The following is a 72,089-nucleotide window of genomic DNA, read 5'->3' as shown; positions in this document are numbered from 1 at the left end:
ATGAAGAACTAGATTAGAATAACTCATGAAACGGAATAGGAATTGTAGTGGAACAAAATCAGAATGGTGATGATGCTATTGGTGTGTTGTGGCAAAAAAATCTGACAGCTTTGGTGGTGGTGATTACAACTCGAAATTTGAGGTCAACAAAGTTTAATACACAAAATCAAACACCCAAATCAATAGATAGTCACCTAGATAGTCAGTGCACTAAAAATAAATCGAAAAAAATGGGGAATCACCTGTAAAATCTGGAGGCAGCGATGGATTTTTTTTTGGAAAAATCTAGCAGCTGTCGTCGGTGATGTTGCTTCTGTTATCGATGATGGCGCTCATGTCGTCGTCGGTGATAGAGGCAGCGAGTGCTTGGTACAATTTCTATATCGGTCGCTGGTGATGAGAATGAAAGAACAGATTACAACAAGAAGTGGAGGAAAAGGGGTATATATGCGATAACCTTTAGCGGCGACAAAGAATTTTTAGTGGTGACACTAAGGTTTTACCAGCGACACCTTCGTGAGGGAAAGAATAGTGCATTTTTTGGAGCATTAGCGGTGACGATGTCGCTGTCATTGAGATCGCCACTAATACCTTAAGCGAACATCATTTACGTCTGTTCGATTTGATCCATATCAACGGATAGGGTTAGCCAGATTGTTTTGACACAGTTTGTGGTTTTCCACCTTTAGCGGCGATGCCATTAGCGGTGACGTAGACTCGGCGTCACGTAACCTACGAATTACGCGTCGCCGCTAAAAGTGTGTGTCGCTATAACACTCCAAAATCACAGTAAATTTAAAATTTTCAAAATCAACCATTAATCAACATTGTTTACAAAAATAGTCATTGTTTCAAAAGCATAATTTCAAATCAATGTTTTCCTAAGACCCGAAGACATAAAAACATGAAGGTGTGTACGATCACGCCTTTGCCTTCCCACGATCCTCGGAAGTACCTGAAACAATAAACTAAATTGTAATCCAAAGTTTAGTAAGTTCCCTTAAAGTACCAGCACACCACCACAAACAAGCATAAAATATGAACAACCAGCCTGACTGGACCACCTCGCAGGGCCTCCAACCTATCTTGAATGCTCTACAAGCCTTTGGCATAACTAGACCGCCTCATAGGGAGTAAAGCCTATCTAGACTACCTCGCAGGGCCTATAGCCTATCCGGACGTCCCTGGGTGACTTGGCCTACATCGCAAAGCAGGACCGCCTCAACCCAACACAACATGTCAACATATGCAACAAATAAACATAAACACACAGCCAAAAAATACATATAACCATACGGATCTACTGAACAGCTACAACTATCATATCACTATCCTAAACAGGATAAATAATCTAGTAGGCTTGCATTGGTGCCTTTAACCTACAGGTATAGGGAGGAAACTCACCTCACAGTCTGACAATAGCTGAAAAATACACTACCCCGAGTACCGGCTCTACATATCATATATTCAGCAGATAGAGACCAAGACTCATTTATAGCTCAAAATACCCAAAGCACCCTAAAGTCAAACATGGTGAGCCCTAGTCAAAGTAAAAGTCAACGATAAAGGTCAACGGGTTAACCCGGTCCACTTTACTAAGTACGTGGGGTGTACTCAGCTCCTACATTGGGCGTACTCATGCTTTGACCACAGTTTTGGCAGTTGACCCCATACACGCTACATACTCTATGTTACACATGGCATACGCTTAGACTTCATTTGTCTTCAGCAAGAGCTTAATGCATGAAGCTCTCACGTTCGAATTTCAGATCCAAGGAGAAACTACCACTAATACTCATAAATATTCCAACTTTATGACTTTGCATGCCCATTAAGTACTTAATACACAAAATCCCAACTTCTTAACACTTTAAGACCTTCTAGAGCATTCATGGGGAAAAACTAAGAATCAAGACCTCATTTTTATGACTCAAGACCCCTCATTAGGTCTGAAAGGATGTCTTATTTGAATAAGAGCATGCCATGCTCAGGAATCATCATAGTTGGGAAAAAAAATTCCCTAAATGAAGAAATGGCTAGATCTACAAGATAGGATGATCAAGAAAGTAGCTTTTTTACTTCCTGGAGGTTGCTAGCAATGAGAGAATCCCAAATCTAAGTTGCTTCCAAGCTTTAAGGTCTTCCCACCAGCTTCTTCTTCTTCTTCAAGAATGTCACCAAAACACAAAAGATAAGCTCAAAATGCAGTCTTCTCACTTACGGTTATCAAGAAGGATGTTTTCTCAGATGGAGGATGATGAGGGAATGAGAAATGAGGTGATAACGATGCTTATATATGGAACAAACTCTAAAAGTTAGGGTTTGAGGTTTTATCGCATACGCTCTGCGTACGAGGTGTACGTCCAGTGTACTAGGGTCCGCCCTAGTACTCTCAACGTACACAACGTACGCCCAGTGTACTAACCCTTTGGCCAAAATCACCAAAATGGCACTATGGACCATTTAAGCAATCTTTCTCATGTACAAGGGTCAAAATGCAATATTCCTTCATATATTGGGTTAAAATCGGAATTACCTCATCACTGGGACGTTACAATTATCCTCCACTTGAACTAGACTTCATCCTCGAAGTCTCCTTCTTTGTATAACTCGGGATAATGCTACCGTATCTCTACCTCCGACTCCGAGGTCCACTCGGAGCCCTTCCGATGTTGCCACTGAACCTTTACCAAAGGTATCTCCTTGCCGTGCAGGACCTTCACCTTTCTCTCCATTATTGCTAATGGTCTCTTAATATAACTCAGGCACTCATCGACCAGAATATCATCCAAAGGAACCACTGCCACATTGTCTAACATGCACTTCTGTAACTACGAAACATGGAAAGTGTTGTGGATATGGCAGAGCTCACTCGACAAATCCAACTGGTAGGTCGCCCTGCCCACCCTGGCGATCACACGAAATAATCCAATATATCGAGGACCCAATTTTACCTTCTTCCTGAAGCATATAACACCCTTTAGGCTGAGCCTTTCACTAGTACTGTATCGCTGACCTAGAACTCCAACTTTTATCGACGCTAGTCGGCATAGCTCTTCTGCTGACTCTAAGCTATCTGTTATCTCTGTTTGATCTACTAGATAAGCTCTATTATCTGGAGGACTACCTCTGTCCTTCCCATGACTCTGTGACTACCCTTCCCCCAACAAATTGGGCTACAACATCTCTGATCATACAGAAGCTCAAAGTGCGCTGCACCAATGCTGGAGTGATAGTTGTTGTAGGAAAACTCCACAAAAGTTAAGTAGGAATCCAAACTCCCACCAAAATCTATGACACAAGCCCACAACATATCCTCAAGCGTCTGAATGGTCCGCTCACTCTGTTCATCAATTTATAGATGATAAGTAGTGCTCAAATGTAGCCTTGTACCCAGTTTCTTGAGGAACTTCTGTCACACCCCAAAACCGACAACGGCGGAAACGTTATGCGGCGGAGGACGTCATGTATGTATCACAACAATGTAAAGTAGTAAACAAGCAACAACATCGTCCATTGCATTAATAGTAATAGTTTAATACATGTGTGTTCTTTCATATAAATAAGACATTACAACAAGTAATCAAAATAAAAGACGAGTCTTGACTGCTTCGTCTTCGCAAAACCTGGTCATCGTACCTGTCTACTGGTGACCTGAGAATACAAGTTATTTTGAAAGAGTAGATCAGCATTTAAGCTGGTGAGTTCATAAGTATTTAATGTCATTTTTCGTATAAGTTTGATGATAACATTTGAAATCATTCAATGTAATTGTTTGTATATGTTTTGAAAACTCCTAGAAAATCTCATATTTTCTACTAGTATATCAAGTAGTCTTCTACCAAGACCTGAATGTTTTGAAAGTAGTCTTTAACCAAGACCTGAATATTTTGAAAGTAGTCTTTAACGAAGACATGACTGTTTTGAAAGTAGTCTTTAACCAAGACCTGACTGTTTTGAAAGTAGTCTTTAACCAAGACTTGTATGTTTTGAAAGTAGTCTTTAACCAAAACTTGTATGTTTTGTTATAACAAAGACGGTTTTCCCCTTTATTACTACTATTAACAATATATATAGTCTACTTCATCGTTTACGTGAATGTATCACAAAATAAAAGTAATAGGGAAAATATAGCCATATAAGTATTATCCTTTGGTATTAGGATGAACACGACATCGCGACTGCCAAAACGTTCTCACCGCGAATATCCGTAGATGTTCATTTTCCTCTGTAGCTAACAGCAGGTGGAAGGAATGGTTAGTTTCTTTAAATGTCTTCCTAGTATAAGTATTAACCGTAGACATCCGTAGATGTCCATTTACCTTTGTTGCTAACAGCCGGGTTTAGGAATGGTTAATCCCTTATTGTTTCTTACCACATAGTATCTATGTAAAAGTATCCCTATAAGTGTATCCATGTAAGAGGAATCTCTGTAAAAGTATCTATATAAGTGTATCCATGTAAGAGGAATCTCTGTAAGAGTATCTATATAAGCGTATCCATGTAAGAGGAATCTCTGTAAGAGTATCTATATAAGTGTATCCGTGTAAGAGGAATCTCTGTAAGAGTATCCCTTCATATAGCATGTAGTTTAGACTCATGAATGAACTGACTCTGGTGTAATTTCCTGTAATAAGGATCATGTTTTGTATCCCATAAACTATTCCTATAATAGTTTACTAGAATGTAAATGATGAGTGTCCAAGTAAGTTTGTACACCCTTGCTACCCAAGAGTGTCGGAACTGAAATAACTGATGGAACATTTATGACTATATATGTACGCATGATATATAACTAATCTTTAAACGACCTTCAGACGAGTACCCGATATCCCACCAAACCACATCCAAATCGAGGAAAAGGAAACAGGGTGGATAGCCTTCCTAAGTCTTTTAAACATTTCTTATATAACTATACACATAGAGGCATGCAATTTATAATATAAAAGCATAAAAGAAGTTTTGTAAAACTGTTGAAAAGTTTAATAAATAAGAATTTATGACTTGACGTCAGTTTATAAATCGATTCAAAAACCGTTTGGCTAGACAGTTTAAGTGTGAGAAAACCTTTGTTTGAAGCACAACTATAACAGATTCAAAAAGGAAACCTACAGTCAGTTTCTAAAAGTGTTTCAACATGTAAAAACGTTTGTGAAAACTATTTGAAGTACCTATGAAAATGTCCGTTTGTTCTTGTATATGAATGTATCTCCTTGAAATAGTATTTCTAGTATGTAAAATTTCGAGATGTTCTCGTAAAACTATACCTATTATAGTTTTCTAAAAGTGTGTCTCGTTTGTATAGTAATCCCTAGTGAAATGCTCACTTGTTATGAAAAGTATGATTTTTGTAGTGCCTAAGATGAACACATATACATACAGTATAAACAGAGTGTTTGACTTATACATATATAACAACATTTTTCATTTCAAAAGATATGATGTTATCGTGATATGTTTTGCATACGAAAGTTTCCCCATACTAGTTATAAATCACATATGATTCCGTTGATAAAAAGTGTATAATGAAACTCTATATAACACTCGATAATAATCGTGTGTTTTACTTGTATTCCCCCCACCTTAAAAGCATATAAAAGCATTTATAAAACATTTAAAAGTGCGGATTGTAGGAGTATGAACTCACCTGATTGATTGAAGAAAGCGAGACGAAAACCGAGCAGAACTTCTACTCGAAAAAGCGGATCTCTCGAGATTCTCGGGAATCTCGGGAGCGTAAAACTTCCCTACAAACTTGGATATGAAAACCGGGACTTTGGGATGGCTCCGAGGGTTGAAACGCAGAGCTTCGGCGCGAGAACGGAAGGAAATTAGCAAATATGGCCGGCACCCTCGCACCCTTTATATAGGGGCTGAAAGCCTCGCATACGCTGGGCGTACGCGACGTCATGGATGACCGCATCCTCGGTCGAAGCATCGGAGCGACGTGGATGAACCGGAGCCTAGCATCCGAGTACGCTGGGCGTAACTTGGATTGGTCCGATGACTCCTTCGGATAATACCGGATTTTAATTAAATTTATATTTTAATTAATTAGTAAACTTCAAATATTCATATCTTTCTCATACGAACTCCGTTTTCGACGTTCTTTATATCCACGCGTAGGTGAGACTACGATCTACAACTTTCGTTTAGACTCCATCGGCAAATTTTGATTTATTTTTAATATTATATTTTTAATGTGTCGGAACAAGAAAAGTCCGTTAAAGTTCCATAACTTCTTCATCCGACGTCCGCTTTTGCCAGACTTTTTACCGTTGTAATACCATTGATGAGATCTTCGATTCTCGTTTAGGTCATGTTGGCAAAAATCTGCTCAATCTCGATTTCGAGTTTTTAGCTGTCTACTGTTATATCTGTAACTTAGAAAAATCACAACTTCCTCATACGAAGTCAAATTTGGACGTTTCTTTTTAAGTAGGTTTACGGTTTAATGATATCTAAAACTTTTATTTAGATACCTAAGGCTAAAAACTATTGTATTGAAACTTCGCATTTTACGTCTATCAGTATTGCCGGTTTTGTCGAGAATCTTCGATTGGTCATAACTTCTTCGTTATAACTCGGATTTTAGGGTTCTTTATATGTATGAAAACCTTGAAACGATTCCTACTACTTTATTTAACCCAAATAAGATTTTAGGAAAGTTAAATTTTGACCTAAATTTGACTTGCGTTCCATCATATTGCCTCGAAATATCGGGTTGTCACATCATTCCCCCGGTAGAGGGAATTTCGTCCCGAAATTAGAGTTTAAACAGAATTGATAAACATGCTACGGATAGAAGTTTTATTTGCTTCTCGTGTTCTTAAGTGAACTCGGTTTCTCGCTAGGCATTTCAGCGAACCTTTCACTATCTGGACACGACTTTGCTTCTTTTTTTTGACTTCACTGGCATGACAACTCTTCTTGGTCGAACGTATGTGGAATGTTTTTGTGGACTGTGAGAATAGTACATCTTGTACCCTACAAGTAGTGTCTCCAGATCTTCTAAGCAATTTCCGCTGCCCCTGACTCAAGATCATGTGTTGTATAGTTAACTTCCTACGTCTTAAGCTGTCTTGAGGTATAGGTAGTGACCTTTCCTCTTGTATAAGAACAAAACCAATTCATACTGATTATGAAGTCAGCATCTTGTGGTTGATTAGATGTCGTGAAGATCTAAAATAAAGTATGGTTACTCATGAATTAAGGAAAAAGGATAGGTACTTTTGTTCTATCTGTCTTTCTTGTCCCAATCGACATAAAGGGCATGTGTTGGGCTTCTAAGTTTATTCGCATGGCAGCACGATCACTCGTAGTCTTGGGCAGTCTCCGTCCTGAAGTTCATAGTAGAACCCATACCAGGTTCATCAATCACAGTCTCGGGTATACGAGCCGTATATAAATAAGCTTGAAACTGTGGGTCTTCGGATTGAACTTGACGTACTGCACGAGTGGTACTTCGGGGCGGTTTGCTGAGTTTTTCTTTGGAAAGGATGAGAAACATGAGGTGCTCTATGCACGAGTACTTTGGTGTTCTGGAATGACGGCTTCGCTAGAAAGACGATTTCGGAGGAAGAGATGTACGTATGAAGCTGTTTTTGTGAGGATCAAATTGAATCAAGTCGTATGATAATGTCGGAATCATAAGGAAACTTAAAGACATTAGGTTTGAACAGAAGACGTTTACAGAGAAAACACAACCTTGCAACCATCAACAGAGTTACAGTACTTTAGACTACTACAAGACTATTGTTGCGAATAAGGTATACTACAAAAGGCAAGTATACGCAGCACGAGCATCCCTATATCGACGGGATCCCGCAAAAGATAAGACTCTGGTTGCACTTGTTTTGGATGGTCTATAAGTCTGTTACAACGAAACGCCTAAATTAACGTTGGTTCGGAGTAGGTTCTCCTGCAGGTGTGATCCTGAGCATCCTACCAACTGCACCAGAGTTCTTTTTTATAGGGAAATCCTTCTTGAGGTGTCCTATCTCTCCGCATTGGTGGCATGATTGGCTATTAATAGCCTTGGTGGCAAAAGTGAGGTGTTTAGCCAGTGTTATGTGGACACGAGTGCCTTCCTCATTACACCACCTTGGAAATTGCTTCCTAAAGCGTTCTGCAGGAGTTGCCACTTGTTGCTGTGGCATGGCAAGTCTTTGGGATCTCTTGCGCTCCTTTAGGGCTTGACGATGTCGTCTCTTCCTTTCGGTCTTACGGCTTCGCAAGTTTATGACTGTTGCCATTTGTTGGTTCCCCGGTTTGGTACTACCATCGGAACTCTTGACTCCTTTGTCTGTCTTGTTTGTGTTGCCTGAGTTGATGTGTGTAAGGAAAGTTGTCATAGCAGCTGCTACTGCATCTTGAAATGTAGCAGAATCGATATGGAGGATAGGAGTTTCGTTGCTCGGCTGATTGTTTCCGGATGACGACATGATTCTGTAACATGAAAGATAAAGATTTTGTGAGCGATTCTGGTTGACTCTAGATGTACTTCGATTGTTCAAGTAAAGAGTAAGACTATGTTCTTGAAAGTTTGACCTACATCCCTATGATGCAGTCCTAGTACGGATTGGAAGTATGTTTGTGGAGGTTTGACCTACATCCCTATGATGCAGTCCTAGTACTGAGTGGAAGTAAGTCCGTAGAATGGTCTCAAGACGCTTGTCGTTCAAGCCGAGGTATCGTTGGTTAGTGAATAACATGATCCAACCACTAAAAGAGACATGGAAATGTTTCCGGAGCTAAATTACTATGGTCAAATGACTTGACTAAAGCATGTTTCAGATAGACTCCAATGAAAGTATGATAAGAGTACTTGAATAAGGAATGACACAAAAGTTAGCCGACTGTCAACATCTTTGATATTCATGACATAAAAGTTCGAGAAAATGACCTTGTAAAAGGTCTTACATCATATCCGGAGTAGAAAAGTCTTTGACAGCATAAAGTCCTAACTAAAAGTACTTATAGTACAAGGTAGTCACATGGAATAGTGCTACTCAAAACTTAGATAGGAACACGGTTCTTTTTAAAACAAAGATGTAAAGTAAAATATCTCCTACTGGCGACGGTCACCCCAATGGTGAACCTTTAGTTTGGCTAGTTGACGTTCCATATCAAGCAGGTATCTTTCGCACACCCTCTGGCGTACGCGGAGTTCTATGACTTCGGCCCAGGTTTCAGCTAGTGCTTGCCGCAGGTCTTTAGGGTCTCTTTCAGGTCTCTCTCGAGCATCTTCTAGATGAAAGGTGCGGAGGGTATGGATTCTCGCATCGGTATTAACCTCTTCGATACGTGGGAGAGCCGTCCTGCCCTGAATTTCGTTTCGGGCAACTCTACGGGTTAGGATTGGCAAGATTCAATCCGTTGAGCTCCCATTGCTCAGGTCATAAAAGTTTCGGTCACCATTAAATGGCATGGGTTGATCTTGTTCTTCGCTCCCTATTTCCACGCATTCTACCCAAGAGCGTCGGGCTATGAAAAAGTCGGACGAGGGTTAGGAATTGGAATGGGAGATGTCTGGGGTAGGTTCTTAACCTTGGGTTCGGAGTTATCAACATCCGAAAGGTTTTCAGCATGGTGATCATTCAAAGGGATTGGATGATCACTCCCTAGTTCTTCTTCAAACCATCCAACATAGCCTTTGTTCGGAATGTATGGGTTGCCGTGGGGATGGAGTCCAATTATGTTATCTGTGCGAGAATTGGGGTAAGGAAATAATTATTAGATGAACTATCTAGATAATTATTAGAAAATCTTCATTAGTTACATCACTATTTGTAAAGTGCATACCAGTCATATGTAATCAACACAGGATAGGCTGTCGAATAAGTGACCTTAACTCCAAATTCACAAGGAATAAGGGTAAAGATAAAACTCCACTGATTCTAAGTCTATAACATCCTAGTTACATATAGCCTTAGTGTATCCACTTAGCAACTATGAACTTAGTAATGAAGATCCTTTTTAGTTCTCAAGTAAGTAATTATGGTAACACAAAACACCCCTATGGTATTTTAGACTTAGGTTCTGTTATAATGTTCTCATTGTGGTAATGTTGGTAAGTTTATAGAATTGTTGCTACATCACAACCATTCTTGGGCATATGCTAATCACTCCTCAGACCAGCATAGTTGATCAAGCTATGCCACTCCCAACACTGACTATACATCCCCAATCTTAGTTGTGATATTCAACAATCGTAATACTTTTGTTCTTGTCGTTGTGACACCGATTTTAGTATGAATGCAGGCACGTATACTTACTTAAATATTTTATTATTTAGAAGTATAAACTCTAAGTCGGAGTATTTTTAATCCCATTGTATTTATAGTTAGTATATCTTTTATGGGTTGATATACTCAGTTCACTATAAACAATGCTCTGATACCAATCTGTCACACCCCAAAACCGAGAACGGCGGAAACGTTCTGGGGTGGAGGACGTCATGTATGTATCACAACAATGTAAAGTAGTAAACAAGAAACAACATCGTCCATTGCATTAATATTAATAGTTTAATACATGTGTGTTCTTTCATAGAAATAAGACATTACAACAAGTAATCAAAATAAAGACGAGTCTTGACTGCTCCGTCTTCGCAAAACCTGGTCATCGTACCTGTCTACTGGTGACCTGAGAATACAAGTTATTTTGAAAGAGTAGATCAGCATTTAAGCTGGTGAGTTCATAAGTATTTAATGTCATTGTTCGTATAAGTTTGATGATAACATTTGAAATCATTCAATGTACTAGTTTGTATATGTTTTGAAAACTCCTAGAAAATCCCATATTTTCTACTAGTATAACAAGTAGTCTTCTACCAAGACCTGAATGTTTTGAAAGTAGTCTTTAACCAAGACCTGACTGTTTTGAAAGTAGTCTTTAACCAAGACCTGACTGTTTTGAAAGTAGTCTTAAACCAAGACTTGTATGTTTTGAAAGTAGTCTTTAACCAAAACTTGTATGTTTTGTTATAACAAAGACGGTTTTCCCCTTTATGGCTACTATTAACAATATATATAGTCTACTTCATCGTTTACGTGAATGTATCACAAAATAAAAGTAATAGGGAAAATATAGCCATATAAGTATTATCCTTTGGTATTAGGATAAACACGACATCGCGACTGCCAAAACGTTCTCACCGCGAATATCCGTAGATGTTCATTTTCCTCTGTAGCTAACAGCAGGTGGAAGGAATGGTTAGTTTCTTTAAATGTCTTCCTAGTATAAGTATTAACCGTAGACATCCGTAGATGTCCATTTACCTTTGTTGCTAACAGCCGGGTTTAGGAATGGTTAATCCCTTATTGTTTCTTACCACATAGTATCTATGTAAAAGTATCCCTATAAGTGTATCCATGTAAGAGGAATCTCTGTAAAAGTATCTATATAAGTGTATCCATGTAAGAGGAATCTCTGTAAGAGTATCTATATAAGCGTATCCATGTAAGAGGAATCTCTGTAAGAGTATCTATATAAGTGTATCCGTGTAAGAGGAATCTCTGTAAGAGTATCCCTTCATATAGCATGTAGTTTAGACTCATGAATGAACTGACTCTGGTGTAATTTCCTGTAATAAGGATCATGTTTTGTATCCCATAAACTATTCCTATAATAGTTTACTAGAATGTAAATGATGAGTGTCCAAGTAAGTTTGTACACCCTTGCTACCCAAGAGTGTCGGAACTGAAATAACTGATGGAACATTTATGACTATATATGTACGCATGATATATAACTAATCTTTAAACGACCTTCAGACGAGTACCCGATATCCCACCAAACCACATCCAAATCGAGGAAAAGGAAACAGGGTGGATAGCCTTCCTAAGTCTTTTAAACATTTCTTATATAACTATACACATAGAGGCATGCAATTTATAATATAAAAGCATAAAAGAAGTTTTGTAAAACTGTTGAAAAGTTTAATAAATAAGAATTTATGACTTGACGTCAGTTTATAAATCGATTCAAAAACCGTTTGGCTAGACAGTTTAAGTGTGAGAAAACCTTTGTTTGAAGCACAACTATAACAGATTCAAAAAGGAAACCTACAGTCAGTTTCTAAAAGTGTTTCAACATGTAAAAACGTTTGTGAAAACTATTTGAAGTACCTATGAAAATGTCCGTTTGTTCTTGTATATGAATGTATCTCCTTGAAATAGTATTTCTAGTATGTAAAATTTCGAGATGTTCTCGTAAAACTATACCTATTATAGTTTTCTAAAAGTGTGTCTCGTTTGTATAGTAATCCCTAGTGAAATGCTCACTTGTTATGAAAAGTATGATTTTTGTAGTGCCTAAGATGAACACATATACATACAGTATAAACAGAGTGTTTGACTTATACATATATAACAACATTTTTCATTTCAAAAGATATGATGTTATCGTGATATGTTTTGCATACGAAAGTTTCCCCATACTAGTTATAAATCACATATGATTCCGTTGATAAAAAGTGTATAATGAAACTCTATATAACACTCGATAATAATCGTGTGTTTTACTTGTATTCCCCCCACCTTAAAAGCATATAAAAGCATTTATAAAACATTTAAAAGTGCGGATTGTAGGAGTATGAACTCACCTGATTGATTGAAGAAAGCGAGACGGAAACCGAGCAGAACTTCTACTCGAAAAAGCGGATCTCTCGAGATTCTCGGGAATCTCGGGAGCGTAAAACTTCCCTCCAAACTTGGATATGAAAACCGGGACTTTGGGATGGCTCCGAGGGTTGAAACGCAGAGCTTCGGCGCGAGAACGGAAGGAAATTAGCAAATATGGCCGGCACCCTCGCACCCTTTATATAGGGGCTGAAAGCCTCGCATACGCTGGGCGTACGCTTGTATGCGAGGCGTACGCGACGTCATGGATGACCGCATCCTCAGTCGAAGCATCAGAGCGACGTGTACGAACTGGAGCCTAGCATCCGAGTACGCTGGGCGTACGAGGGTACGCTGGGCGTAACTTGGATTGGTCCGATGACTCCTTCGGATAATACCGGATTTTAATTAAATTTATATTTTAATTAATTAGTAAACTTCAAAAATTCATATCTTTCTCATACGAACTCCGTTTTTGACGTTCTTTATATCCACGCGTAGGTGAGACTACGATCTACAACTTTCGTTTAGACTCCGTCGGCAAATTTTGATTTATTTTTAACATTATATTTTTAATGTGTCGGAACAAGAAAAGTCCGTTAAAGTTCCATAACTTCTTCATCCGACGTCCGTTTTTGCCAGACTTTTTACCGTTGTAATACCATTGATGAGATCTTCGATTCTCGTTTAGGTCATGTTGGCAAAAATATGCTCAATCTCGATTTCGAGTTTTTAGCTCTCTATTGTTATATCTGTAACTTAGAAAAATCACAACTTCCTCATACGAAGTCAGATTTGGACGTTCTTTTTAAGTATGTTTACGGTTTAATGATATCTAAAACTTTTATTTAGATACCTAAGGCTAAAAACTATTGTATTGAAACTTTGCATTTTACGTCTATCAGTATTGCCGATTTTGTCGAGAATCTTCGATTGGTCATAACTTCTTCGTTATAACTTGGATTTTAGGGTTCTTTATATGTATGAAAACCTTGAAACGATTCCTACTACTTTATTTAACCCAAATAAGATTTTAGGAAAGTTAAATTTTGACCTAAATTTGACTTGCGTTCCATCATATTGCCTCGAAATATCGGGTTGTCACAACTTCTGCCAGAATCAGGAAGTGAACCGAACATCTCGATTTGAAATGATGGAGACCGAAACCCCATGACGAGCAACAATCTCCTGAACATACACATCGGCCAATTTATCGACGGAGGAGCTCTCCTAGATGACCAAAAAGTGGGCACTGTTAGTAAATCAATCCACGATGACCAGATAGCATCAAATACCTTGGCAATCTTCGGTAGCTTAGTGATAAAATCCATGGTGATATGTTCCCACTTCCACATGGGAACCTCCAAGGGTTGCAGCTTGCCATGCATCCTCTGATACTTGTCCTTGACCATCCTACAGATCATGAACCTCTCAACATACCAGGCTATCTCCCTCTTTACACACAGCCGCCAGTAACTTAGTCTCAAATCCCGATACATCTTGGTGGCTCTTGGGTATCAAAAAAGCGAGGCTTATGTGCCTCCTCCAAAACTATCTGTCTGATCCCACCAGAAACTAGAACCCATACCTGACCACACCAGGTCAAAAATCCTTAACTATTAGTGACAAATTTGTCTCTCTCGCCCCTGATCCTCTGTTGTTTCCATTTCCCCTTCTTGACTCCTTCTGCATGTGCCCCTCTTATCAAATCCAAAAGTGGAGAATCAACTGATATCCTTATACACATATCCCCAGCTGAAGATCCATCCGACTTGTGGCTCAAAGCATCTGTGGACACATTCTCTTTACCCAGATGGTAAAGGATTTCGCGGTCATAATCCTTGACCACATCAACCCACCTACGCTGCCTCATGTTTAGGTTTGGCTGGTCCATATGATATCCACAAACTCTTTGGATCCATGTAAACTGTACAACAGGCCCCATATATACAATGTCTCCAAATCATGAGTGCAAACACCAATGCCCCCAACTCCAGATCATGAGTAGGATATTGCACCTCATGCGTCTTCAGCTGCCGACAAGCATACACAATCACTCACCCCCTATGCATAAGAACCACACCCAAACCAGTGATAGATGTGTCACATAATACAATGCAATCATCGACACTCTCCAAAAGGGTCAACACTGGGGCCTCACATAACCTTTGTCGCAGGGTCTCAAACGCCGCCCGCTGCTCCGAGCCCCATTGGAAATCCACACCCTTCCTCGTCAGACGAGTGAGGGGTACAACAATCTTGGAAAATTCCTAGATGAATATCAGATAATATCCTGTTAAACCCAAGAAACTTCTGATCTTTGAAAGAGACTTTGGAAACTCCCAATGCATCACAACCTCAATTTTGGCCGGATCGACCAAAATCTCGTTCTGGTTAACAAGATGTCCTAGGAACTGGACCTCTCGTAACCAAAACTCACACTTCGAGAACTTGGCATACAACCGTCCTCGTATCAACACTCCCAAAATCTCTCGAATGTGCTCTTTATGTTGCTTTCTGGTCTTGGAATACACCAAGGTATAATCAATAAAAACAATAAATGATTGATCGAGCGTCGGCAAACACACCCGATTCATCAAATCCATAAACACTGCAAGGGCATTAATGAACCCAAATGGTATCACCACGAACATGTAATGACCGTAGCGAGTCTGAAACGCGGTCTTCTCCACGTTCTCCCCTCTCACCCTCACTTGATGATACCCGGACTTCTGATTGATCTTGGAGAACCAAGATGCACCCTGCAACTGATCAAAGAGGTCGTCAATCCGTGGAGAGGATAACGGTTCTTCACCGTCAACTTGTTCAACTCCCAGTAATCAATGCACATCCGGTGTGAACCATCCTTCTTCTTGACAAATAATATATGTGCTCCCCAAGACGAACTGCTTGCCTAATAACGGCTCTTCACCGTCAACTTGTTCAACTCCCAGTAATCAATGCACATCCGGTGTGAACCATCCTTCTTCTTGACGAATAATATATGTGCTCCCCAAGACGAACTGCTTGCCTAATATCTACCAAATATGAGAGGACAACTCCTGCATCTCGGTCGGTGCCAAACAGTACGACGCCTTGACAATCAGAGCAGCACATAACACTAGGTCAATCTTGAACTCAGCCTGCCTATCATGAGCCACACCAGGTAACTCCTCCATAAACACATATGCAAACTCCCTAACAACTGGCACATCTGAAACTAAGGCCGGCTCCCCAACCCGTGTATCAACCACATAGGCAAGATAACCCATACAATCATGTTGATGTACTTCCGAGCCCTGGGTACCAAACAAAACCCTAACCCAATCCTGGTACCCTCTCCATAGATAACTAGTTCTCCCCCACTTGGGGTTCGAACTACCACTCGCTGATCCTCGTAGTCTACCAAACATGCTCAGCCAATCCATCCCTATTATCACGCATACATCCCCCATGGGGATAGGGATCAAATCAATCAGATACGGCACCCCAAAGATCTCCATAACACAACCCTAATACACTTTGGATGCAGGATTCCCATGTTCGTTGGAGATAGAAACCCACAACAGACACTCTAACTCGCTAAGGGTAATACCAAAATCCCTACTAAAAGATCGAGACACAAATGATTGACTTGCACCCGAGTCGAAGAACACATGATCCGACAAAGAATTCACTAAGAATGTGCCTCTCAGAAACATAAACATAAGCATACCATAATAAAACAAACATAATAACAAATGGAAACATACCAGTAACGACATCTGACGCCACCTAGGCCTCGTCTGTCGTGAGCTGAAAAGCACGGCCTCGAGCCCTCGAGGGCTCCGCCCTACCCTGTCGCCCATCGGTGATCCTCAAAGCAACAAACTTAGGACAAAATAGAGCTCTCTGAGAAAACATCTTGGTGATCTCCGTCATCGACTCAGTCCCCTGCTACAGGTCCATATACTCATGGGCCAATATTTCCCTCTCAACCAGTGGAATATATCTCGAGCAGAACATCTCAGATAACTGCTCCCATGATATAGCAGCTCTCTGCTCCGACGTGTATGAACTAGTAACTAGTCTCCACTAATCCTTCGCTCCAGACCAAAGAAGTTTCAGAGTGCACTTGACCTTCTGGTCAGCTGGGCAGGAGAAAGTAAAGAAACATCCCTCAACATCAGACATCAAACTCATTGAAATGATCGGATCTTCAACCCATTCAAACATTGGGAGCTTCGTATTGTCGAAGTCCAAGTACTGGAAGACTCTCCCCCGCCAATCCCCGTAGCAGCGACGATCGCGGTAGCTGCAACAGTAGCAGCCTCCGGAAGTGTAGCATATCAATCATCAAAGAACTCCATGATGGAAGTCTTTATAGACCTAAAAAACTTCGGTATCTGTCCCTGGACAACAAAAACAACATCAAAATGAATCGTCTCCCTAACCTGGTCCTCAGTCAGCCCTGGTCTATCTTGGCCAACTGCTCCTGCTCCTGATTTGTATCTCCTCGTGAATACCATACTTCAATAAACCAGAAACTATCAGATAAAGCGCAATTCATACCATGGGAGCAATTACAAATAACTAAACCCTAGGGTTGTGACTTCTCTGTTACTCGTACGGGTCATGTGCTTCCAGTAGTACAAGCCCATACTAACTTCTACACCTACCTGTATTTGTCTCAGAAGATCATCACAACAACATACACTAGAATACGCATACATCTATTCTCACTTTCTAGAGAAAGGCTATACATTCCTCAACTGGCCTACTGACCCCATATAACTCATCCATGAAACTTCCACCAACCGTGCAACACTCGTGTATGCTAATCATTCATAACACTGGATCCTATAGATAGTCGAATACCTGATTTTACTATAAGCCCTTCATCAAAAAAGAACAGGAAAAAAGGCTAAACCAACATTCTCATACTATAGAATATTAATTATGTATAACTTTGATGTATACACTAAGAACTACAATAATGATGTCAATTCAATACAAGAAATAACCCTAGGCTATCAGGCATCATATATCAGGCAATTATAGCATGCAATTCCTAATGATCCCTAGTCTACCACTAGCATGCTATTCTAACATAACAAAACATCAAATAACAGAGTGGGTAACTTGGGGTATACTTTCTTTCTTCAGTTGATCGTACCAACACATCCTTCCTTGGTTACTTATTAAAACTAGTTTGAAAACCAGTTTAAAAATAAAACTTTTGCAGTTCCCTTGTTTGAGGTTGGACTCATGCGAATGTTCATCCAATTCTCTCAAACCAATACTTTGATACCAACTTGTAACACTCCAAAATCACAATAAATTTAAAATTTTCAAAATCAACATCGTTTACAAAAATAGTCATTGTTTCAAGAGGATTATTTCAAATCAGAGTTTTCCCAAGACTCGAAAACGTAAAAATAAAAAGTGGTGTACGATCACACCTTCTCCTTCCCACGATCCTCGGGTGTACCTGAAACCATAAACTAAAACATTAAGCCAAAGCTTAGTGAGTTCCCCCAAAGTACCAGCACACCACAACAGACAAGCATACAATATGAACACCCAACCTGACTTGACCACCTCGTAGAGCCTACATCCTATCTTGACTGCACTACGAGCCTTCGCCATGACTAGACCGCCTCGCAGGGCCTACAACATATCCAAATCGCTCCACGAGCCACTGTCCTGACTGGACCGCCTCGTAGGGCCTACATCCTATCCGGACGTCCATGGGTGTCTTGGCCTACAACATAAAACAAGGAGCGCCTCAACCCAACACAACATGTCGACATATGCAACAAATAAACATAAACACAGAGCCAGCAAATACAGATAATCATAAGGATCCACCGAACATCTACAACTATCATATCCTAACCAGGATAAATAATCTAGTGGGCCGACATTGGTTCCTTCGACCCTCGGGTCAACTCGGTCCACTCTGCTGAGTATGAGGGCGTACTCAGCTCCTATGTCGGGCGTACTCACACTTTGACCGGAGTCTGGTGGCTGACCCTATACACGCTGCGTACACTAGGTTACGCATGACGTACGCTCAGACTTCCTTTTTATTCAGTAAGAGCTTAATGCATTAAGCTCTCACTTCCTAATTTTAGATACAATGCCAAAATACCACTGATATTCATAAAGTTTCCAACTTTATGACTTTACATGCCAATTAAGTGGTTAATACACAAAATCCCAACTTCTTTACCATTTAAGACCATCTAAAGCATGATTGGGAAAGACTAAGCATCAAGACCACATTTTATGACTCAAGACCCCTCATTAGGTCTGAAAGGACAACATATTCAATTAAGAGCATGCCATGCTCAAGAACATCATAGTTGGGACCAAAAATGCCCTAACTAAAGAAATGGTTGGATCTACAAGATAGGATGATCAAGCAAGGAGCTTTTTACCTCCTGGAGGTTGTTATCAAGGAGAGAATCCCATATTTAAGTTTATTCCAAGCTTCAAGGTCTTCCCACCACCTTCCTCTTCTTCAAGAATGTCACCAAAACACAAAGATAAGCTCAAATTGCACTCTTCTCACTTAGGGTTACCAAGAGGGACGTTTTCTCAGGTGGTGGTTGATGACGGAATGAGAAATATGTTGATAATGATGCTTAAATATGGATCAAACCCTAAAAATTAGGGTTTGCAGTTTTATAACGTACCCCCTATGTATGCGGTGTACGCCAAGCGTACTAGGTTCTGCCCCAATACGCTCAACGTACACAAGATACGCCCAGCGTACTGACCCTTTGGCCAAAATCACAAAAATGTCACTATGGTCCATTTAAGAAATCTTTGCCATGCACAAGGGTCAAAATGCAATATCCCTTCATATATAGGGTTAAAATCACAAATACCTCATCATCGGGATGTTATAGTCACCAGTAATAGTGTCGCTACTATTGCTTTCATTTCTTGTAGTGGATGGGACAATGGTCATGGAGTTTATATATAACTACTCATCACAATGAAAACAACATCTTGGACAATTAACATACATCTTCCAAGTTTCCAGAAAAGCTCATACCACATGTATATGAGGCAACGGAAAGAACACATTAGATGAAACCACAAAAGTATTGTGTATGTGTGTGTGTATATATATATATATATATATATATATATATATATATATATATATAGGAAAAAGATCTGTAGTGAGAATTATGAACTCTGATACCAATTGTAGTGGTGTTGATTATGATGACATATGCAGAATTGATAAGATCTAGTGAATCATTGTAAGAATCATGAACATGAGGAGTAAATAAATCTGGTTTAAGCACTCATTAGATCTAGAAATAAAATACAAAGTGGGTCTTGTACTAATCTCTCTCAAGTCTAACTCTCCAAATGAACGTTACATAAATGAGTGTCACTCACTTCATATTTATAGGAAAGACAACTCGTTACACATTACAAGAGGGTAAGCACAAATAACATCCAAACGTGACTTTGCACCCTAACATTCTCCCCCTCAAATTTTAGGATTGGATGTCCCGGCTTCAATATCCAACGAGCTCGCGCGATCAATTCCAACTCCCCCTCGAAGTAATACCGGTCTTCAAAATTGCAAATGAATACCCAAGAAGCTTTGAATACCCACTCTTCATGATCAATAGAAAATACATAAACCTTTGGAAACCCAAAAGTTTAAAAAATCAATAAAATACATAGAAAAAAAATACTTCAAGGCATTTAATATTATTTTTGACTTTACAAACCTAAAAATAGTTACTTTCTTATAAAATCGTTGAAAAAAAATCGATTTTTTATATTATATATATATATATATATATATATATATATATATATATATATATATATATAATAGCGATTGCGTAGGTTTGCAAAGTAAAAAAAATTAGATATCTCAAAATATGTTTTTATACATTTTTAGGGTTTATGCATTTCTATTGATCCTTACTATATATATATATATATATATATATATATATATATATATATATATATATATATATATATATATATATATACATATCTTGTAAAGGAAATCCTACTATTTCTATAAATATATTTAATATAATAATAATATTTTTTTAAGACGTTCAAGTCTCTAAGCTTAAAGTACAAATAACCACCAATAAAATAATATTAAACTTCAAAAATCGTTAGAATTCTACGAACCTGGCCTGCCTTCCCTCATATTTAGGTTCATCTAAATTTTGAAACCCTATAGTTCCCAATACGCTTCCTTTTCTCTCTCTGAATCGTCTCATGAAACCCTTCATTACCACCGCACTATGCCTCTCTCTCCCTCTACCATTCATAATTTCTTACTTTCCTCGCCATATTTACTTTTCTTTACATTCCTTTTGGCCAATCGCAACCGCCTACGACAACAACGTCACCCACACAAGGTCTGTGGAAACGATGAATCCCTACTACTGATCTTGGTACTATGTAATATCCGATCCCTTCTCCAAAAGAACTGATCTTCATCATCTTCGCTGAAATTAGGGTTATTGTTTTTTTTTCTGATTTAGGTTTTTTTGAGCTATGTGCATTTGTTTTTCCGATTATGATTTCCCGGTCTTGGTTTTTTGTTCATCAGCAATGGTGGCCTTTATCTCTATTTGCAGTTACAAGTCAAATACATGGTTTCACGTTTTTTTGTTGTAATTTATGATGGTTCATTTTGCCATATTGTTAAAGATATGATGAAAATTCTCTCATTATAGTGCATATTTTTGTTATGTGACGAACAGTTCATACTTTTGTAATTTTTTTCCATGTCGGGGGACTAATGATATCTGATTTTGATTTTAATTTCTACTATAAGCTTTATAAGCTTTGTGTTCGTGTAAGGATGGTTATAGTTAAGGGATATGGTGATTGGGAAGGATAATGATCCAGTAATCTGGGAATCTAACTCCTTATTATTTGTTTTGTATATCATGCATGCAGGTTCTCGTAAAACTCATGAAGTGAAAGAAATTAGGTGTATGATCTCATAATGAAAATAATTCAGATTTTATTCCCTTTTCACCACTGCCACCACAGAATCCATACTTCCCTTCGAGGTCTCTCTTTCTCATTCTCTACAACCCCTAGCCTTTATGGGTTCTATTATTTGGCTTTTGTAGGCATTTTAATCCATCAATCTATGTATTATTTGTGTAGGTTATAAGTTGTTGTTGGCAGCAAAGAATGTCAGAAAGGACACAATAGCAGAGTTCTCGATAACTTTACAAGATCTGTATTTTAGAGGGTTTGGAATGCCAGTTCATGCTTGAAAAGCTCAGGAATGTTACTGATGTGCACAAAAGTACTCACTAGTTTTAATATTTATAACCTAACAAACTTAACTAACTATGCACTTATAGGCAGTGTACCTAGTCAGATTACAATATAGCTTGGGTAAGTCGGGTGTCGATCACAGGGAACGGTATGTTAATTAATTTACTTACTATTAAATTAACCTAATTATTAACAAGTTTAAAAGGGGTTTTATCTGATTTTACAAGATCAGATTAACTTAAATCAAATTCAATAAGTAAAAACACACTCTTGTTTAGTTTGAATCCACTTCTTCCTTATGGCTAGCTAATGATTACGGATTATTAAGTTGGTTTTTAGTTGTATTAGTAATTTAGTTCTAACTTTACCAATAATTAACTAATTCATGTCAAACCATGTATGTTCACACATAATTAAACACAGAACTAATTATGAATGTAAATATGCTATGTAAGATTTGTAATATAAACGCAATTATGGTCACAATACACGTTCTCTAGCACAGCTAAGCTTATTTATTCTAATTACTAACTAAGATTGGTCAATCCTAGCTTTAACAATTCAATGTTCACTAAATCATTAGGTAAACAAGTGCATGCAGTTAATGGTCACTAAGCTACACAGAACATGCAATCAAGCAAATAGAGAAACAAACAATAGCATGCTAGGTTCTACAAACCAAACACAGGCAACTTTTACCAACTAAACTTTATCCATAAACATTGAACTATTCATAAGTTTGAAGCTTCATCTAGCTAAACAAGAGTAGCTAGATTCAGCTGCTCATCATAGCAACTAATAAACCTACACAACTTAAATTAATGGAAAACATTTTCTTATTTAACTAAAATATAAACCTTTATTCTTTTTGGTGTTGAAAACCTTCTTCTAGAACCCTTCTTTCACTCTGAATTGTCTCCTAGAATTCTTTCCTTCAGCCAAAAGCTTCTTCCTTTCGTAATAATCAGGAGAACTTAAATAATCTCCAAAAACCCGCGCCATGCCGTGGCCAGCTTTGCCACGTCGTGGGCTTCAACATATCCGTATCGTGCAAGGAAATCCTCCGTGTCGCGATGTTTATCTTCTGGAAACCTCATGCCACGTCGTGGCCGACTTCGCCACGTCATGGATTCAGTATTTATCGTAGATTTATTCTTTTCTTGTCTTTCAAGTCTCCCATGTTCCACATCTTGTCACTTTTGGTCCCTCTCTTCGAAAATCCTTTTAATTGACTGAAAATAACAATTTAAAGTCATAAGTACCATTATTCTAAACATATTATCAATTTATTAATAAAAATGTACTTAAATATTGCCTAAAAATAGGTATAAATATGGCAATATCAGTTACCAATAGTAATGAAATTAAGAAGATTTACAATCCACTTAAATTAGATGTACCACCATCTCCTGCAGAAAAGGTTCTCTCATGAAAGCAATCATGGATGATGTTGTCCGTCCTTAGCGGGTAAGCAGGCTCAAAAGTTTAATAATATGTTTTTTAAATTCAGTTTTATGTTATTTGAAAAGTTTCATGCTTTCATATATTTATCATCTTTTTAATTGGTTTATCATGTAGTTGTCATTTTGATCATTTTTTGATTGAGCAATGATCCTTTCCTTTAATTTTTGCATTGTGTAGCTTCATATCCAGGCACAAGAATTTCCAAATGCCACAAAACTTTTCATACTAAATTTATTTTTTTAAAGTACATTTTGATTTGTTTTTGATTTTTTCACAATTGACTTATCATTTAAAATGTTGGAGGAAATTATCATTTTCCTTGTAAGGTGATCATTCCTTAAGAATTTGGAGTGGCATGTTTTTATAATTCTTGTTATGGACTTCAAAAGCAAAGTAATTGCTGAAGTGGCAACCAACTCATGGGAAAAAGTTGCCATATGATACACTTGGTCCACCTTTGTAGCATTGAAGAAGCTAGAAGGTGTCTAAGTGTCTGGAGACCTTGTGACGTCTTAAAGTTAATATTTACTGGGTAATAATATGATTTCATAGTATCTTTTTTAATGTTTTTAAAGCTAAAAAAACCATTTATTCTTTCAACTTGCAGGTTGATCTTGACATTAGTAAGGCTGAGGAAGACAAACATGAAATGGGGAGTGTTCTTGAGGAAGACGTACATGAAACATCTCCTTCATTCCTGATGCATATAAATCATTCTACATGATTCATACACATGCACTTCGCTAGAAAAAAGGCAGAAAGCTGAAAGTTTACATAAAATAACATTATCACATTATACTTTCAAAGTACAATGGTTTATTAAGATGGTAATAAAGTTCTTTGCTATATGCTTATGATAAAATTTATTATAAATCATTTTTATTTGTAATTAAGTGATAACATATGCTTGTGGGTATTAAATATGTAATGGTAATTGTGCAGGTGGGATTTGATCAAGTGGGGTGGGTATGTTTATTGATATGGATTGTCTTGTAAGATATGTGTCCAATGGGTCAGTTCTAATGTGGATACTACCACTACAAACCTGAATCTTCTTTCAATACATTCCACTAGCCATTACAAGTAAGAAAAATGACTACATGATATGTTCATAACAGTTTGTTACATTAAAAAGAAAGGGTGTAATGTTAGCTTTTTACTAGAAGCTACAAAATTTTATGTTTTTTAATGTTGGTAAATTGTTTAATCTTTTTCGCGATCATAGCTGGCATGTGAAAAGGATGCTTTGCTTTAATAATAATTTCATTCAAATTATCAAAAATTATAAAGGGCGCTTCTATCCTTTTCCAACAATTTGCCAGATGTGTCAATAAAAATAAAACTAAAATAGGGTGGACTGATAGTTATATTCATCAATTTTAACGTGAGAGATGTGACTAAGACCGATTCGATGAGCTAAGATGTAATATTTTAATTGGAACCTAACAATTCATTTAGTCTTTTAATTCTCGCGTATCAGATTTTTATAAATCAAAAATATTAAATCATAAAGGAAACTATTTGAGGAAAAGACATAGAAATGTATATATATATATATATATATATATATATATATATATATATATATATATATATATATATTTTGTTTAACAAAACAACATTTTTTTGAACAAATGTGTACATTGATACATTTTACTACTATTTGTAAAAGTAATGCGTGATTTTTGAAATACAAAATATTTTTGATAGATACTAATCTCCGAAAAGAAATGATTTTTGTTTCCTTGAAATAAAACATGTTTCTGAAAAAACTAATCACCGAAACAAACTAATTGCTGAATGAAGCTATACGCCACTGCCGCTTTGCGCGGGTAAACGGCTAGTATATATATATATATATATATATATATATATATATATATATATATATATATATATATATATATATATAGAGAGAGAGAGAGAGAGAGAGAGAGAGGATTACCTATCACACAAGTTCAAGGAATGAAGTGCTTATATATAAATTATAAAATTAAGAAAGAGTGTGTAGCAGGTAAACTTGAGAACACTAAAAAAATGCCAATTGAAAAACTTGACAACCATAACGAAAAGGGAAATAGATTGGGCAAGTGATGAAAGAATGCATAACTTAAATGGGATAAATATAATAAAGTCCCTATATTTTTGCAAAAGTTTCAATAAAGTCCTAAATTATTTTTTGAATGCAAAAGCCCAATAAATCGGATAAACCGGAAAATTTAGCCCTTATCATACGGTGACCCGCATTTAGCCGGTTACAAAAGTCTACATGGCTTCTTAATGGTGAATGTATCGTTGACCTCGTTAATTTAGGGTTTTTTTTAAGAAAACCCCTTTTCTCGTCTCCTTTATTCCCGACAAATCGATCGATCGATTATGCTCGTGTCCTTTGGCGATGGATGAAGTATTTGAGCCTGACACAATCGACGTTCAAGCTGATGATTTTGTAAAAACCAAATAAATTTCAAGATGAAAAGATGAATTCCTTAATGTTCTTTGTGAAGACAGTGATGACGAACCAGTAGAAGGTGAAGGAGAGAATGCTCGAGTGGAAGTAGATGATGAGAAAAACACTAAAGAATCTAGTGATGAAGATGAAATCATATACTCCATCCATAATCCGAAGGTCAAATGGAATGTGATGAAACTGATTATTAGAGAAAGGTATGAATCTAAACATGAACTGAAATTATGCTTAACAAATTATTCCATCTATAAGGGTTATAAAATTCGTTTCAAGAAGCGTGATAGTGTTAGACTAGTGGTTGTGTGTGCTAGTGATCCAGAAAAATGCCCTTTATTGTTCGTTCTTCATGGATGAATACTGAAAATTCATTCCAGGTGAAAAAGATGAATGATAGGCATACATGTGTTAGGAAATTTAGTAGTTCAAGGCATATGAATCCAACTTGGTTAGCAAAGCAGTTTGTGAAAGAACTAGTAAGGAAACCAAAGTTAAAATGCAAGGAAATACAGACAATAATTCAAAGTAAATTTCATTGCAAGGTGTCATGGTCAAAATGTTATAGATCAAGGTGTAGGGAACTGTCCTTAATTGATGGCAATTTGAGTGACCATTATGCAAGAGTGTGGGATTATGGACATGAACTGATGAGGGCCAATCCAGGTAGCATAGTTAGGATTTCTGTTAACATTAATCCTGATCAGACTACAACTTTTCATAGAATATATGTGTGCTTTAAAGCAATCAAAGATGGGTGGAAGATAGGATGTCGTAGGGTTATAGGGTTGGATGGGTGTTTTTTGAAGGGACAATGCAAGGGTGAGCTACTAACTGCAATAGATAGAGATGCAAATAATCAAAATTACCCTATAGCATGGGCGGTTGTGGAGTTTGAAAACAAGGTTAATTGGAAATGGTTCTTGGAACTAGTTAGTGAAGATCTTTCATTGGATGTTGGCATGGGATTATGTGTCATTAGTGATCAACACAAGGTAATGACAGGTTCATTTAATTCATATGATCTATTATAGTTTTTAATAATAGTTACTAATATATTTTTTTCATTTCCTAGGGTCTTGTTGAAGCTAAAAAGGAAATTCTACCCAATGTAGAGCACAGACAATGTGCTAGGCATATTTATGATAATTTTAGGAAAGTGTATATTGGGATACAATTTAGAAACATGTTTTGGGCAGCTGCAAAATCCACAACAGAAAGTGATTTCAAGATAAACATGGATAGGATCAAGACTTTAAGTGAAGGTGCATATGATCATCTTATGGCTAGAGAACCTCATACATGGTGCATGACATTTTTTGGTAGTGGTTTGGCATGTGAGTCTATAGAGAATGGGATAGTTGAGTGTTTTAATGCAGTCTTTGTAGATGCTAGAAAGAAGCCTCTTTTGGCTATGCTTGAAGAAATAAGACTCTACATGTTGGAAAGGTTCTACAACTTAAGAGAGGAAGCACAGAAACTGGAAGGTGATGTGTGTGAAGTTGCCCTTCTAAAGATGGGAGGAATTTGTTGAGGATATAAGGTATATTTTGTATTTCGTATATAAATGTAGCTTTTTAATTAACTGCTATTACCTTTATAATAACCTAAATGTTTATATTTGCAGGACTTGGTATGCAGTGCCAAGTGGTGTTAATTCATATGAAATTAGGAATGGCTTTCAAAGTTATGGAGTTGATTTAGAACACCATTACTGCAGCTGCAGACTATGGGAGATAGTAGGGATACCTTATGTGTATGCACAATTAGCAATCTTATACACCAACCAAGATCCAAAGAAATTCATTTGCACTTGGTTTAGTAAGAGTAATTACATGGCTACATATTAGTCTAACATACTTCCAGTCAATGGAAGTAACTTGTGGGAAGAAACTGGCTATACCAAGCCCCTTCCACTTACAACTAGGAGGATGTCAGGACAACCCAGTGTCAAAAGGAGGAGACATGTCTCTGAGCATGAAGACAAGTACCCCCAAGTGTCTTCCAAGGGAAGAACTGTACAGTGCAAGAATTGTCTTCAAAGGGGGCATAATAAAGCTTCTTACAAAAATCCAAAGCTTGTATTTGAGCCAATACCTAAAAATAAAATGTGAAGGCCCAAATTGGATCCTGATTTGACTAACTGGAAAGGATCTAGAAGAGGTGATAGAGGTGGGGGTAGTGGATCTGGTAGAATATGGAAGAGAGGTGGTGGTAGGGGATCTGGAGGAAGAGGCAACAGAGGTAGAGGGAATACAAAATTTGGTGAGGGAACTTCTAATCTTGATGAAGAAAATGTGGTGAATCCTACTATTGAGAATGATAATGAAGAGCCAAGAGATGTGGAAAATCCTGAAGTTGATGATGAAATAAGGGGGGATGTAAAGAGTGATATTGATTTCATGAGACAGTCGAATTACACTGCACAAGAGATTTTGGATTGTCTTGGAATCAATGAGGAAGAATTATATGAATTTGAGGGTGTAAAACATTTACCTATGGAGCTTGATATATCAAAGGTATGGTTTAGAAAATAATTTTAGTTTATTGTGTTTAGCATGCCTAACCATATATTGATATGCTTGTTGCAGGGTATTGAATTTCCTAGCCAATTGACTGTAGAAATAGTCTCTGAATGTCAACCAATTGTAATGGATCTGGAGGATATGGATCCATAGGGAATCATTGAAGAGGATATAGGTATAGAGGGCATAGGTGAGGAGGTCATGGAACAAGAAGGTATGGATCAAGAGGGCATGAATCAGGAGGAATCAATGAGAATGGAATGAATCAGGATGGAATGGGTGTACAAGAGATGGATCAGGAGGGAATCAATGAGAATGGCATGGGTGTACAGGAGATAGAGCAGGAGGGCCTGGTTGTGGAGAACATGGGCAGGAGGCCAAAACTGAGAAAGAGGAAGACTTCAGAGAGGATAACAAAAATACAATTGAAGAAGGCGGTGGTTGTCAAAAATAGGAAGGGGATGAGTTCATCCAACCCACTTAGTCTAGATTAGGGTGTTTTTAACCCATGCTTTTGTGAAGAACATGTACAAACTTTTGGCTTTAGGCTACTGTTGATAGCCCCTTTTGTTGATAGACATATAAAGTATCGGCTTTGGGCCCCTTGATTATGTTTTGGGCATTTACACAACTAGCCAATCAAACATTTGGCTTTGGTTAATATTACATGTTCTATGATAAACATGGTTAATGTATCTTTAACTTGATTAACTTGTGTATGTTTATGTTGTGCTTGATTTGATTCTATTGTGTATGTTAATGCGGTGATTGATTACGTTGTTAAGTTAATTGGAATTCCAACCATGTTTAATTCCAACCATACTTGATTCCGGTACGTCATGCATGATTCCAACCATACTTGATTCCGGTCATGCATGATTCCAGTCATAAATGATTCCAATCATTATTGATTCCATTGTTTGTTAATAATTCCATTGTTTGTTAATGATTCCATTCCGGTCATGCATGATTCCAACCATTGTTTATTGATTCAATTCATTAATGATTCCATTCATGTTTCATTCCATTGATTGTTTATCCATATTATTCACTCATGATTACATTGGAATCACTTATACATAAACTTGTTAATTCACACATAAACATAAACTTGTTAATTCATTTCACTTGACAAAAGGAGACAACATAATACATACTAAACACACCAATTAAGACACCAAAACACTACTTTCCATACATCTTCTGTCTATCCTTCAAATCCTTCAACATCACCAACACAAAACAAAAGAAACCATGAACACATAAAAAAAGATTTCCATTTTCCACCTTCTTGACCATTCTGGACTTGAATTATCACTCCTTCCACGGGTTGAATTTGCACTGGTGGTTGTTCCATTGGTTGTTCTACAATGTCCTCAAAAAAGCTCCCTTCAACTTGTTGTTGTCCATAGTCCCCGAAAACTGCATTGTTCTCCAAATCTACATTGTTGTGAAATTCTAGTAAGAGATTTGCATACCACTGATTTGGTAGAGGAGGATCCACCCAATGGAACAATTTGCAGTCTTTAAGTACATCCTGGTAATTTGGGCAACCTATAAACTTCTTCATGGGTTAAACGGAGTCCACGAAGTCCATTTGCTAATGGGATCACCGCAATAGCACCTGCTTCTCATTCGATTCATCACTCTTCGATTTGAACTTCTGCTTCCTACAGAAGATGAAGACGACATTTGTGGCTCCTCCTCCTACTTTGATTTTTGTCTGGTCCGATTTTAGGGCACGAACGAGTGAATGATGTATATATTTAAGTTTCCTTAAGTAACTCACCATCCACCTAAGCATGCCCAGTCCACGTAGACTTTTGTAACCGGCTAAAAGAGGGTCATCGGATGATAAGGGCTAAATTATCCGGTTTATTGGGCTTTTTCATTCAAAAAAAAATTTAGGACTTTATTGAAACTTTTGCAACAATATAGGGACTTTATTGTAGTTATCCCTAACTTAAATAGGAACATTCGTACTTTCTTGGTACAATTTGCAAAGGATGAACCCATAGAAAACATAGCAATTATCTATTGGTTAATCTTATAAAGAAATGTGTTTCTTGTGATCATTGATTGAATTACCAAATACAATAAAAAAACAAATTGATTTTGTCTGGCTATATCAAGTTTCTAAAAAGTTCATTATGAGTCAAAGGCTTGTATTTGACGTTACGTTTTAATAAAATGTCGCGTTAAGTTATATATATATATATATATATATATATATATATATATATATATATATATATATATATATATATATATATAGTAAGAAATTCTTTTTGGTAAGAAGGTAAGAAGTTTTTTTTCTACACATTTTTTTGACGAACAAAACAAATGAATCACTAGATGAATAAAAAATAACATGATTCACAAAAAAAATGTCAACAAAATATCTTGATGATTCATTTATACAATGATTTTGTTGTTATTCATTAAAATTATCATAAAAGTGAATGTTTTCTTAATTTATTTAAAAATAAATCATGAAGATGTTTTCTGGGAATTTTTTCTTGTGAATCATCTAACTTTTGAATCATCTAATGATTCATTTTGTTTGTTCGCTAAAAAATATGTAGAAAAAAACTTCTTATCTTCCTACGAAAATGTTCCTTCTTATTTGATCTTGACTCATATATATATATATATATATATATATATATATATATATATATATATATATATATATATATATATATATATATATATATATATATATATATATAATAGCAGAAAATATATACAAAATTACCGCTTTAAGTTACACCTTACAAACGACGTGACTCACCTCGACTCGTAAAATCTTGAGACTTGACATTGTTATCAAGTCACGCCTAACATTATTTAAATTTTTGGGTTATATTGTTTCTGTAGTTCTTCGATAATTCACGATCATTGATGAATGCTTGAGTGTTCTTCCATCTTTTAATCTTTAAATATTCACTAACACCACAAAGCCACGAAATCGTTGAACAACTATGTACTCCGATGCTTGTATGTGTGTGGGGGGGGAGCGAGAGAGAGAGAGAGAGAGAGAGAGAGAGAGAGAGAGAGAGAGCAAAAAAAGTAATTTGTGGAATAATTATGTGAAAAGATCGAAAATACCCCTATGTTCTTGGCACATGACTACATGAGGGATCTTGAATACATGAAACTAACAAGAGTTACGCCCCGTTTGATAAACATCTTTTCAGGTACAAACAGATATTTCTGGCTGAATGGACCGGAAAGATCTGTTTGAATGCACAAAAAATAGGTCTTTCCCGGTAAGATATGTCTTCCCAGAAAGCTCTAAAACCATATCTTTCAAGCATAACAGGCCGGAAAGACAATTGTGCCCCAAACTCTGATTCTTTCTTTTTTGGATTATTAATTTCTTTTAAATAATTTTTTAATTTCTTTTTTATTGGATTATTATATCTTAATAAATAGTATTTTTAATATATAATATTTATCTATTAATTAATAGACAAAACTGCACAAACAGCCCCTGTGTTTAGCTCAAAATTGCCACTTTTGTCCAAAAAAGTTTGGACTAGCACCACATGTCCAAACTTTTCATTTTGTTTGAGTTTGGTCCAAAAATTTTGAAACATTTTAAAATGACGGATTTGTCATTTATTATTTTATTTTATATTTTTCTTTTCTTAAAGTAATTAGAAAACAATTAAAAATAAAATAAAAATAAAATTCTCTCTCTCTCTCTCTCTCTCTCTCTCGTCAAACCAAAACTAGATCTGAGATATGTTTCTTCTCCGCCTCTTTGCCTCATCTCTCCAACCGGAGTCTTCAGTCACAAGCTCAGGTCTCTGATGTCCTCAAACAAGAACAGATCTACGCCAGTGAAGTCTGAAAACTTTCTTCAGATCTATCGATCTAAAAACCCTCCTCCTCTTCATATCTGAAAACACATCCCACAGTGGTAGCTCAATTTTCAGAGATGAAGCTCGATGAAGAAGAAAACAGAGGGTATCAATAGATCGAGGAAGATCGAAAAAAATAAGCAGTGACATATATTATGTTCAAGCATCGATGTAAGGTGTTACCCAAATCTGTTCGTCATGAGATTTTCGTCAGAAACCCTAAACGACGTCTAAAACCCTAAAAATTAGAAAGGTGACAGTTGAAACCCTAATTTGTGAAGCTCCTCAAATCATCTCTCTGTAACAGTGACTTACAAAGAATCGTAATAGATCAGATGACGAAGGAATAGTGGTTGGAGGAGGCGCTTACGAACGATTCGATGTTTATTCGGGTTTTCAGATCGGACCTACTGAAGGCCGAAGCCACCTTCGAGGTTTGCACGTCTTCTCCGCCCTAGAGTCGTTCTCCATCTCCCTATTTTCTCTTCTTCTCATCAGATGACCACCATAGCTAAAGAAGGTGCATCTACACTGAAACAAGGGTTTCTTGGAGGAAGAAGATGAAATCCACATATGGGTTTACAAAGATTGTTCCTGATTTTGAGGTTATAGATAATGATCTGGAAAAAATATGTTTGGATTCATCAGATAGTGGTGGTAGTTCTTGAGTTTTAATTTGAAATTATAGATCTGGAATTATATGAGTGTTTTGGTATATAGATATGGAAAAATTATGTTATTATGGTGTTGGTGGTGACCAGAGGTGGTAGTGCCGGTTGTTGGTGACCAACGGTGGTGGTAGCGGTGGTGGTGGTGATAGCATAACTGGTAGTGGGATGAGAAAGAGTAAGGGGAGGGTGGGGTAGGGATAGGGGTAATATTTTCTGTTTTGTTTTATTTTTAATTACGAAACTTTTAAAATGTTTTTAAATAAATAAAAAACAACTAAAAAAAGTAAGGGCAAAATCGTCATTAATAAAAAGTTCAAAGCAAACTGGACTAAACTCACAACAAAATAAAAACTTTGGATTTGTGGTGCTAGTCCAAACCTTTTTGGACCAAAGTGACAATTTTGAGCAAACCACAAGAACTATTTGTGCAATTCAGTCTAATTAATATTATTTTATTGGATTATTAATTTCTTTTAAATATTTTTTAAATTTCTTTTTAATGGATTAATTCTTTTTATTGGATTATTATATATTTAAAAAATATTATTTATAAATATATAATTTTTATATATTAATAAATATTACTTTATTTGATTATTAATTTCTTTTAGTTAAATTTTTAATTCATTTTTATTGGATTAATTCATATTTTTTTGGACAACACCACCATCATCCTAATATATTTTTTAAAAAATTCATCCATCACACCACTATCAAACATAAATCGGGTCAAGAATCACATATTGAACTATAAAATAAATTAAAATTGTTAGAAAGAATAACAACGTAACATCAACTTGAAAAAAAAAAAAACAACTTAATCGACATTTTATTTGGATTTTTAAATGATTATTATGTAATTTTTATTTTATATGACAATTTGTATATTTTTATAATTATTCAGTAAATTTATCCATCATAATATATAACAACAGGTTAATATTATCATTTTTCATCATTCAGTTATAGTCAATTAGATGTACAATAAAACAACATGGTTTCTTTCTCAGTCAGAATACTTTAGGGATGTCAACGGGGGCAAACGGGACGGGGAGTGCATCCCCGCCCCCTCTCCTGAAATTTTCCCGTTCCCCCGTCCCCGCCCCCGCCCCCGAAATGTTTAGCCTTCCAACCCCCGCCCCCGCCCCCGAATCCTCTTTATTACCCCCGCCCCCGCCCCGATTAACTTTGGGCTGACTTTTTTTTGGCTAAAAGAAGTTTTTATTTAGGCTAAAAAAATATATTTTTTAAATAACAAATAATTATTTATAGCAGAATTTTACAAGTTAAAAATAAAAAAGTTATGACATCTTAAAAATATTATCCTAACAACTTAAAAACATGTTTTTTGATGAATTTTGGAAGCTCAAAATAATGTTATTTTTTATTATATTTATATAATTAATATATATAAATATATGTATAATTTATTAACGGGGCCCCTATGGGGGTTTTGGGACGAGATTACCCACCCCCGCCCCCGCCCCCGCCCCCGAAATTAAAGCGGGGGTTACCCTTGCCTCCGCCCCCGTCCCCGCCCCCGATTATTTTAAAAAAATTCCCCCAAACGGGACGGGGTTCCACGGGACTTTTTGACATCCCTAGAATACTTTCTCATACAACACTTTCCCAGATAGTATTTTCCCGGACAGAAACTATCAAACCGGACATTAGTTTGAAGGGCCAAAAATATAGTTGGACTAAAGATAACCATTGATGAAACGCTAGGGACCAAAAATTTAACTTAATCTAGATTTTATTACGAAAATTACATGTTTCTAATTCCACTTCAACCATGCCTTCTTCTATCCACTTATAAAGCTAAACTAATTAATTCAGTGGGGCCCACCACCGACGTGTCAAACACCCGTTGTTCATCTATCCGTGGAAAACTTTGGCAAGCTCTAAAATATCAAACATACAGTTCGACGAGTAAAATGTGGGGCCTATGGTCCACGTAGATCTTATCAATTGCCCATTGGTACTTGTTAACGTTCTGTGGGCTGTGGAATGACGACAGGTCCTGTACGATGTTTTGTTTGCCTTTAACTTTATATTTAAGATCGTCTATTTGAAACTTAACGAAGGTTTATATATTCTTTGTCATAAGTTTATGAGGTTCGTAAACTTAGACTATGGATATTCTTGATCATGAATTGATCTTGTGCAAAAAAATTTATTAAATTATAGAAATTGTACCTGTGGTTGTTCAAGAATTATATTTCTTCTATAATTTCTGTTTTTTTAATTATTGCATCCTTAAACATATCAATTATTACGGTTTTTATCTCAATTGTTTCAAAATTTATTTACCAAAATGACTACCCAAAATGAAAATGTATCTTCACGCAATCACATTTTTTTGAATCAAAGCAAAATAACCATAATCATCGCGAATAAAAGTTTGTGAACTCGTGAAAACACCTTTTTTTAAACATAACATAGTTGATAAAAATGTACGACAGAACACTTTATTCTTCATGAGGACAATTTAAGATGATTCAACTATCTCTACCAAATAAAAATCAATATGTATTTGCATGCATCCATTTATCTGTGAGTAGTAATTATTTGCATTTATTTCATTTAACCATACAAATGTAAATGTTCATCACTAAAGAGTTGTGAGTGTTTGCAATTGCTTTCCACGTATATTCATGTTCATGATATACAATGTTGCAAAACTCATTAGGCGTTTTCATTGCGGTCGACTAGCACCTAGCGAGTATTCGGTCTAGGCAGAGAGTATTCAGGGAGTATTTGGATTGCATAAATTATATTAAACTAATTTTAGGAAAATTATATATATATATATATATATATATATATATATATATATATATATATATATATATATATATATATATATATATATATATATATAGGTAACAAATATAACAAGTTTATTAAAAATTATAACAAAATAGATGAATGTCAATAATCATTATATATTTTTTTTCTAAAAAAAGTATAAATTTCATACTTTTTCCGATTTTTACCGATTTTTTTTCGATTCCGTTTTTGACCGAATTTGACCACATTTAACTGAGTTTTGACCGAGTTTGACCGATTAAGAGTTTTCTGGTCGATTCCTTATTATGCGCCTCGACCACTACCTAATATCGGCCGCCTAGGCCGACTTTTGCAACACGGATTATATATATATATATATATATATATATATATATATATATATATATATATATATATATATATATATATATATATATATATATATGAGCTAACAAAAGTAACAATTACAAGGCAAAAGCTAAAATTGGAGTTTACAACAAATCAACCTAAATTATCATATATATATATATATATATATATATATATATATATATATATATATATATATATATATATATATATATTTCTGTGAACAAACCAATAGTAAGAAAAATCAACAATCATATCAAACATTGTATCTCGTTGCTTATTCTCATCACCGAAAATAGCATAGTTATACAACCTCCCTATAGTCCACCATGTTGTGAAAATAATCACTTCCACACCATGTTGTGAACCGGATGTTTAAAGACAAGTTGGGGGACACCATGCAGGTCTAAATTGACAACATGGTGGTAAAGTCCATGAAACCAGAAGATCATCTCAGGGATCTCAAAGAAGCCTTCGACATCCTAGACGAATACAACATGAAGTTAAATCCGTATAAATGCCACTTTGGGATGAAGTTAGGCAAGTTCTTTGGGTACATGGTAACCAAGAGAGGAATAGAAGCAAGCCTAGAGTAGATCAAAGCAATCATCAAGTTGAAATCCCCATCTTCGACAAAAGATATCTAAAGGCTAACCGGAAGAGCAGCGACACTCAACAGGTTGATTTCAAGATTCTCAGAAAGGTGTAAACCCTTCTATAATATCTTGAAAAAGAACAAGAAGTTTGAATGGACCGAAGAACACGAAGAAGCTTTTCAGGAACTTAACTGTTAAGCACGTTTGAAATCAAATATGAGCCAAGATCCGCCATAAGGTCACAAGCATTAGTAGACTTTGTGGCTGATTTTATTGATGATCTACATAACGAAGTAGACATTTAAGCTAAACAAATTTTAGAATATGAACACTTGGGAAAATGGACACTATTTACAGATGAAGCTTCAAACCAAAAAGGAACCGCGCTAGGGATCATACTAAAATCGCCATAGGGGGATATCCTACCCCAGTCAGTTGCGAATTCAACGCAACCAACAAAGAATCAGATTATGAAGCACTCATCATGGGACTATAATTGGCTAAGGATCTTCAAATCAAGGATCTTCAGGTATTTGTTGATTATTTATTACTAACCAGTCACTTCAATGGATATTATGTAGTGAAAGGTGAAATATTAGCATTATACCTCGAGATCCTCAAAAAATTAGCCTCTAATTTTGAAAACTTTAGCATCACCCAAGTTCCCAGGGAATAAAACACAGACGCAAATGCATTAGCCAACTTAGGATCCTCCCTAAGGATCTAACTAGAAATGAAGATCCTTATAACCCACATAATAACTCCAGTTATAGAAGCCCTTTCCGACAAACCCGGCGATCCTGAAGAACCAATAAGTGTAGCAGCCGTCGAAGATCTTGACCCTCAGATCCCTCCTCAAAGGGATCTAGACGAACATGATCCTCGAAGAAGTCCATGATCATGGATCAAACCCATTATGGAGTATCTCCAAGATGGCACGATCCTGACAAAAGAAAAAAGTGAAAGAGCATTCAGAACAAGAATCTCACGATTCATAATAATCCAAGGTAAACTCTATAAAAAGTCTATGGCAGGTCCATATCTCAGATGCTTGGAAGATCCTGAAGCTACAGAAGTCTTGAAGGACATACATGAAGGAGACTGTAGCAATCATACTGGGGGCAAATCCTTATGCTCCAAAGTATTGAGAATAGGATACTGCTGGCCAACCATGAAGAGAGATTTTTTCTACATGCTTAAAAGTGTGATGCTTGCTAGAGACACAACAACATCCTACATCAAACAACAGAACCTCTACATCCTATTATCTCTCCATGGCCATTCATGAAATGGGGAATGGATATAGTGGGAAATTTACCAGTGGCTCCAGAAGGAAAAGTCTTCATGTTGGTGATGAATGATTACTTCTCGAAGTGGATTGAAGTTGAAGCCTTTGCTCAGGTTTGAGACAAAGGAGGTAGTCCCATTTATTAAACGTAATATCTTGACCAGGTTTAGGATCCCTGCTGAAATCATATGCGACGATGGATCCTAATTCATAAGCTAAAGGACAAGAGACATTTGCACGAGTTGGGGATCAAAATGATAATGTCCACTCCTATTCATCCCCGAGCTAATGGCCAAGCAGAATCTAGCAACAAAATCATAGTAAACAACTTGATGAAAAGGCTAGATAAAAAGAAAGAAAGATGGGCAGAAGAACTTCCTTTCGTCCTATGGGTAGATAGGACGACTTCCAAAGTAGCCACATATCAGACCCCCTACTCCTTGGTGTTTGAGATAGAAGCAATTATACCTACCGAAGTAGTGATCCCAACAACAATGTACTTGCTCCAAAATCAAGAAAACAAATGACAAGATCCTGGCCCAAGATCTCGACACTTTTGACGAACTCAGAGTCTTGCCAAGATACGCATTATTGATCATCAACAAAGGATTAACAAGGCTCACAACAAGAACATAAAAATCAGAAGATTCCAAATATAAGACTTGGTATTAAGGAAAACATTCGAAAACACCAAGGATCCTAGTGTCAGTAAATTAGCTCCTAAATGGGAAGGACCATAACTTATAAATGTTGAAGCAGGAAAAGGAGCATATTAGCTAGCAACACTCGAAGGAGACATTTTGCCAAGATCCTGGAATGCTATAAATCTCAAAGCATACTATATGTAAACAAGATCGATTGACCTTCAAGAAAACCAAGGTGAACATGTTCTTTACCTTAAAATTTTCATCATTACTTATTTTCTCCTCGAATACATTACTAACTTAAGCATCGGAGGGGCGTTAGCTAGACTAACGCCCACCCCTAACCAACGTTTGCTATGCAGAACAACGTACGAATCACCATAAGCAATGATCCTAAAATATAAGGATCCTCAAGGTTAAAGATCTTGAAAAAAGGTTGAAGATCATGAAACATAAGGATCTTGACACACGAAGATCTCAGCATCTTAACACTTGAACAATTCCATTATATCAACGGTATGATCTTTAAACTATCTAGAGACTGATCATCTCTCCTACGCTTAAGGGTACTTAATCCGCTCTAAGGTTTAAAGAGCTAATTACCTCTTTCAGACGGACTAAGGTTTATACACCTCGCTTGAACGCACAATATCTAACTATGGGATACAAATAAGGGGATCATTTCATGATGCAGTGGCTTGGTAACCCTCTTATCTTTGAACATAAGTTAAGATCCTTAAGGTTTATAACATTTAATGTTATCTAAAATTGGAATCTTACCCCATAAATTACATAAGGTTTATAACATTTCAAGTTATCTAAAATTGGGATCTTACCCTAGAAATTACATAAGGTTTATAACATCTTCATGTTATCACACGTTAGGATTTCTCCCCAGAAAATACACACGAATCATAACATTTTCATGTTATCATAAGTAGTGATCTTTCCCATGAAATATGTCACAAGTTGGGATCCTCCCCAGTACATTAACATATTGAACTTAGGATGTTACCAAAGAATTTTGTCAAGGTTTATAACCTAAACAGGTTATCCTACGGAGGGAATTCCCCCGTATGATCTCATCATTAAGGATCCTCATCGGTATGGAACATCATCAGTAACAACCTTATCATCAGAAGTCAACAGCGATCCTAAGTTCTTTCCTAAGCTGGGATTTATCCTCAGTAAATTCTATGATTAAAAAGATTCTGAAGCTTAAGGAGAAACTTGAAGACAATCAGGTTGCATCTACCCTTATTCTTGAGAAACTTTAAGTATAGTTTAAGGATCCTTAAATTTCTAGGATCCTAAGCAAAAGTCATTTGGTTATCATAATTCAAGTATACTTCACTAAAAGAATTGTCTCAAGATTGTTTGCAGGAACCAAGTTTTCCAGGATCCTAATTATTTAAGTATTCTGGTGTCGTAACAATCATGCAGAGAAATCAAGAGACAGATATAAACAGAAAACACCACCATTGCATTCAAAAGGGGTTGCACACCAACCCAACCAAAAGATAATTGTTTTTCATTACTGACAAAAACAAAAACTACCGAAACTAACTTCTTGCAGGCCTAGACCTTAGCATGGTCATCATCGGCCGCACCCTTCTTCTCCTCTCCTTCGATTAGCGGTAGTACAAGATCCTGATTCACGGTAGCCGACTTGCCAGTCAACTTGGCTAGTGCCTCGTGCCAACCGTCCACATCCCAAGAAACTGCATTCTCTAGATCCTCCGCAAGACAAATCTTGGCCTCCCAAACAGCCACCGCAGCACTGACCTTCGTATTAGAAATCACTTCCTCCATCTCGAGCAAGTGCTCCTCCTCCTTCTTAGCCTTCTCCTTGCTGAGCAGCTCCACTATCCTCAAAAAATCCTCGTTGGTCGCTTTCCACATCCTCACCTGTCCCTGAAGGGCTTGTTCAACCCTCTCCGCTTGGATCCTTAGATCAACGGAAACATGATCAGAGACCTAAAACAAAGACACAGAGGGTCATCAAAAGGTAAAATAAAAGATAGAACGCGAATAAAACCAACAGTTACAGTTTGGGAGAAACAGACCAATTTCTGGAGCGCTTCCTCAGCCCCGAGGCTCTCCAAAGATAGACCTGCGGACTCAACAATTTTCCTTTTCTAGGATCCCAGGGTCTTCCCTGTCAAGTCAATGGTTGATCTTTTGGGAGGAAGATAAGATGAGATCTTCTCCTTTTTCACCGTCAACTGATCCTTCAACATGGTTATGTCAAGATCAGCGAGTGTGAAGCGAGCAATGGAGCGAGTGTCTTTGGATCCTATATAAATATATAACGGAAGACTATTAAAAAACTTCAACATAAGTGAAAGGAATCAAGGATCCTTACCTGTCGACATGAGGTCAGTGGCAGAAGAGCTTTCTTGTAGAGTGGTTTGATCAAATCGAAAGGATCTCTTAGATTCAGACAGGGCCAAGAACTTTTCGATCTTCTCTTCAGATTCCTCAGCAACAGGGACAAGCTCTTCGAATTTGAAAGCTTCAAAAAAAACAAAATAAGAAGATGTGAATTCTAGGATCCTTATATTAATATAAGAGAATCCTACCCTTCTTAAACCCAGACATCCGACAGGAGACCCCCCACTAGGTATAGAGTCAAGTCTCACAAAAATGTACTTTTCTTTCCAAGCGTCGTCAATATGTTTGGTTTTCAAGACTAGAGGAGATCTATGGGTTTTTAATTTGAGGAGAAAGTGAGTATTCCCGAAGGTTGTGAGATCATATATGCAAGTCAGTTCATAAAGATGTATATCAAGGCCTTTTGACTGAGTTACTTGGTCAATCCAGTATAGGAACCTCCAAACAATCAGCATGGCCTGAATATATGAGATCCTAGTCACCATGAAGAATTTGGAGAGAATCCCAAGGAAAGGGTATTTCAAACCCAGGCAAAAGGGGTATTCGGGGAAGCACACCCAGGTAGCAGAAACAAGGTCAGGTTGGATGAGAGGGTCGAAGGGCCTAAAAACGGCTTTAAGAGGGAAGGCTCCATTGAGTCTCAAAGACTAAATATCATCATCGCCGAAGGAACATGTCTCCTTGTAGGAGAGAATCACTTGGTCAATAAAGTCATCTTCAGGGAGAGCTAAGATGTTTTTGCGACAAACAACCATTTTTCTAACCATGATAGAAGAAGTAAAAACGAAGAGGAAAAATAGATAAGTACCTTCTAATAAATTACCGGTAATCGAAAGATAGCATGAGTAAAGAAAAGAAAATCGAGACAAGTAAAGAGCTATGGAACTGATAACCTCAATTTATACTAAAGATTTGAAGCTGATTTGACCATTAACAGCTAGTTATCCACCCGTTGGATTACAAAATTACCTTGCTGTAAAGAGTTAATTTTGAAAATTACTTTTCTTTCTCCTTTTACCTCTTTAATTTAAGTTATCCCTTTAATATTCTTGAAATTAACTCCTATATTTTCATGAATAAATTGGGGGCAATCATTAGGGCCAGGATCCTCAAAGCATTCAGGATCCTCAAGCCTCATCAGATATTCATGATCCTCAACTATCTCATGATCCCGAATATTAGCGTTATTATTATCTACTAACATTTATAACGGTTGTATTTCAGTTTTAATTAACACATGTGCATAAATAGTAAAGAGAATACTTATTCTAAACAGAGAATCGTCTCCATTATGCTAAAGATGCGGAATACCAAGTCCAACAATGTTCACAAAGCTGGTTATAAAGGATCTCGGGAATATCGGACATCTTGTTAGCTAGTTTAGACTATAATTTGACACATGTATCTCGCACAGGACACACTCTACTTACACTAAGTTTACTCTACAAACTTTTTCACTTGTTCTTACGGAAATACTTTCTATAATCATCTTTTTATATTAATAAAATCATTAAGGCAAGTCATCATTATCACCTCCTAAGGTTTTGTGTCAGAGATCCTAGCAAGGATCAAGGGCTTTCCTTATAAACAATCATGTCATTCTCTTTACCTTTTTCTTTTGCATAATTCGAACATCACATCCTCTCATTCAATTTGGTTGATTTATACTTGTGTAATTTTTGACTAAAACAACTTGTGCTTCTGTGTTCTCATTAAGGATACATACATTGTCTGCCATACGTTCAAGATACCACTTAAATTTGTCAAGATATTCAGAGTGATATGACGTGTGAAAGAGAATTTCCTCAATATCGTCAGCTACCATCTGGGAAGTTAGTCTAATACGTTCAGGCTCAGGTTCAGATGTATTTGCTTCATTTGTATATGTTGGAGTACCATCATCCTGATGAGGATCTGGTGGAAAAGAAGAGAACTTAGCTTCTTGAGTATCATCATGTTCTTAAGACTCTTTTGAGGTGAGGGAGAGTAATCGTCAAGATCAATGCTGAATGTTCTGGTAGATGCTTTGGAGTATAGGACAATTGAAATATCGTGTGGCTCATCATCGACTATCAGTCCTTCACTGGAAGGTATGTATACCATTTGCATTGGAGTATCCTCCTCTTGATTATCATACTGGAGAGATTTTAGGGAAATCTTCAAGTTTGGATTGCTTTTCACCTTCTTGGTCATCGTCCTCAAGTGAGTCATAATTAGCCAAGGAGACATGATTGCTTTGACCTTCTAGATTCGAATAAAAGCATGCTAGTGAAATTAGAGCTAGGGAGGATGATTCAACATAATCATATAGAGCCTGAAATAAGTAATCTAAGAAAGGGAATGACTTAGAGGTTGTACCAGATTTAGGTGGAGATGTGGGCTCATCAAAATCTACTCCAAGATTATCATCAGAGATGGATGGAGATGGGATAGAAGGAGGTTGATCTGAATTTAATCTCTTCTTCTTCTTTGCTGACTTCTTGGATGCATGATCTGAGTGATTCCTCTTCTTTTTAGGAGCCAAAGTAGTTCCCTAGATGTATTTTTTATATGAGCGTAGAGAGGCATTATTTCCACCTAGCTTTGCAAGGATAGCATGATGATTAGATGTGAAAACTCATATTCAGATGCAATACAAATCCTATATGGTGACATATGCAAGTATAGTGGTAGTGAGCCTTTTGGAATCTCCTCTGGTGTAAGATTGCTATTATTGATGACATCATGAATAATGATAGACCACCAGCGAGGATGATGAATCATGAACTTATTATTTGAGGTAAGGAGAAAGGTAAGGAAGTATTCCTAAAGAATAGATGCGCAGTCAACGTTGATGTCATAGAAAAGCCCATACATGACACTCCAAATATCTGTTTTACCATGACTGCGTCCAACAACTGATCCAAAAAGAAACCAAGTGAGGATGGAACTGAGAAAGTGCCATGGAGTGCGAAGGCAAGCTTTCCTAATTCTTGAAAGTTTGGTTCAGTGTTTTCTTCAAATTTGTACCCCATTTCCTTGAACATTGTCAACAATTGAGTAGAATAAGGTGTGACAGATGTCGAAGGTTTACGAGAACCATCGCTAAACCTAAACTAATTGTGAACTCTTCTTTTCCTAGCACCAAGCTAGTGTTACAAAGGTCAAATTCAATATCAAGCTCTTTTGACTTTGCTCTTGGAGATATGGTTGTAGATTGAAAGACGTATGAAATAAGAGGTTGTAGTGTTGGAAAAGAAAAAAGGAGTGTATATGCCAATGGGCCTTTTTGCAAATATTCAACTGTAGCACCGACTTCTTTAGGTTTTTACTTAATTTTAAGAAGTGCAATATAGTTGGATACGGCCATGGCAATTTTAGGTGATGATGAGTCTGTCACAGTGGAAGGTCTAGTTGCTTGAGATTTGAACGCCTTATAAGAAGCATTTGCTTTAGAATTATGTCCATCTTCTTTGGAAGCCATGTCTTGCGAGAACACAAGAAGAATAAAAATTGGAATTAATTGTTAGTTAAAGAGATATAGCAAGAGAGTAGTGTTGGGATCATGTTGTTGTGTCTTGGGCTTGTTCCTTTTAGCCCAGTTCGGTAACTGGTTTGGGCCTGTCCAACCGTGCATTATTTTATTCTCAGGTTTTAGTATTTAAGGTGCATGCATGCATCCTTTGTTGGGTGACGCTTTTATATTTCTTATCATAGTATTGTAAACCCTAGCTCACCTCTACAGTGGAAGTTCTTAATCGAGCTCTGCTGAGGCGTGACTACGTTTGAATCATAAGAATTATATTGATTCCATCTTTTGTTCACTGTCTTGTTTGATTTAATTGTTTGTTCTTTGTTGTTTTACTTGTGAAAGATCTAAACGATCTAGATATTTTGTCTCATCAATTGGTATCAGAGCAGGAGGCTGTGTAATTCATACACATATCTTCTGTTGAAGAAGTTATAAGGGTTTTCCATATTAATTGATAATTAATTGAGCCGTCATTCCTCATTGGCGTATCTCATTAATTGTTGATCTTTCCCTAATGATAAATTACAAGTCTGATCTTAAACAGGTTATCAATCAAACATCATCACAATGTCTATGGACGATTCACAATCCAATCCGATCAACATCTCCAATAGTATTGGATCAACAACAAGGATTCCAATCCTATATACTCAGGAGTATGAAGTCTGGACGCACCACTTCAAAGATTATGTAATCGGTTCAGAAGATAATGGGTATATGATTTGGGAAGCAATCACAGTTGGTCCATTTGCTCAATCAAGGACTTAAAAAATTGTTAAAACTCAAAAGGAGTAAAGTCAGCTCCTGAATGATGTGAAAGACATTCCTCAAGACGAGAAAGAGAAGTTTCAGTGCAACATTAAAGCTTTAAGAATGATTAGGTTTACTTTACAATCGGAAACATTTCGATTGATGAGTTCATGTGCTACAGCGAAAGAGATATGGGGTAGGTTAAAGGAATTGTATTCTACTGATGAAGATCTGGAACATTCGATTCAAACCTTGCTACTTTCTGAATTTGGTGATTTCAAATAGAAGCCAGAAGAGAAACTTATTCAGGCTTTTGATCGATTTAATCATCTTCTCAATAAGATGATAAAGCATGGGATTGAAAGGATGGTTATTGAGCAGAAGGTTACCTTCATGAACGGTCTTAGACCCGAATGGATGGCATTTATGTCTACAGTGAAGGCACATGAAAAATTCAAATCCTATTCTCTGGCGAAGCTGGTGGGAATACTGAAGTCCCATGAAAGTGCGGTGTCAAAGGAAACTAATGTGGTTTCCAGCTTGGGTTCGTTAGCTCTTATTTCCAAAGGAAAAAGTGTCGTTGAAGAAGAAGAAGAATTAGATCTTGCTGACTATGATCTAAGTGGTGAAGAGTATTCCCTAATGGTTTCTAATCCAAGGAAGTTTATCAAAAGGAAGCTCCCTGCCAACAAGAACCAAAACTGGCAGGGAAGTTATAGTTCCGAAAAAGTGAAGGAGGAATCGAAGATGGGTTCAAAGTCTGAAGAGTCTAAGAAGGAAACGAAGATTGGTGGTGACTCAGGTTTTGATTGCCACTATTGTGGAGGCAAGAATCACTTTGCCAAAGACTGGATGCTGAAGAAGAAGTCAGAAAGAGTTGATGAAGATGATGAGGAAGCGAACCTCCTGAGACGATTAGAGGAGATCAAGAAAAAGAAATCAGCAGCTAACAATAACACCATGAATGCTTTATTTGTGTAGGGTACAGGGGATGATGATGAATTTGTTGGAGTGCAGGTGTGGTCCACAGATTCAGAGGACGAAGAAGTAAGAAAGACCACTCATGGCAAGGCTCTGCTAGTGAAAGAAGAAAAGGTTGAAGGAAGATGTTTGATGGTGACGGATGGTGTGTCGCAGATTCGAGGATATACAACAGATGGTGGACTGAATGATGAGAAGGAGCGAGAGTACAGATGTTTCGCTACGAAACCTGTCAGTGCACAGATCAACGAATGTGATGAGTTGATCAAGAAGCTACAAAATATTCTCATTTCTCTGAAAATTCCTATTACTAACTATGAAAAGGAACTAAATGGACTAAAATCTAAATTTTCTAGTTTAAGTAGTAGTCTTACCCAACTCGTGTCACAAACTCTAACCTGATTGATCAAATTAGCAGGGCATCATCAAAGAGTGAAGAGAAGAGAATCTGGATTGAGCAGAAGGAGAAGCAATTAATTAGGTCTAGGGATGAATCTATCTATTTGCAACGAGACCATCTTAAGCTTTTAAAACAACGAAAGGTCTTTTGTTTGATTGCTAAGAGATTATATTTTAATATCGCTTAGTTACATCTCGATTGTGAAATAGGAAAGAAGATACATCGCATGATTTTACCCTTCCTTGAGTTGAAGGAGGATGAAGTCGATGTCGAAGCTTACAACTGTGAAAATGTTATATCTTCTGATGAAATATCTCCTACCTACAAAATTGGTCTTGACAAAATAGAGTCCTACATAAAGTCAAAAGACCATAAGGACATGCTCAAAAATATATTGGATGAAAACGATAAACTGAAACTGAGAACCGAAACTGTACAAAAATTTGACTCGTTGAATGCCAAATTAAGTTCAGAAAATAAAATTGATGTTGAAAATGCATCCGAACTTAATAAGGATGATGACATGAGTGAAATCTCTGTAAAGGATGTAATGCACTGTTCTGAATTTGTCAAGAGCGAATCTGAAACAAATAAAAATCTCATTTCTGAAAACTCTGTTCAGTTCGCTTGCTCATCGATACACAAGACTAAAGTCCTCAAAGAAAAAGTTGTTGTATATCAAAAGGTTTAAACCACTCCAAATCAAGTTTACACAGTTCAAGGAGTCACACCACAACAAACAGTCAAACTAACAGCATTGGTAGAAGAAGATAATGCTAATGGGGGTGATGAGTTTTTCTTGTCAGCACCGATAGATAACGTCGATGAAACAGAAGGTCTATCTCAGAAAACATCATGGAGAGTGAAGAATAGGTATGTGGCAGAACCACTTAATGAACCTACACGATATGCTGTGCCAAGTACAAGTGGTACCAAAACATCTTCAGGCGAACCGGTGATGGCATCTAGTGAGACATGTTCGTCAAAGAGCGAAAGTCATGCTCAAGTACCGAAGAAAAAAGGCCAACATTCACAAAAATCCAAAATAAGTGGTAGAACGAAAGCACCAACGTAACCTGAGATACAAGAAGAATCACTCAGAAAGAAAACAGTTTTGGCGATCCCAGAATCCTCATTACGTTAGGTATGAAAATACAAATAAGTCACAAGGAGAACCAAGAGCCAACCGAAAGCAGTCTCCCTTACGTGGCAAGAACAACCGAAACAAGGATTTCGGCTACTACCACGAAAACAACCAAGAACAAAGGTTCGGTTCACAAAGTCACAATAACTGAAAGGATAGTTTCGGACATCAAGTGATCAACAACCGAAAGGGCAACTTCAGTCCCCGCGACAATAACAACCGAAAGGAAGGTTTCAGTCCATAACATGTCAGTAACCGAAAGGAAGGTTTCGGTCCTCAACATGTAAGCAACCGAAAGGATGGGTTCGGTCCCAAATCCAATTGTCAGAAGAACCGAAGGGAAGATAGTTTTCATTCTCAACCAAGGAAGAGCAATAATCAAAGATCTAACCTTGCTTCTAAACCTCTTTCATCTCAGTCTCATTCTTATTCTCGTTTTTCTAAAGATTCAAATGGGAAGGGAAAGCTCCTTCCAGAAGACAAAAGATGCACGAAAGAGACCCAAAAGCATGCAGACGTCAAAACCACAAATCCTACGTCTAAATCAAATGAGTCCAAGTCAAATAAAATCAAAGTTTTTACCATAAAATGAAAAGATGAAACAACGCTAATAAAACGAACTTATCTGGTTGATGTGTCTCTTACTATTCCCTGTCCTGTAAATGGCTCACAAGGACCCAAGAAACTTTGGGTTCCTAAATCTGCTTGATATTTTGCAAGTTATTCGTGACGAGTAGTTCGACGAAGAATGGTACATTGACAGTGGCTGCTCGCGCCACATGATAGGTAGAAGGGAAGAACAGATGGAGTTTCGGTCTCTCAAGGATGGTGGAATGGTAAAATATGGAAATAATTCGTTTGGAACTATCAAAGGCTATGGTATGATTACAAATGGTGACTTGTCGATCAGAAAGGTTGCATACGTTGAAGGGTTGCAGCACAACCTCATCAGTGTCTCACAGCTGGTAGTTGGCACCGGATTTAAAGTCTCCTTTGATGATGAAGGCTCAGAAATCGTCGAAAAGAAGTCAAATAATATTCTGCTGAAGTTGAAGCGAAAGGGAGAAATGTACCCTCTAAATCTCAATCCAATTCAAGGGAAACCAGCTGTTTTCCTGCTAACGAAGGCACAATCGGAAGAAAGTTGGTTACGGCATCGAAGGCTCTCACATCTCAATTTCAAAGATATCAACAAGCTGGTGCTTGGAGATCACGTTCGAGGTCTTCCAGTTCTCAAATTTAACAAAGAACATCTATGTGCAGCTTGTGAAATGGGAAAGCAAAGTCGACAAAGTCATCCTTCTATTATCAACACAAAGGGGGTAGAACCACTAGAGCTGCTAGATATCAATCTATGTGGTCCTTCCTCTATCGAAGGAATTGGTGGAAACAAGTACATACTTGTTATTGTAGACAATTTCTCTCGCTTCACATGGATATTTTTCTTGAAGCAAAAATCAGAGGGCACTCCCAAGCTCAAAGTCTTTATAAAGAAAGTAGAGGTTCAAATACGAAAAGTGGTTCGTAATGTAAGAAGCAACAATGGCTTGGAATTCAAGAACAAGGATTTTGAAGACTTTCTAGCAGAGAAGGGAACAACTCACTATTTTTCAGCTCCATATACTCCACAACAGAATGAAATCATTAAAAGGCGAAACAGTTCCTTGTGTGAAGCTGCCTGAACTATGCTGAACTTCGCTTCCTTACCATTGTATTTATGGGCTGATGCTATTGTTGCTACTTGCTACACGCAGAATAGATCATATCTGAACAAGCGCTTCTCAATCACTCCTCATGAGATCTTGAACAACCGCAAGCCAAATGTGAAGTTCTTTCACGTGTTCGGTTCAATATGCTTCATCTTCGACTCAATGGAGAACTGAAACAAGTTTGATGCTAAGGTTGATGAAGGGATCTTTGTGGGCTACTCCTTGAACTCAAAGGCATATAGAGTTCTGAAAAAACGTTCAAAGAAGATTGAAGAAACATTCTATGTCACTTTCGACAACAACTATGTCAAGAAGTTGAAGACAACTGAAGATGCAATGCAAGAAATCTTTCCAAAGTCTGGTCAAGTCACGGTGCCGATTTTAAATCTTTTTGAGCAATATATGCTACTCTTCTATGAACCAGAAAAAGCTATTGATTCTGAATCCAAGGCTAACGATAACCTTGTCAACAATTTGAAACAAATTATTGACGATGTTGCAAAGAAGATGGCATATGAACAACTTAAGGCAACTGAAAAGCGAGACTCAAGATAACCTTCCAGTGATAGTCCTTATATCCAGGGGAGGGTTCGTCACTTCCAAATAATCAAGATTCATCATTCCAGGGGGAGAATCCATCATCACCGTCATCAAGTTCAACCGAAAGTCCAAACGAAGGGGAGTGTTCTGATCCAGAAATTGAACTCGTATCATCATTCAAGGGGGAGAGTACAAATGCTAATGATGATGATACTCAATCAGAACTGGAAGAAGAAATAAATGTAGAACTAGATCCCTCACGTGATCCAAATTACCCTCCTCTCATTAAATGGACCAAAGATCATCCTCAAAGTCAAATCTTTGGAGAATCTTCTGAAAAGGTCTTAACTCGATCACAGCTGAAAGTGAAGCAAGCTGCATTATTCTCTCAAGTATAATTTTGCATGTTCAACTCTTTCGTCTCTAAAGTTGAACCAAAGACTATAAATACAGCTCTTGATCATTCCTGTTGTGTTCAAGCCATGCAAGACAAGCTGAACGAGTTTGAAAGAAACAAAGTATGACAACTAATTCCAACTCCAAAGGATGCTTCGGTTGTCGGTCTCAAATGGGTATTCAGGAATAAGATGGACAAGGAAGGGAACGTGATTCGCAACAAGGCTCGGTTGGTTGTGAAAGGATATTATTAAGAAGAAGGTATAGATTATAAAGAGACCTTTGCTCCAGTTGCAAGATTAGAGTGAGTTCGAATCTTTCTTGCTTATGCTGCACACAAGAATTTTGAAGTCTATCAAATGGACGTGAAGTGTGCCTTTCTCAATGGAGAACATGAACAAACTGTATACGTAGAGCAACCACCAGGCTTCATGAACGAGAAGTATCTAGATCACTACTTCATTCTAGACAAAAGCAGTATATGGCATGAAGCAGGCTCCCAGAGCATGGTATGAAAGCCTTACTCGATTCTTGAAAATGTCCAAATTTAAACAAGGTTCGGTTGACCCAACCTTCTTTCGTAAGAAAGAAGGTAACCACCTTATGATAGTCAAAATTTATGTTGATGACATCATCTTTGGCTGCACGAATCCCAGCCTAATAGCTGAATTTAGGAAGTTGATGGAAACTAAATTTGAGATGAGCTCAATGGGTCTGATTAACTTTTTCCTTGGCTTGAATATTAGACAGGGACCCGAAGGCATTTTTATCAATCAGGAGGCATACACAAAGACATTGCTTGCCAAGTTTGGCATGATGGGAGACTCAAAGGTGAAAGTTCCTATGGCATTTGGAACTAAGCTTACACCATCGTTAGTGAAACCAACTGCTGACATGATGCTTTATCGTCAGATGATTGGGTCACTGATGTATCTCACAACCAGCAATCCAGACATTGTGTTCTTAGTCTGCTATTGTGCCTGATTCCAAGCTAACCCACGCGAACCTCACATGCTGGCAGTGAAGAACATCTTTCGCTATCTGAAGCGAACCTCCTCTCTCGGTCTATGGTATCCAGCCAACTCATGATTTTTTGTCCAAGCATTCTCAGACGCTGACCTAGGGGGTTGTGGATTGGATCATAAAAGCACTACTAGAGGATGCCAATTTCTAGATGGCAAATTAGTAAGCTGGAAATCAAAGAAACAAACCGGTGTTTCTCTCTCCATATCTGAAGCAGAATATATAGCTGCAACATCATGCACATCTCATGTCGTTTGGATACAAAGTCAACTTATAGACTATGGGATGAACAAGAAGAAAATACCACTATATTTCGACTCAAAAAGTGCAATTAGGATTTGTCATAACCCAATGCAACACTCAAAGACAAAGAACATCGCACTGCGGAATCACTTCATCAAAGATCATGTAGAAGATGGTAACGTAGAAATTCATTTCGTCAGAACCACTGATCAATTAGCAGACATCTTTACTAAGGCCTTACCTGAAGCAAGTTTCAATAAGATCCTTCAAGGCCTAGGAATGATGGAAGCTGAATCAGTACCGAAATCGCCTTCGCTTCATTAAAGGTTAGAAGCGAAATAGACCGAACGCTCGGTCTATTTCGGGTTCGGTTCACACGAGAACCGAAACGAACCGAACGCTCGGTCTATTTCGGGTTCGGTTCACACGGGAACCGAAACGAACCGAACGCTTGGTCTATTTCAGGTTCAGTCCGTCTGAACTCAGTTTGCTTTGTTTTCATTAAAAGGAATTTTGGTTGTATTCTTTTTTACATTCTTTTACATACTCATTTTTATGTTTTTCTTTTCATTTTTTTTATTTTCATAAAATCCAAAAATAATTTTCCTTTTGTTCTTGTTTGTCTTTCTTTAGAATTTTTTCTCAAAATACAAAAATATTTTCCATTTTACTTCATTTTTCTCATGTTTTTCTTTGTATAAAAGTTACTCTCAATGATGGAGCTGAAGCAGGTATTAATTCTTTTCTATATAATTAGTTAAGTGTCCCTAGATGCATGTTGTTGCATGTTGACTAAAGCCTCTAAAGATTTTGAGTGAAGCCTTAATAATGTGATATATACAAATCATGTTTTCCCAATTAGGTTGTTACATTCACTCTAATCGTGAGCTACCTTACTCTTCTCATATTGACTTTAGAGTTTTCTGCTTGGTCCTACTTTTATAGCAGAGGTACATTCGGTTCTTAAACCACCTATATCATTTTTCTCCATCTCACTTCATATCATTCATGTAACCCTAGAGACTCTCAGCACTTACCACTGAGGTTTATGGTTACACAAAAATCTGTGTTTATGATATTAGTCTCGTGTCACTACGTACTTAGTGAAACCCACAATTCAATACCCATAATGCATTGACGGTGAACAATTACTATGTTCTAGCTTTCACCAATGAAATCTCTTTTTATTTTGAGCGATCCTTGTGAAATTGCCTATCACCAAGACTTTTCTTCCACAAGGATCCCGTTTTTTTTTTTTTGAAGATTTCTAATTTTTCAACAAGTCACTGGATACATGTCAAAGCTACTTGTTCAATAGGCCACATTGGTCTCACAAGTACTTCATTCTCTTTCGGTCTTATATCCAAAACTGAAACTTGAATTGAAGCGAAAGCCACCCTTACAAGCCTAATATATAAAAGATGCCTTTCATTGCTTCTTAAAAGGCACTTGATCGTATTCTAACGGGAAACCTCACAGACACTTTGAAGTCTCTCTTGACTTGAAAGGACGAGATTCGTGCATGGGATCCACTGTTTCATGTCTTAATCGACATCACAATATCCCACAAAGTTCGATTTATTTCTTTATCATTCACACTATATGCACGGAAATCTTTGATTTTCCAAAATTCTGGTTCTAGTTTGTATAAGTTATTTTTCGTATAGCTTGAGCTCTAAAGGTGTTATGGCAGTTCTCAAATGAAATAATCAGGTTGATAAAGGTTCAAGTTATTTATGTTGGCAACGTTTCAGATAAAGCACAACGGATGGGTCAGCAGTTATCCAAAAGTTTCGTCGATTTGAAAAATGTGATATCTATGGAAAGGTGCATAAAAGTGAAACATTTTTCTCTCTCCTGCGTCATCATCGAGGTTGCCAAATGTCTAATCCCCATTACATCAGGAACCGTTTCATAAAAGACACGATTTCAGGTGAATTTTTCTCTCTCCTACTCTCACGTATAAAAAGGTTTCTCCTAATCTACTTTACTCTTTTACCGCTCTCAAATCTTCTAAAGCAAAAGACGATTTCTTTCACTGTTCATCATCTTCTTCTCAAGCTTCTTCAATGGCTGAATCCTCATCTGTTCAAGACACCTCTGTTCGTTCAACACTTCTGACCATTAAACCCAACCAGAATCTCATTATCGACCTTACACCATCAACCTATGAACCCTACATGGTGCAAGTGGTGGAGTGCCTCAAATACTCTCCACTCGTTATCGCTCTATCCTAGGTGGAGGTTGTTCCCAAGTCTTGGATCTCTCACATCTACTCCACTGCTTACAACGACAAAGTTGATGAGATACTCCGCTTCGACATTCACAATGAGAAGACCTCAATTTCTAAGAATCGCTTCTGCAACCTGCTAGGTCTTTCTCATGAACCCACTATGGTAAACCCCGATTCCATCACTACTGGTCAATTGTTCTCAATGTTCTACAATATAGGGTACGCTGAAACCCTAACCACAGTGACGAAGTTCAAAAAATTATGCCTTCCTCCTTAGTGGAATGGACTTTTCACTCTATTATTCAAAGGTCTTTCTGAACGGAGCGTTGGATCTGATGGTGCCAGCAAGTCATTTATTACCATGCTTTATGGTTTATACAATGGGGTACATTTGGATTATGTCTCAGTTCTATGGCAACAACTTGTTCAAATCTTATCCTCTTCTTCACGTCATTCTGAAGTTTCATGTGGAAGGTTCTGGTCTATTGTCACAAAATAGGCGATGGATCATCTTCATGTCCCAATCATCGCAGATTCGCTTCTCTCCTCCATTGCCACATTTCACACAACCAAGATTCTAGTCACTGATCTGTCCAAGTACCTATTTGTTGGATCGATTCTGGCATCCATGTATGCATGTGTGTCTGAAGAGAGTGCAATCATTCAAGAATACAAGAAACTTCCATCTTCGGGCCAAAGGGAACTCACACAAGCAGTGATTCGTTCCATTGAGGAAGCCGATAATCCATCCAAGAGGGGAAAGAAACAAGATAAAAAGAATGAAGGACTGGTTATCAAAGGAGCTAAGGGGCAAACTCCAAAGAAACGAAAGACTGTGAAGGCAGCACCCTTACAGCCCAAGCAGAAAAAGACAAAGAAGCCTGCTCGGAGGCTTATTCTTCAGTCCTTGAGCGATTCAAATTCTGATTATGTCGCTATTGGACATAAACGACCCTCTCCTACTGCATCTGAGAGCGAAAGCTCTGATGAGGAGGTTTCGGTTCGTGGTGATACCCCTCCTTGATCACCAACCCCAGAGGTACTTGCTCGCTCTAAAGCACCTTCTCCTCCACCTGTTTCCATTCCTATTTCCCTTCTTCCCACTTTCCCCAGTTATCACATCCCAACCTTATTCCACTATTCCCATTCCTACACCCATTTTTGTCGAAGCTACAACTACCACTACCACAGGAGTTCAAACCAACGTATCTAATACGGGGGTTTGTTCCTCTCCACCCGAAACACCTGTCACTACTAAACCTCCATCTCCTACCCATTCAACCGAAACCAACACTGTTCTTGGAGGTGAGGACTTGGAGTTCGATTCTAATTACTTTGGTCCTTATCGTGTTCAGAGCGATGATTATGATGACACTCCTCTCACCAAGCGACATCTCAAGGCTGTGACTGATAAGCTTGATCAGTTACTTTCCTCTTCCTCTACTTATCCTTACTTAGAATCTGCTCTCAAGGCCTAGTTCAATCCTGCGGTTAAGGAGCATGACACCTCTATCTCCAATGCAGCAAAGGCTATTGATGCCTCCACTTCTCAATGCCTAAAGGCTTCGCTTGCTGTGGAAGACTCTACTAAAGACTGCAAGGATGTGACTGCAAAAGTCGAAAAACTAATTTTAGAAGCTCAAATTTTCCTAGATTCCCTTCAAGCCGTTGCTCAAAAAAATGCACATATCGTGAATGATTTGGTTGATTCTCTCAAACGATCACTGGAGGCCGAGTTGTCACAACTTGGAGTGGCTCGTAAATCCATTGAAGCCGCTAATGAAGAGCTTCATTCCAAAGTTGATGATCGGTTAACTCAAGTTGAGGCAGAGCTTGCAGTTGAAAACAAAGTCATGGATGAGTTGGACAAGTGAACCTCTCAGCTCAAAGTTCAGAACTTAAAGCTCTGTACTTCAAATCAAGAGCTTAATGATTTAAAATCTGAAAGAGAGGTGATTCGTAGGTCTGTTGGTGATGTCCATTCGATCCTGCTTCATCTCCTGGACGCCCATGAATCTATTTTAACAATCTCCATTCGCCGTCACTTAGCTGAGAAACTACGTCCAGCCTTGGATATTCTCAGTCGAATTGAAGGTGTTTTGGAGACTGTTGTTCTTCCGAAACAAGGGGAAGAAAAGAAATCACAAGGAGGCAAACCTAAAAAAACTCAACCTCCACCCCCTCCAGAACCGAAAGCTACTGTTGGACTGAAGTATAATGAAGCTTCGACCAGTAAAAGTCAAAAGAAAAAGAAGATCATTGGAGAAGATGATAAATATGAAGAGGATAATATTGATGATATTGTTACAGGAGCTCCTTCCAAACCTGATCCAAAATTCAAGCCTTCTGAGCAAGAGCTTCGGGAGAAGATGGATTGGTTGGAGAAAGAAATGAAAGAGAAGGAACTTCTTGATAAAAAGAACTCAATGTTTCCCGAATGGACTATTGAATCGCTCCAGAGGGAAGTCATTGATGAACCGAGTACTCATGGGCTTGAACCCGTTTTATCGTTCGGTATTGAGAACTCGAAGGACGCTCAGTTCGATATGCCAATCAACTGAAAGGCATTCATCTTTCACTGCTTTGCCTCGACTGCTGTCGTTCCTTCTCCATACCTGAAGGTTGATCGGGACTTGCTGGAATTTTATCTGGAATTTGCTCAACCACAATACCTGACCTAGAGCTTGAAGAAATACAACGATCAGAGTATTGAAGCCCTCTTCAACTAGGAAATTTATCAATGTCAAATTCAAAGTGACCCGAGGCTCAGATAGCTCGGTCCATACCATTTCCCTGGTTGACCTTCCAAATCTAAACCCACACGACTGGATACTCCTCAACAATATTATGCTATGCAATCCTTAGGAGTGTCAGCCGATCATTAATCATATCAAGTGAATGCTTGTTTGTTACATTCATGAAGTAGCAAAGATGGATCAAGAGATTGCTGTCACACCCCAAAACCAAGAACGGCGGAAACATTCAGGGGTGGAGGACGTCATGTGAAGTATCATAACAGTGTAAAGTAGTAAACAAGCAACAACATCATCCATTGCATTAAAAGTAAAGTTTTAATACAAGTGTGTTCTTTCATTGTAATAAGACACCAAAATATGTAATCAAAATAAATGACGAGTCTTGTCTGTGCTCTGTCTTCTCAAAACCTGGTCATCGTACCTGTCTACTGGTGACTTGAGAATACAAGTTATTTTGAAAGCAAGTATCAGCATAAAGTTGGTGAATTCATAAGTATTTAAGTGTCATTACCCTGTTTTGGAAAGCTGTTATGAATGCCATGTAAATCTTTAAATGAAACATTTGATATAAGTATGAAAACCCTAGAAAATCCCATATTTCCTATTAGTACAAGAGTAGTCTTCTACCAAGACCCAAATGTTTTGAAAGTAGTCTTCTACCAAGACTTGTATGTTTTGAAAGTAGTCTTCTACCAAGACGTGTATGTTTTGCTGTAACAAAGATGGTTTTTCCCGCGAAGGACTACTATTTAACAATATATAGTCTACCTCATCGTTTATGTGAATGTATCACAAAGTAAAAGTAATAGGGAAAATATAGCCGTAAAAGTATTATCCTTTTGCATTAGGATAACCACGACATTGCAACTGCCGAAACGTATTACCTTGAATATCCGTAGATGTTCATTTTCCTCTGTAGCTAACAACAGGTTTGAGGAATGGTTAGTCCCGTAAAGGTACCCCTAGTATAAGTATTAACCGTAGGCATCTGTAGATGTTCATTACCTCTATTGCTAACAGGTGGGTGCCAGAATGGTTAGTCCCGTATAGTATCCTTTTGTACTAGGATAGACAGAACTAAACTACACGTATGATATGTAATAGTATCTAGGTACAAGTATCCATGTAAGTGTATCTATGTAAGGGTATCCATGTAAGTGTATCCATGTAAGTGTATCTCTTCATATAACATTTAGTATAGACTCATGAATGAACTGACTCTGGTGTAATTCCTTGTAATAGTAATAATGTTTTGTATCTCCTAACTATCCCTATAATAGTTTACTGGAAGGTAATTGATGTCCAAGAAGGTTTATACACCCTTGCTACACAAGAGTGTGGGAAACTGAATGAAGGATGAAAACTATCATGACAACATATATATATATATATATATATATATATATATATATATATATATATATATAAGTACATAAGTGTATAGATATAGTTCTGATCAAGAAGATGAAAAATGGTTTTGTAAAAAATTTATGATTTTTGAACAATAAAATAACAATGACTTGATGTCATTTATATAAACATTTCAAAAGTAACACATTTGATAACAAAGTATTTTTACGTTAGAAAACCATTTCATACATCACATTTTGAAGTATGTGAAATCAGCTGGATGAAAACACAGTTATGAATCACATGTGATTGATTCATTAACATGTTGTTTTCTACTTGTATTCCCCTCCCCCCCCCCCCCCATTAAAGCATTTAAAATCATTTAAAACATTGATTAAGGGGGTATGAACTCACTTGTAGATGGTGGTTTGGATGAACTGAATGATGTAGGATAGCTAGGTGACAAATGAAGACTTGTTCACACCAAATGATCATAGTTAACATATAATCACACATATATGTATCCAATTAGACTTTAAACCACTAATTGACAAAGTTAAGACATCCTAAGGCATGTAAAACACCTTATATAAGTGCTACAAGTCATAAGGATTGCATCTAAATGCTAAAGGACCTTGCTATTGTGTTTGGGGTTCAAGGGTAAACTCCTTTGGAGTTTACGGTTTTCATGACCATTACCCAATGAGTTTACGGTCGTAAACTCAAGGGTTTACGGTCTTAAACTGCTCACTTTTTGACCATAAGTTGTTTTGAGGTTTTACAAGTCCTTTGAAGCATTTCTACTTGATGGTTAAGCCTTTGGAAGAGATTAGGGCATCATAACACTCCTTTGAGGAGTTTACGGCCCCAAGGCCATTTCCTTTTGGTTTTACTACCGTAAAACCATATGGAAAGTGGTATTTTCATGTTTTCAAGTCCTAAGCACTTCAAGGTAATAGTCTAGGTTAGATTCTAGGCATAAGGAAGAAATAAGGGCCACTTATACTCACTTTGGGGTGTTTACGGTTTTGGGAGCTTCCCAAACCATAAACACATATAAATGAAAGATTTATGTGCTTTTCATATGATAAACACATCAAGGAAGGATCTAGACAAGTCCCTAAAGCATTGTGAAGGACTAAGGCACCCTAAGGCATGCTTTGGCACCTTTACTTGGTGTTTACGGTTTTGGGAGCTTCCCAAACCGTTAACACCTTGTTCTTGGTGTTCTTGGGACATTTCCTTGATGTAAAGATGTATAACAAGCTTAATAAGACTCTAGTATAGAGGTACTTACTATATGGAAGCTTGAAATGAGCTAAAAGTCCAAGAACACTAGTGTGTGTTCTTGGTGTTTTGGAAATCTAATCAAAACATGAAATTTGATGGATTAAAAGATGTATAATCACTAGTTGTTATGATATAACAACAAATCAAGCCAAGAAGTACTTATGTTTTCGGGAAATCGGGTGAAAGACGGAATGGTAGTTGAGAGTGTTTGGAGTTTACTCTTGAGATTGCAAGTAAGAAATGAGGTATTTTGGGGAGTAAACTCATGCTTGAGGCATGAGTTTATGGTTTTTTGGAGGGATTTACGGCCCAAACATAAAAGTTTGGCCGTGAATCTCTTAACTACGTGGTACTTGCGGTTTTGGAATTTCAAGACTCGAGACGGCATTTCCTTTCACCCGTTCGTTTAAAGATTAATTATTAAAATAATCAAATGAACTCTAAATTTTCTAAAAACAAATAAAAGTGAACTTGACTTATAATTTGAAATGATTGACTTTAGGGTTTTACCGAATGAAGATTTCGGGTTGTCACAATTGTCACTGCTATTCACAAGCGTCCTACGGTCAAACAGATTGGAAGCGCTGGCAATGTAAACACGATGATCAAGGGCAAGATTGACACGAAGTTTCATATTGTGATGTTCATTTGGGGCGAAGGTCAAAAATGCCTATTCGCTCTTATTGACAAACATCTGTTCTCTACTGCTTGCTTGGAGCATATTTTGGAGATCATCCATAGGTGTAATCAAAACAGTGAAGCTGACAAGAAGTTGTTTACTAATATGCTTCATTGGTATATTCAGTTTCGGCAGACACTTCTTGCAATTATCCCTTGGTTGTTTAAAGTTGTGAAGCAATTCAAGGTCACACAACGGAACTGAAGGTCTCGCCCCAATTGACGCAAAGGGGGAGATTGTTGGGATCATGTTGTTGCGTCTTGGGCTCGTTCCTTTTAGCCCAGTTTTGTAACCGATTTGGGCCTGTCCAACCGTGCATTATTTTATTCTTGGGTTTTAGTATTTAAGGTGCATGCATGCATCCTATGTTGGGTGATGCTTTTGTATTTCTTATCATAGTATTGTAAACCATAGCTCGCCTATACAGTGGAAGTTCTTAATCGAGCTCTACTGAGGCGAGAATACGATTGAATCATAAGCATTATATTGATTCCATCTTGTGTTCACTGTCATGTTTGATTTAATTGTTTGTTCGTTGTTGTTTTACCTGTGAAAGATCTAAACGATCTAGAGATTTTGTCTCATCATGTAGTAGCATATAATCATAACTAAATTCCACAAAAAGGAGGGGTGGGGGTTGAAAGAAAAAAAATGTATGAATTTGCATTAACTAAACAAAGGTATGACTTATTGGTATTGTTGATTCAACTATAGACAAGAGGAATATGCAAATTCAAATTCACTAAGTATAGGCCTGAAAGTGAATGACATAACAAGTAAGAATAAAAAGAGAAAGGACTTGTTGTCATATAAAACAACAAAAGAAATTTGATGTTACTAAATTATAACAAAAGTGCAAGGATCAAGTAAAACTGCTAAGTCATGGCCTATGTTGACTATGGCATATCAAATAAAGATGTCTTTAGAAACTAACAGAAAATTAGGTATCATAAAGACAGTAAGTGACAACTATATATGTAAATCCAAGAACACATAAAAGAGTGACTGGATTTAGATAGAGTTGAAAAAAATATTGATCTTGAAAGAACATGTAAAGAGCATGAGAATTAAGATCACAAAAGTATAAGAAAAGAGGCATTACCTTACAGAAGGAGAGTGAAGGTAATAGACTTGTGAGAATGAAAAGCAAGATATGCATCAATAAGTATAATGCTCAAAGGAGAGATTTGATCAAAGGATCAATCAAAAAATAACATAAGCATGATATGTGAAAGTGAATCAATGATTAATAAAAAGAAGAAAAAAAATAATAAAATAAAAGAATGATGCTCACCCAATATGATTGCAACAAGAAGAGGTGTTCACAAAGAAAAAAAAATGATAGGCTAATACTAGGGGAACCTGGTCATAGGAACATATGTATAGACCAATGAATATAAGAATCATCTGAAGGCTTTTAGTATACTACAACATCCTATGGTGCACATACAACCCTAAATGCTTTGGATCTATGTTTCTTCTAATTATACATGCAATATTGTTTCCAAAGCATTAAGCCTACAACTAGCATGGAAATAACATAACCAACATATATTAGAGTTATAGAATTACCTATTTGTTGTAGCTTGTAGAACTTCTTGAGTTTGGCCTTTAAGAACTTAGTTCCCCATGTGTTGCACCTCAAATGGAATCACACAGCACCGCCAGCAATGGAGGACTTGATAGTGAATACTAGTATTCTAAAATCGGCTATAGCTATTCCAAGAACACTAGGGTGCCAATTTTAGGAGCTAATTGGTTTCTTATATAGTGTGGCAAAACTAGGGTTACACCATATAAACCCTATTGTGCATGACCTTCCATATTCCTTAGGCTCCATGGGTTTAAACCTCCATGGATCATCCATGGGTTGTCACATGGGTTTAGCCCAACCTAAGAAATCATGGATCATTGGCTCACACCATAGGAATGAATGATTTTACCAAATCAACCCCTTATATTTAATTAGTCTCTTTTGATCACAAAATTAAATCCAAATTAATTCTTGATCAATACTAATTAAATATTATGATTTCATATTAATATATTAGAGCTTATAATATATTAATAAATCATGAATATCCTCTTCTCAAAAGTCCATCCTTGCAAATTGTTCTAGTGTCATGCAACCCAAATGGACCATGCTACTCCCGAGTTAAGTACATGACAATTATAGTTATGGGCTTAGACACCTACTCCAACAGTCTCCCACCTGGATAAGTCTAATAACTATTATTGAAAGTATGACTCCACAACCCGACTAGCAATCATAGCTTTTAAAAATCGTTGTCGAACTCTGACCTAGTCAATGATGCGTCCATTAGATAAGGGATCATTTATTCTTCCATTCTAGATATCATATGGACTAAGACATGGATTATAATCATTCTCTTTGTCCATCTATTGTTTCCCAATTTCCTATTTATGACGACTGACTAATTGAACAAATCAAATCAGTCCAGGCTTGGCCAAGCACTTAGGGTTGTCATCACTAAATCATCGAGAGGCCCATAGATATCGCTTTTATCCACATGGGGTAAAAGGAACGGATAAACTTCGAACCAAATGCTTGCTTGTACTTACTCATCAAATTGCACACAACGATATGTTTCATAACATCCAAGTTACTGGTGCGTTTACATATGTCAATGTGCAACCGACTCGTAACTACAACTAACATATCTCTGTTTCAAGAATATAAGATATTATCGTCTCACAATCACTCGTGATAAAATCCATTATGTGATTCAAATAAGCGTGTTTGAATCAAATACTCAAATCTTATTCCAGGAGTACTCATGAACACTGCAGCTATGTCTAAAACACTTAGACAAACTACAGACCCATTCATGACAGTCTTGCCTCAATACCTACTTCCAAAGTATGATCGACTGTGGATGGTCTGAATAACCTAGTTATTCGGGAAGTCAAAACATGTAAAGTAAAACACAAGAATAATACTAACCCTATATGGCCCCAAAAATTTTAAGTTCCATATTGATTACTCATTATTTAATTTATAATGTTTCGATTTTTCAACTTAATACTCGAATTAAAACAATAGTTGAGCCATGCTCCAAGCATGCACACCATGTTTGTCTATGGTCCTGACTTTGTGAAATATATCAATTGAAAAACATTTCAATGGTGCTCATTTGAGAATTTCAAATCTTTATTGCAAGTGTAAGAATTCCAAATTCTTGACACTGCTAGAAAGTGTTAGATTCTAAACTATCATGAAATGATTCTTTTGTTATGTCTAGGTACCAAAAGTCACAGAGACTTGACCAACGATATTACAAAATATTCCTTTGGAGATTGTTACAAGACAATTCCATGGAAATGAAGTCTCAAATTCGAAGTACATTCCTTTGAACATCCTTCTTGCATAAAAGTTTCTAACTTTCTCATCTATTCTTCAACCCCCAACATGGAAACATTCCATATTTTCCATACGACAACTCATTATTAATAGACTCATGTCTATTCATAATAATGTCAATATGGTCCATCAATACTATACTTCCCACTATCCTTAAGCGACCAATCATTGGTGAACCTTAGACAGTCATTAACGGTTGGTTAACCACTTTAGTCATATCCAGTTCTATTCGTTTTTCCCTCGTAATGCCCTAGGCATTTGGAAAATTAGAACACGAGAATATTATAGCATATGTAATCGATCCTATACCAGAAGCATATGGGACACAATTCATAATGTCTAGCATAAAGACATTATACTTGATCGGTCTTTTGCTATAATATTTCTATTTGCCATGTTCTCATAATTCCAATTATGAAGAGGGTTGCCATAATCATAATCAAATTTTGAGAACCGCAATCATCATTTCCATATACAGAATTTCCTTATGTTGCACCATTCCAACATAACATTCATATATATATATATATTTGACTAAATTTGATTAAAAACCTCAATCTAAGCTTTTAGATTTTGAAAGGAAGTATGAATTCCTCTCCCTTAATTATAGTAAAACAACTTTTCAAACCCTGCATCTTTGCAAATTGAAACTTTTGTTTTCTATAATTAACATTGTCATCTTACTAGCATAACACTTATGCTCCCACTAGCTTTGACATGTACTCAGAAATCAGTTGGACTTCTAAAAATCAATACTTATTGACTTTCTTACCAAAGTTCAGATTTCTGATACGAGATGCTTCGATAAGACTTTATCTAGGCTTCTTAAAATCATACACCTTTCCTTAGATAGCTCACATGTGTGTCTAAACAATTTTTAGAACTTTTAGCCATAAGTCTGAAATGTTTTAGACCTTTGCCATATCTCACAATTCGAATTATGAATAGGGATGCCGTAATCATAATCAAATTTGAGAATGCAAATATCACAATTGCTAACTATTAAAATCTGGTTAGTGAAAGCGTTTCTTCACAATCATTTCCATGAATTGGAGAGAAACCTTATGAAACTTTAGATTTTATGGTGTACATGTTCCTATCCATGTGAATTTGTCATAACCATAATCACAAGACAAGGTTAGGGATAAATCCAAACCCATATGGACTGAACTTGTATAATCTTAATTTCTTGCCACTTGGCAGCACAAGGGCCTACCATTGGTTCCAAGTTGTTATGCAAATAATTGAGAACTCATAGAACTCACATACATAGTCAACTTTAACATGAATGGGCACCAAAACAAGAATATGTCAACACGATAGGTTATAAACCTCAAGTTGTGTGCTAGTGATTAACAATAGGTTTACTATTGATTAGTTCTTGAAACTTTCAAGATATTTAAGACTCCCACTGACCTCTTGACATATAAGACTCTCTTGTCAAGAACTATTCCTTGATAAACAAATATTCAAGAGTTAGCGCAGATTCTAATCAAGACTAACACTTCACACAATTTGCCTTAGTTGGTCTTTGTCCTTACCAAGACATCACAAATTACCAATTTCAAATGTACAAGAGTAAGAAACATTTTACTCTACATTTGGTGAGTGTTATAAACCTTTCTTAAGATTATGTCACTCAAGTTACAATCTTGGAGTATGACTCTAAGACTCGATTTGGAACGAAGTATGATTCACCTTTTTTATTTAACCATTCCAACAATTCACGATTCCTCTTCTTAGCCATACAAATGCACTAAGATATCCTTAGAGGATCAACTGTGATATGGTTTTCCATAATCATTAAGATGACCATAAAACACGATACTAAAGTACTCTCCCATCGATTCAGATTGGAGAAACTTTTATCTTTCTGCCTAATTTGATTCTTCTTATTCGTTCTGTCATACATTGAAACTTTTCCAATGTTTGAAATTATGCTTAAAGTGGTAATCATAACCATATTTACTAAACTTAAGTAAATCATGACGAATAGTCTTATCATTCTTTGTGGTGGACCTGACCAACGCATACCCAGTGTACGTGATCCCCTAGTCCTTTACTTGACTCACATATTCATGTGAACAAGGAATTAGTCTTAATTTCCCAAAGATGAAGTTCCCTTTCATCACACAATACAAGTTGCATGATTCCAAGTTTTTGTCCAATTGAAATGTGGGTGACGAGAATCTTTCCTTATTTCGTAAATTTTGAAACTACCACAAATGAAAGAATCAAATTCATATTGCTAACATAGAAACATACAAACAACAATTTTCACAAATGCCATTGCAAGGAGATATAAAAAAAATAAAACAAAATTTTATTTATTTATAAAATGCGGAAAAACTTTTCCTTATAATGCAATTACAAATGAAAACTATGTTATTAAAAATTTCTAAGCAATCTGTCATAACTCTTAAGCAACAGCGCAAAAATCAGATCATTGAACCATGCGATTGAAATCCATCTTCGCGACTAGATTCAACATACTCTTCTTTTAAGCTTCCTTCCTTTTGCATGATCCTACAAAACATCAAAATGCAACCTTGTCACATCATGTATTAAGAATCAGCAACTAGGAACTTAATAGAATCAGACATTAGACTTACCTGAAGCAGAGTCAAACCTTTTTTATTCTACCTTCTCTCAGATCTTTCAGGTAGTCAGGGCAGCTTGACTTCCAATGTCCCTTCAAATGGCAGTAGAAACAAATGGCTTCTTTTGCATTGGCACATGAGACAATCACAGACTTAGCCTTTCTCTTTACCATTTGGTCAATCGGGTTGAGTATGGCCGATCCCTTTCCATTGGGAATTTAAATGTCCTGTCAAACCCATTCAGCTAACGACCCTCCACCAGTCAAGGAAGCGGTGTTGAGAGTGGACACCCATTAAACTGCCATTTTATAGGCAGTAACCTTATACCCCCTTATAGACCAACTTCGTGAATGAGGCCTACTAACGGTAAGACTGACTTTACTCTTATACATATATATATATATATATATATATATATATATATATATATATATATATATATATATATAATATTAAACCTATAATATTATAATGGTATAAGGGTTGAATTTTAAACTTTTAAAATTCTAGAGTTTGGAACTAAATGTTTCAAAGTAAGACTTTGCATTTACAAATTCAAAACTTGAGGGCAAGTTTTGAACTATTCAAAAACTTTTTCTATCCATAAATTATGAGTTTAATATAGATTTTATGAAAAGACTCTTGACATTCCATAACTTGAGGACAAGTTATGGAGTTCATAAAAATGTTTATGTAAAAGACTCTTCAATTTCCATAACTTGAGGACTAGTTATGAAAGACTTTAAACCATTTTATGATGACATTTAAAAATGAGATTTTCACTTTCCATAATTTGAGGACAAGTTATGGATTTTACCAAAAACAATTAGATCAAAAATTCCTACTAACAAAATCAAACAATTTGTGTATGATCAAATTAAACTCATAAGTTAAGATAATTCATATCAAACAAGTTTCAAGAAATTAGTCTAATCATATAAACTAATACAAATCATGAAACTTTGACAATTATCTTTTATTTGGATGAAAATCATCATTACAATATCAACAAAATCAAATTTTATGTATTAAAACATTTTGTGGTAATGATTCTAATCCAAAACAGGCCAAAAAAAACTCAAAAAACTTCCCACTGGAGCACCAACTCGACGAGTACATGAGCTAGACTCGTTGAGTGGGACTTTTTCTGAGTGGACTCAGCGAGTTCACTGTCCAGAATGCATAAAATTCGATTTTTTTTTCTTTGAAAACCAATAAAACATCAAGTATAGTGGAAAACAATCCTAGGCGATGATACCACTGAAGGGTTTTAGTAAACTACAACATCTTATGGTGCACATACAACCCTAAATGCTTTGGATCTATGTTTTCTCTAATTATACATGCAATATTGTTTCCAAAGCATTGAGCCTACAACTAGCATGGAAATGGAATAATCAACTATATTAGAGTTATAGAATTACCTCTTTGTTGTAGCTTGTAGAACTTCTTGATCTTGGCCTTTAAGAACTTAGTGCCCCAAGTGTTGCACCTCAAATGGAATCACATGACATCGCCAACAATGGAGGACTTGAAAGAGAATACTAGTACTCTAAAATTGTCTATAGCTATTCCAAGAACACTAAGGTGCCAATTTTAGGAGCTAATGGGTTTCTTATGTAGTGTAGCAAAACTAGGGTTACACCATGTAAACACTAATGTGCATGACCTTCCTATTGGATTAAGTGTCTAAGTTCATAACTATTTTTGGAATGTACTTGACCCGGTTAGCATGGTTCATTTTGGGTTGCATGGCATTGCAACACTTGGATAGACTAAATGAGAGAAAGGACACTTATGGTTTATTAATATATTATAAGTTCTAATATATTAATAATATTATTTAATTAGTTTTGATCAAGAATTAATTTAGAATTAATTTGGTGATCAAAAGGAGACTAATTAAATATATGGGGTTGATTGTGCAAATCATCCATTCTTTTACAGTGGGCTAATGATCTATAGTTTATTAAATTGGGCTAAAACCCATAAGGTGCTCCATGGATAGTCCATTGAGGTTATAAACCCATGAATCATGGAATATGGAAAGCCATGTCAATTAGGGTTTCCATGTGTAACCCTACTTGTGACACAACTATAAAAGGACCCCATGGGCTATCAAAATCGACACTATTGGTAGAACAAGAGGGCTAGCCAATTTTGAGTGATAGTGTACTTCTATCAAAATCGGCACTATTGGTGGAACAAGAGGGCTCCTGATCTCAACCCTCGTATCTGAAATATAAGCCAGATATCTCGTACATCCCTGCTGTAGCAATCTCCTAGCCCTCATAGCTGAACAGAGGTTTGGCCCCTGCGAGACCCTCTTACCATGTATAACCAGTTCTCCCCCACTTTGGGTTGGAACCCTCACCATCTGGCTCTCACAATCTATCATGGCCCCGTTGGCCCTCAAACAGTGCATCCCGACAATCACCTTTAGTCCCCGCAACGGTATTGGAACTAAATCAACACGAAACCTCTCTCCAAGAACATTTAAGACACAGTCCCGATACACCCTCGCAGCACTCACGGAGCGGTCATCTGCAATCTCCACCTCGAGCAGGGAATCTAGAGTCCCCAACTCATCCTGAAATTTCTTGCTAAGCACAAGAGACACAAATGATTAGGTAGCTCCGAAATTGAACAAAACGTGAGCCGACATACCATTGACCAAAAATGTCCCTATACAAGCACAATCTACACATAATAAATGCAATAAATATAGATTAGAAAAGAGTAAATACATACCAACCACAACTTCTGGCTCTGCCCAATCCTCCTCGGTAGTCAATTGGAAAGTGTGGCTCCTCACTACTAGAACAGTCGCCTTGGCAAGGCGACCATCTTTTATCCTCAATGTGGCGGGCACATGCATCGTCACTGCTCTACTCCCTCCCTGTAACCTTGGACAATCGCCCCGCTTGTGGCCGGTGTGGTTGTGGTAAAAACAAATCAAGCCCTTCTTGGGGAAATCCCTAATCATGTGGCCTGATGGGCCATAAGCATAACATCCCGAGCATGTCGTCCGACAAGCCCCACGGTGCGGTTTACTGCACTTGGTGTTGGGTTTTGAGCATTATATCAATCATATGGTGCAAATGCAAACCCTAAAGCTTTGGATCTAGTTTATCTAGTTGTACATGTAATAATCATCCAAAACTCATAAACCCTAGATCTAGTATACTATAATCGAAATTAATATATAAATAGGGTTAGGAATATTACCTTGATTGTTATGTAACAATAACAATCACAAACCTCCATGATCCTTACTTTTGAAAGCCTAGTGCCCAAGTGTTGCACCTCTAATGGAGTCACAAACACCACTAGCAATAAGGCACAACAAGAGATAGAGGAGAAGGCACAAAAATCGTACTAGGGTTCTCTCAATATGTTAGGGACAATTTTGGTGGCCTAAAGGGTTCCTTTTATAGTTAGGCTTCTAGGGTTATCAACATGGAAACCCTAATCCAGTTGCTTAGTCCTTAATCCGCCCAAATATCCTTCCAGAAGGCCCCTTGGACGATTTCTATATGGACTCTCATATAGAATTCATCCACTGCTTCGTTATGGATCCTAAGCCCAACTTTGTAACTATCTTATATTACAGTATCGGTCCCTTTTATTTAATTAATCTCTTTTGACCACAAAATTAATTCGACATTAATTCTTGATCAATATTAATTAAACAATATGATTTCTCTCTTAATATATTATTCACATAATCTATTAATAATTCATAATTAATCCTCTTTCTCCTTAATTCATCCTACCAGTTGCAATGGTGAAGGCAAACCAAAATGACCATCTTCTTTCTCCTTAATTCTCCTTAATTCATCCTCTTTCACCTTAATTCATCAGTCTCTTTTGATCACCAAATTAATAACAAATTAATTTATGATCAATACTAATTAAATAATGTGATTTCCAAATAATATATTAAACTTGTAATGTATTAATAAAACCATTTTCGAGTACCAATTTATTATTCATATAATAAATTCTACTCTCTATCCTCTTGTCATCCTATCAAGTTGCATGAGTGAAGGCAACCCAAAAGGAGCATGCTCATAATCAAATCAAGTACATACCAAAAATATTTATGGGCTTAGACACCTAATCCAACAGTCTCCCACTTGGATAAGTCTAATAACTATTTAGCGTATGACTTCAGAATCTGATCAGCAATCGTAGCTTTCATAAGCCGGTGTCGAACTCTGATCATATCATAAACGTGTCCTTTAGATAAGGGATCATATACTCCTCCCTTCTAGATATCGTATGATTTGAGACATGGATTATAATCATTCTCTCTGTTCATGTGTTGTTTCCCGATTTCCGATTTATGACGACTGACAACATACTACAATTGAACACATCAACTTAGTTTAGGTTTCGCCAAGCGCTTAGGGTGTCATCACTAAATCATCGAGGGGCCCACATACATCGTTTTTATCCCACACTAGGTAAAAGGAACGGATAAACTTCGACTCAAATGCACGCTTGTACTTACTCATCAAATCATGCACAACAATATGTTTTATAACACCAAGTTAATGGTGCGTTTACATATTATCAATGTGCAACTGACTTGTAAATTACAACTCACATGTCTAGGTTTCAAGAATATAAGATATTATCGTCTCACTAATCACCCGTGATAAAATCCATGAAGTGATTCAAGTGAGCGTGGGTTTAATCCAATACTCTAATCTTATTACAAGAGCACTCATGAATTCTGCAGCAAACTTGTGCTATGTCTAAACACCTTAGACAATCTACAAACGGATTCAGGATAGTCTTACCTCATACCTACTTCCAGCGTATGACCAATTATGGATGTTTGAATAACCTAGTTATTATGGAAGTCAAAACATGCAAAGTGAAACACAAGAAAAATCGAACCCAATATGGCCTCAAACTCTTGAGTATAAATAAAACACCTTTTATTTAATCACCAAATCGATTACACATTATTCATTGTATAATGTTTCAGATAATTAAATTAATATTGGAATTATAACAATAGTTGTCTCATGTTCCAAGCATGCACACTATGTTTACCAATGGACAGACCTGGCAATTCATGTATTCGTGTCATGAAAATGTGTCAGCCACAAATTTGACACGATACGATTACACGATGAGAAATAAGCTTTATCTCATTTTTTTAAGATGTATTCGTGTCGTGTCGTGTCTCTCACAGATTCGTGTCTTCGTGTCTGAAATTGCCATCCTTACTTTGTGAAATAGATTAATTGAACACATTTCCAATGATACTCATTTCACAACTCCTAATCTTTATCATTAGTGTAAGAATACCAAATTCTTCCCACTATTAGAATATGTTAGATTCTAATATTTTATGCAGTGATCTTTTTGTAATGTCATAGCTTCAAAGTCACCAAGACTTTGCCAATGAAATCACAAAGTGCTCTACTGGAGATTGTTACAAGGAAATTCCATATATATGAAGTCTAACATTCAAAGTACATTCCTTTGAACATCCTTCTTGCATAAAAGTTTCTAATCTAGACATAGATTCTTAACATCCAACTCCCAATATGGAAACATTTCTGTATTTTCCATATGACAACTCATTCTAAAAAGAAACCTATCATAATAATGTCAATATGGTCCAACCATTACTATACTTCCAACTGCCCACACGGACCAACCCTTAGCGAACCTTAGATTGTCCTCGATAGTTGTTTAATTACTTTTAGTCATTTCTGGTTCTAGTCCCTTTTCCCTTTTAATTCCCTAGGCATTTGGAAAGTTTAGAACGATAGAATAATACAGCATATGCAATCGATCTTATACCAAAAGCGTATGGGACACAATTCATGAAAAACGTGATGCTTTACCAGTTTCTTGCTATAATATTGTCATATATAAAATTTGCTTATGTTGAATATTTTCAACATAACATCCATATATACCTTTTGACTAAATTTGATTAAAATTTCTCGATCTAAGCTTTTAGATTTGAAATGAAGTATAATATTCTCTCCCTTAATTATAGCAAAACAACCTTTCAACCCCTGCAACTTTGCAAAGTGAAACTTTTTGTTTTCTATATTTAATATTGCTAACTTGCAACACTTAAATAATAATCATGTT

The 72,089-nt window shown here is 36.9% G+C and overlaps 1 protein-coding gene across 1 annotated transcript; it reads left to right on the top strand.

Moving 5' to 3' along the window:
* Positions 1-23,235: 23,235 nt before the first annotated feature.
* Positions 23,236-27,531, top strand: LOC145057308 (uncharacterized). Its single transcript, XM_079005116.1, has 7 exons — positions 23,236-23,322; positions 23,974-24,039; positions 24,309-24,328; positions 25,875-26,118; positions 26,208-26,822; positions 26,903-27,314; positions 27,455-27,531. Exons 1-7 carry the CDS (start codon positions 23,236-23,238, stop codon positions 27,529-27,531), a joined length of 1,521 nt encoding a protein of 506 aa, XP_078861242.1.
* Positions 27,532-72,089: the final 44,558 nt, after the last annotated feature.

Source organism: Lactuca serriola, chromosome 1 (assembly GCF_051521515.1).
Source record: "Lactuca serriola cultivar US96UC23 chromosome 1, Lser_US96UC23_V15, whole genome shotgun sequence".
NCBI classification, from domain to species: Eukaryota; Viridiplantae; Streptophyta; class Magnoliopsida; order Asterales; family Asteraceae; genus Lactuca; species Lactuca serriola.
The sequence above is the reverse complement of the archived record's forward strand: the minus strand, read 5'-3'. Positions and strand labels throughout refer to the sequence as shown.

Excerpts from the sequence above, each read along its gene's own strand:
- LOC145057308 (XM_079005116.1), top strand. The coding sequence starts at position 23,236 with ATGGCAATATCAGTTACCAATAGTAATGAAATTAAGAAGATTTACAAT. Across the intron at positions 23,323-23,973 it reads CACCATCTCCTGCAGAAAAG|GTTGATCTTGACATTAGTAA; the intron begins GTTCTCTCATGA and ends TTCAACTTGCAG. Across the intron at positions 24,040-24,308 it reads GGAGTGTTCTTGAGGAAGAC|GTGGGATTTGATCAAGTGGG; the intron begins GTACATGAAACA and ends GTAATTGTGCAG.